The sequence below is a fragment of the Phoca vitulina genome, unplaced genomic scaffold, assembly GCF_004348235.1.
Source record: "Phoca vitulina isolate PV1807 unplaced genomic scaffold, GSC_HSeal_1.0 scaffold54, whole genome shotgun sequence".
In the NCBI taxonomy this organism is placed as follows: Eukaryota; Metazoa; Chordata; class Mammalia; order Carnivora; family Phocidae; genus Phoca; species Phoca vitulina.
In genome coordinates this window covers 9,193,858-9,265,946 of record NW_022589757.1, presented here as the reverse complement: position 1 = coordinate 9,265,946, position 72,089 = coordinate 9,193,858, and the positions used below count along the sequence as shown (strand labels likewise).

Here is a 72,089-nt window from a genome sequence, read left to right as displayed (position 1 = left end):
TCTCTATCCAAATATGTAGACTTAATAGAAAATTTGAAAACATGGGAGAAGGATGTTTGATTTTAATTTTCTTATTAAAAAAAAGAAAAGCGAAAGAAATGAAGGGAGAGAAAGGAAACTTGTACAGTATTCTTGAGGCCCAGTGATGAGTCATTCAAGGTCATTTTCATCCTTAGGACTCAGAAGCTGTGCTGTGTATGGGTTAGCTTGTAACATTATATATAGATAACTGAAAGTTTCTTTCTAGTAAGGGGTGTTAGAGATTTTTTTAAGTCCCTGGGCAATTTATTTTTACTAATGTGTATGTGTGTCACTGCTTTGATTTGTTTTTCTGTTTGTTACACCTCTAGTCCTGCATAAGAGAAATGGATCATTCTTGATTTCTTTTCCAAAGCCTCTTGTGATGCAGGGATTTAGGATTCTTTGATAGCTGTCAATTAATATTGTTAATTTGGGGTGTGTAATGTTGTCCTTCACTCTCTATTTTAGGTTCATTTAAAACTCTTGAAATGAAGCCATCAAAATCTGGCTGGTGGCTCCTCAACACAGAGGTTGGAGAAAACCAGAGAGCAGGGATGCAAACACCATTTCTCATCATAGACAGAGGTACCATCCAAGAGCCACGTGATGTTTTCAGCAGGAGGGTCCCTGCTGGAACATCACTAACTCTTAGATTGGAAATATTGAACTCTGGGAACTCTGCATGACAGAGGGAGAATGGGTACCAGTAACTGCTTTTATTCTGACCCATCGTCAGATTGTGCCGCAAACATCAATCTCCTAGGAAACTTAAACCACATATTTCAGCCCAAAGGCATTCTCAGTTGGGGAACCAATATAAAGTGTCTTCCTTCATAATGTGTGATTCATGGGAAAGTGTAAGAAATTTTCCAGACTCCTTGAGTAGAGGAGGGAAAAGATACCAGGAATTCAACAATGACTAGGATAGTCTCTGAACTTGGCATTTCAGTATTTGAGAAATCATTCCCATCTGCCCATCTGCCCAGCCAGCCAGGCAGCATTTATTAAGTACTTGTTGAGTACCAAGCACTGTGTTGACATCCAGATATCTCAGTGGCTGGCATTTTCTTTTGTGATCAGAATGTAAATAACTCTGTAACTTTCAGGTCAACTTTTGGGAACATAGACTTAAAAGGGATAATACTTAATGTTGTAAAATGTCTTATTTTAAGATACAAGCAGATGGAAATCCATTTAAAACTAATTGAATTTCGGGATTTCCATGGTTTTCCTCTAGGGTATCACTATTTCTGTTAAAGACTAGCACCAGTCTTGCTAGTACATTTACCATTTTATGATCAGACATATTTAAGTCGGTGCCATATAAGGTAGGTGAAGCTATCGAATTACTGACTCACCAGAGGTATGATCTCTAGCCATGCAGCTTTTATGTTGTTATATGTATTTTCTAAGCAAAAATTATTCATTGCTCTGTTTGTGTGTGTGTGTTTTGTTTTTGTTTTTTGTTGTTGTTTTGTTTTTGTTTTTTGTTTTTTGTTTTTTAGAATGTAAGATGCCAATGGGACTGAGCAATGGTATCATAGCTGATTCACAGATCAAAGCTTCTAAGCATTTGGGTAAGTAATAGCATCATAGCCTTTGGAAGCCATCTCCTACAGTTGTGCAGTATACAGCCTGAAAAACAACCCATGACAACCCTACCTGTTCAATCTATGGATCATTGCTCCTCTCTGGGCTTTTCTCTACCACATGGTAAAGCAGCTCCATCTTGAGGTGCTCATCTGGTAGAGGAAGGAGCAATATGACAGGCGCTAAAACCTGTTGGCATTCCTTTATCACTGCCACCCTCTCTGGTGTGTAATGTTCCCAAAGAGTCTGTCCCAGGGAAGACCAAGAGCTAGGGCTTTCTACACAGGCAGTCCAACTTCTCAGCAGGGATTGAGCAAGGAGTGGATCCCTTACTCCTACAACCATGTACCCGTTTCCAAAACTCTCCCCATTCATCCCCATTCCAGGTTTGATCACAAACATAATATTCCAGCCAGATTCACAAGGTCTTATTGGCCAGATACTATTCTCCCGATTAATAGGGCTCTTTGTTGTGCCATTCCTCTATTCAAGAAAGTTTGCTAATCACCCACTGTGTGTCAGGATCTCCTTCTAAATTTCCTCACTCTGCCTCAAAACCCTTCCTAAGACCAAGAGGTCAGTTGCAAGGGATCATGAGGCTCCCATAATCCTTCCCACAACCTCCCCTTAGGCAAGCACACTCAGCAGCAACCACATCAACATAACTGAGAAAAGATAAACATAACCTGTATGCAAGAAAGGGGGTGGGTGGTGGTTGACAGCTGACCAAGCACTGACCTGAAGCCAAGAAGATTTCATCATCATGAACTGACTTAGTAGCTGAGGCCCGTGTCAACTGCCTGGTCTCCTAACTTCAATAGAAGCTCCTGCAGAGATCTGGTTTTCCACTGGGACTAAACTTACTTGGGAGATTGCTAGTTATATGTTTTTGGTTTGTTTTTTTTTGTTTTTTTTTTAAAGATTTTATTTATTTTTTGACAGAGAGAGACAGCGAGAGAGGGAACACAAGCAGGGGGAGTGGGAGAGGGAGAAGCAGACTTCCTGCGGGGCAGGGAGCCCGATGCGGGGCTCGATCCCAGGACCCTGGGATCATGACCTGAGCCAAAGGCAGACGCTTAACGACTGAGCCACCCAGGCGCCCCGGTTTGTTTTTTTTAATTCAGAATAAATTTTTTTTCTTTTTTGGATTTAGGTTATTGGGAGCCCAAATTAGCAAGATTAAACAATGGTGGGTCATATAATGCTTGGATCACAGAAAAACCTTCAGCAGACCTTGCATCTAAACCTTGGATCCAGGTATATCTTATTAACCTGATAATATTTACAGTACCGTAATAATAAAATGACAGTGATTTAATTTCTCTTTGTTCTTGCAATGTTCTAGGCACTATCCTAAGTACTTTACTTATTCAAAAATGAACCCTATGAGATTAGTTCTAGTAATAGTCTAGATATCCTTTGTACAGATGATAAAAACTAAGGCACAGAGGGACTAATTAAGTGCCGAATGTCACGCACAGCTGGTAAGTGGTTGAACTTGGATTCGAGTCCAGGTACTCTGTGCTCACATATGGATTGTATCTAGCCATTTGATTAGTGCTTAGACCTTAGGTGCTGGCTGTTTAGTTCTAAAGAATGCTGGTTACACAGTGAATTAAGGAAGGCAGTGTGTGACTCGTTGACAAGGACAGTCTGTGTAATGGCTTTGCTATATTGCAGGTAGACATGCAGAGGGAAGTCGTATTCACAGGGATCCAGACTCAAGGTGCCAAACAGTATCTGAAGTCCTACTACACCACAGAGTTCTCTGTGGCATACAGCTCTGACCGGACAAACTGGCAGATCTTCAAAGGGAACAGCACAAGGAATGTGATGGTCTGTGTGCCTTGTTTCTTTCTGAGTCTCAAGACTCACCCTAGGCTCACCAGGTTGCAATGACTATGCCTATCATTATGTCTTTTTAAAAAATACCTTTCTGGGCGGTTGAAATACAAATGGTTTTCTTAGGGCCTTATGAAAGAAAGTTGTACAATGATAGGTCTGTTATTATAAATTAAAGGCATAAGCCTGACTTATGACACTTCAAAACTCCACCAAAAGTCACTTTTTGATCAAACTAAATACCCAGACTTCTCTGACTGGCAGATGGTGGACAGCAGAGTCTTGTGTCTTAAGGGGCTCATGCTAAAAACTAGCCTCCAAGAGTTTTGATTATACTAACTTTTACATTTTATTTTGTTCTTTGTTTCAGTGTACCTGAAGGAAATAGCAATGTTAATACCAGTTATGTGCTGGGGCAGTATGCTTTTCAGACTTTTTCTTTTTTTTTTTTTTGCTGCCCTGACTGAGGAGTGACAATCCCCTGCTGGGTCTTCCTGAGACTCAGCCAGGATTATTCCCAAAAACCCATGTGTACCAGCCCTAACTCCTCTTCCTCCCTAATCCCCTTTCCAAAGAGAGCTATCAGGAGTCAGTCTGCCATTATTACACTGATCACTTTCAATCTGTTTCATTTTTCCTGTAAATTATTTACTATTTTACTAGTGTCTGTATTATCATATCTCTAGTAATAAATTATTTGCACTATACCTTAGAATAGATCATGAAAATCTCAAATTGTAGCCCTTACTAATCAGTCTTGGAGAGAGAACACAGTACAGTTAGAGTTCATAGCTTCAAGACTTTTGCACTTATATTCATGAGGAATATTGGTGTGTAGTTTTATTTTTTTGTACTGTCTTTTTCTGGTTTTGATATCAGAGTCATACTGGCTTCATAAAATAATTTAGGAAGCATGCTCTTCTGTTTTCTGGGAGAGATTTTCTAGAATTGGTGTTAAGTCTTTAAATATTTGTAGAATTCACCAAACTACATGGGCCTAGAGATTTCCTTTCCAGGAACTTATAAATTACAAATACAATTTCTTTAATAGTTACTGGCTGTTCACATTATCTATTTCCTATTGGATAAGTTGAGATCGTGTTTTTCTAATTGATCCCTTTCCTCTAAGCTGTTAAATTTATGTGCATAGAGTTGTTTGTAGTATTCTCTTATGCTTTTGATGTCTGCAGGGTCTACAGTGATATTGATATTAGTGAATGTGCATCTCTTCTCTTTTTGCTTTGTCATTCTTGCTAGATATTTGCCTTTTTTAAAAATCTTTTTGGCTCTGTTTCATTGTTTTTATCTATTATTTTTCTAGTTTTCAGTCTTGCTGCTCTTATTTTCTGTTTTAGCTGGCACTTTCTGACACTGGTCTGGCAAGGAAAGGGGCTGAGGCACACCTCATCACTGCCAGGTGGACTTCGAAGTCCAGGTTCCCCACTGAAGGAGGACCGCTCCTCTTTGCTGTTGGGTGGGAATGGGAGAGTCTCCACTGATACTATAGTGGTGGGAGCCTTATTAGGAGCTGGTGGGGATGAAAGTCCTGGGTTCCTATTTGGCCTTCTCTGACACAATCCCAGTGAGGGTGTTGGGGTGCCTTGTTACAGTCTTACGAGCATGGAAGTCTAGGCTCCCCACTTGGCCTTTGCTGTTCTGGGTGGAGGAGGGGCCACAGTGTTTTCTATGATGTTTAGCTAGAAGTAGAGCAATCACTGTCTGAAAGTTTTCTGTCTTGCTAGACTGCCCTTTCCTGGTCCTGTGGCTAGAGAAAGGAGGATTTTGCCAGAGCTTTTTTTTTTTTTTGTCTGTACCCAGTGGTGTTTCCTGGTTGCTGGCCTCTTCACTTCCCAATCTGGGATATATGAGACAAAAATAAAACCCAGGGAGCCCACTACCATGTTGTTCCTTGGGTCCCAAGAACCCTAACCCGTCTGCCTTCTTCTCTTCATCTTTCAGTGGCTTCCTATGTTTAGTTGTACTTAGCAGGAGGAACAAGGCAAAGTACATCTACACCATCTTCCTGAAGTGAAAGTATCTCCAGTTACTTAAGACCAAGTGATTTAATTCAGGCCACATGAAAACTTAATATGACAATATTAAATTAAACTGAAATTTTATTATAAAATCACTTTATAAAGAATTGTTCCATAACTAAGCTTTCCTCTTTTCCTCTAGTATTTTGGTGGCAATTCGGATGCCTCTACAATAAAAGAGAATCAGTTTGACCCACCTATTGTGGCTAGATATATTAGGATCTCTCCAATTAGATCCTATAATAGACCTGCCCTTCGATTGGAGCTGCAAGGTTGTGAGGTTAACGGTAAGAAATGAAGATGCATTATTGTCTCGCTGCTTCATAAAGAATCAAGCTTTAGTAGATACGGAAGAATGGGTAGAATTATTAGTTCTCTTCAATCACAGAGGTGCCTAGAAAAACCTTGGTGAAACAGGTTCTGCTCAGGTAAACTACTCATTTACATTGTGACCTGGACCAAGACTGTTCTACCAGCCAGCAGGCAGGCACCATCTCCAAACAGTGCCAGGATGGCATGGATGCTGGCATGACCCTCCAAGGAAAGGCCCTAGCTTCGAATAACCTCCATTGGCCCATTACAATAAGAACTAAGATTCAGACTAGGCCCGACTCTTCTGAAGTCCAAAAGGTCACACTCAGGCTTTAATGTAACGAACGTATCTAGCAACATTACTGGCATGTATTAGATGTTCAGTGAATGTTTTTGAAATCTAAACTGCTTACCAACTTCCTGAAACTTTTTTTTAAGATTTATTTATTCATTAGAGAGAGAGAGAGAGCTGACGGGGAGGGGCAGAGGGAGAGGGAGAGAGAGAATCTCAAGCAGACTCCCTGCTCAGCACGAAACCCGAGGCAGGGCTCAATCTCACGACTCTGAGCTCGAGTCAAGAGTTGGATGCTTAACCAGCTGAGCCACCCAGGCACCCCCCCAATTTCCTGAAGCTTTGATTGAACTCTGCATTCTGTTTGGCGCTCTATAAAGGTACTCAAGCTTTTTCTATGTAAGCTGCTGTTTTTCAGGGGATATAATGTGACCTATGGTATTAATAAATCCAGGTAATCATAAATGGCCATAATAAAATTCTATTATATAGAACAAAGAGTCACTGTTTTTTTCTCTATATGGTATATGATGTAAATAGTAGTTTGTTCAGATCAGAGTCAAACAATCTAAAATGTGACATTCAACTCTGTTAATCTATTCAAAACATCTATTTTCTATTCAAGAAGCATTGCTTTTTAAAAAATCTCTTCATTTTCTTGATATAATCAGTATTAGCAGTAGGTTTTCTTTTTTTAAATCTTTTTTTCATGGAGAAAGATATCACGTCAAGAAAATGTCAGCATGATTTACCCACAAGAACAAAGCGTCAGAGAGATGATAATGATGATGATGGGCAGTTGGCTGGGCTCACTCACTAGCTATTTTTCTCATATCCACAGACCAGCTTTGAGGACTGACATGCAAGTGCACACCTTGGCAAAATTCTAAATGGTGCATAACATGAATCACCCTCAAAGGGTTGAAAATAAACTGTTGAACGTGACTACCAAGAGTCCACTGTATCTTCTTCTTTGTAGCATTTTTTAGAAAGAGAAATAGAATATATTCTTATATACATAGATAACGTAGGAATATTTTCTACCTCAAAGAAAAGACAGAAGTTTCCATGACTCTCTGAAGGAGGAAAATGCGTTTAAATATTTAGAACATGGTGTTTGGGTATCAGACTTCCTGGGCTCCAATTTAGTTTCTGATTCTGCTAGTAGTGTTACTTCAGGCAAGTTACTTTTTCTTGCTGTGCTTTTGTTTTCTCACTTGTAAAATAGAGGCAATTAGGAGCATCAGGTAACACACGTAGAGCCTAAAAACAGGATTTGGCACTTAGGCAATAACATCATTGTTGGCGATGGTTGTTTTGTTGTTACTTAGTAGTGATATTTTTTCTTTTCTCCTCGCAGTGCAAACCACCATGCAGGGAATAGTGGTAGTGCATAATTAATCACATAACTTTCTCTTGACAGGATGCTCCACACCGCTGGGTATGGAAAGTGGAAAGATAGAAAACAAGCAAATCACGGCTTCCTCGTTTAAAAAATCTTGGTGGGGAGATTACTGGGAACCCTTCCGTGCCCGTCTTAATGCCCAGGGTCGTGTAAATGCCTGGCAAGCCAAGGTAAAATCGGCCTATGAATGGAATTCTCTCAGCCATCCAGAAGAAAGCAAAGGCCCTCACTACAGGAACCACGAGGGTCCTGGGAAGTCAGAAAATAATCTCCCATTTCTGCAGATTATGATCCTAGGTCTGAGAATCTAGGATATCTATTGACTTGATAACTTTAGCTCTGACTTTGGCTCAGAGAGGTTATTTATCATCTCTGTGGTTCTTGGTCTAGTCTTGATTTTTATCAGGGGTGGGCAAATTTCTTCTGCAAAGGACCAGATAATAAATATTTTAGACTTTGTGAGCCATACATTCTCAGTCATAACTACTCAACTCTGCCATTGTAGCAGGAAAACAGTTATAAACAATACATAAATGAGCATGGCTGTGTTCCAATAAAACTTCATTTACAAAAACAGGAAGGGGACCAAATATGGCCCTTGGGCTATAGTTTGCCAACTCCTGATTAGGACAACTTAGTGATAAATGATTCAGATTTGCAGCACTTTCTTTTTTTTTTCACAATTCAACAATACTTTTCATTTTCTTAATAACGCTATTTAAATTTTTTTTGTTCCCTTTTTTTGAGAACTTTGTGACATTCCTTTAGACAGTTGGAGGCATGGCAAAATGCTGCAAAACCAGGGTTATAAATCAGTGGCCTAAGTTTAATAAGTATCTTCCAGAGAGTCATATTGCCCCTAATATTAACCCACTGGATAATTCCAGTGACTTAGTTTCAGGATAACAGTTAATAGTTGACTCATTTTTATTTCACTCTTCAACTGACTTGAAAAATCACAATGGCATCAGAAATCAGAATGATTCTGTCAGTCAACTTAACCCTTCCTTATTTTCTATCCTCCTATGTCCCTCCCTTAAGAGACCTACATTCCAGTTCCCTGGACTCCATAGAATTCCAGGTCCTATCCGTATGTTAGGCTGTCAGCATAGTAGTGGAGAAAACGGAAGAGCTTGGACCCCAAACAGATAGTCTTGGAAACTGACATCTGTGTCTCGAAACTCATTTCTGGTCCATCACAGACTCACGGAATGTAAGAACAGCAAGGGGTTTAAAAGGGTCCGGTCCAGACTTTTTCTTTTAAGTTTAAACACAAAGGAGATTAAATCATTTTAGCTTAGTTTGGTGGCAGAATCAGGAAGCCCATTCTCCTGATGGTCAGTGGTCCTCCCACCATTTGAAGACACTCAGACACCTCATTGTGCAATTTTGCAGAAGGGGAAACAGAGACCTAAAGAAGTTAAAATAATAAAAGTAATAATGTTATAATACATTACATTTATATAATTATATAAATAAAATAATAAAAAAATGAAAGAAAAAGTTAAGGAGAAAGGATGTCATCCAATTTTTTCCCAGATAACTCTTTAGATCTGCTCATGGTATAACTTTGTCACCCTACCCTGTATTTTACAGCTTTTTAAAAAATTTTGCTCTGTATATAATTTGCTCTTAGTCTTTGTGATATAATAATGGCTTCAAAGATGAAATACTAATTCTAAATTTTAATGCCATCATTTTAAATCTGGAATTCTAGATCAGAACTGTTTCACTGCATCTTCTATTAGAATCAAATATCTTTATAGGGTCTCTTTAGAGAGGGTAAAAAAATATCAGCCAGACTGAGGCAGGCACACATGCAAACTGAGGCATCTCTACCTCTTTTATACCTATAAAAATTGTTATGTCTTCAAAACCCTCTAGCCCTCTACCTCTGCATTACTGGTACGACCTGGATTGGATACTATACAGCTTGAAGATACACTAAGAAACCACCAAATGTCACTAGAGGGTGTTACAAAATTAACAAAAATTAATTAATACAATAATTTTAATTCAATTAATTTGCTTTAAAAATACATATAGTATATTAATTATACATATATCTGTGTATCAATATATACACATACATACATGTACACATAAGTGATGTTAAAGAAATATATCACTATTTATTATTTCATATAGAACTGAATGAGACTATGGGGCATGATAAATCTCCCAAAGGTGAAAATTTGTCTCAGAGTACTCCAAAACTCAGTTAGCCCTTCTGATCCTCTTTCTCCAAGTATGATTAGGCACTTCATTAGGCCAGAGACAGGACAGCTACCATACCATACCATATCAAGTCCTAGTCATGGCTTTATTAGGTCTCTCAAGTATTACATTTATTTGAAATATCAGAAAAAAGAAATTGGACTACTCCTCCTGGTTGACATAAGCAAGGGAAAGAAAAGTGGAACTTTTTCTAAAATAAGTTAAATAGAGAGAGGATACTACCCAATTCTTTCCCAGATAACCCATCAGCAATATCATCATGGCATTTAAACAAATTTGGTTAAGAGAATAATATTTACAGATAATTTAGCAATCTAATATTTTTTCTCAAGTAAGATTCATTTATTTATTCATTCAAAAAATATTTGTTGAACACCAACTGTGTGCCATGCATTGTGCTAAGTACCTGAAAACAAAATACAGTAAATCCATGCCTTCAAAGAGGGATACAAATAAGTAAGCCATTATTGTACGATATATGAAATACTCTAGTAAAAGTTTATATACGTCTGCGACAGCAAACAAGAAGGAACAGGGAAGTCCTCTAGGAGACAGAGAACCCTAAGGGATGAGACAGAAGAGAGAGCCTTTTGAGGGCTGCGCATTTCTGAGTATCTTGGTCTAAAAAATTGAAGGTTTTAACATCTGCCTTATTCATGTGTCCTCATCATTTTCACAGGCAAACAACAACAAACAGTGGTTACAAATTGATCTGCTCAAAATCAAGAAAATAACTGCGATTGTAACACAGGGTTGCAAGTCTCTGTCCTCTGAAATATACGTGAAGAGCTACACCATCCACTACAGTGACCAGGGAATGGAATGGAAGCCTTACAGGCAGAAATCCTCCATGGTGGACAAGGTACAGGGTGCTGTCATAGCAACAACAAAGCAACTCACCAACTGTTATGACGAGAGAAATACCTTACATTTGCAAACAGCTCTTTGCATTTGACAAATATGCACTGACATGCACCTCCTCCCTGAGAAGTCTGAACCCTCGCTCAGCAGGTAGCTGCTCTGGGAACAGAGACCATGCAGGTCATCTTTCTGCGGTGGCTGAGCCACCTGTGAAATAGTGAGAACCAAACACCAGGGGGCGGTGTGAGGCTTAATTAGCTCTGATTGAGAAAGATGGTAGCGTTGTCTCAGTCGGCTTGCACTGCTCTAACAAATGATCATAGATGGAAGCAACAAACACTTCTTTCTCATGGTTTTGAAGGCTGGAATCCAAGAGCAGGGTGCCAGGATGGTTGGGTTCCTGGTGAGGGCTCTCTTCTTGGTTGTGTCCCCACATGACTTTCTTGGTGCAGGAAGAGAGAGATCCCGTGTCTCCTCTTATTTTTGTAAATGTATTAATCCCATCATGAGGGCCCCACCCTCACAACCTACTCTAATCCTCATTACCTCCCAAAGGCCCCACCTCCTAATACTATCCCATTGGGGGTTAGTGTTTCCATGTATGAATTTGAGGGGGACGCAAACATGTAGTCCATAACAGGGGTCTAGAGAACCTTCCACTGTGAAATAACATCATATTAACATTATCTTGGGTAAACTTGTTATCTTGACTGATCAAATACCCATGGCCATAAAGCTTTTTGTATCATATTATTAAGCAGGAGACAATTGTTATCCTAACTGATGAGGAAATTAATTTCCTGCAAGACGAACTACCCCATTATAGTCCTTAATTCCCAGTCACGTGTTTTTAAAATGCTACTAGGGCAAAACTAAGGAGATGAGCCTAATTTTCCAGGAAGGGAAATCAGGCTGGAGCCAGTAAGAGGGGCCACACAGGAGAAGGGGATGACCTTTACCGAATGCTCATCATGGGCTCAGCCCTTATCTCAGTGAATGAATTTGAACCTCTCTCTCTTTGTAGTGAACTCCTGGGTTGTTTGTCTGGTTAGTTGGTTGGTTTGGCTGGTTATATCTGTCACTGTACCAGGATGTCTTTATAGTTGGGTATCATTGTCATAAACAGTGACTCAGCTGCTGCTGTGTTTAAATCTTGGGGAAACTGCTGGGGATGCAAAAAGGAAAACAACCAAGTCATAAAACACAGTTCAATTGAGACTAGAAGGCATCTGCCAAAAAGAATAAGTAAAAACACATGGTTGCATTTTATTTCAAATGTTAGTGACAACTAACCATTATCTGTCGCTTACAGTGCACTTGTCATATGTTTCCATACTTAAAAAAATCTTTATAACGACTTCTGTCAGGTAAACTTTTATTACCCCCATTTTGCCAGTTAGCATATAAGTCAGCTGCCCAGTCACACAGCTACCAAGGGGCTAAGGGCAGAGATGGTTCTGAAGCTGCTTCAGAACACCCTGTCAGCGGTCAGATCCCGGGCGAGCTGGAATCCCTAAAGAGGTCTGCTAGGCATGTGATTTCATAATTGACTGAAGATCATCTCTGATAACATTGTATGTGTTCCTTGATGCCCTCAGCTTGAGCTAAAATCGCAAAAGAAAAAAAAATCATCTGTAAGATTTTTATACCCATCCTATCTCTATTAAAGATCTTACCATATTTTGCTTTCAGATTTTCAAAGGAAATAATAATATCAAAGGACACGTGAAGAACTTTTTCAACCCACCAATTATCTCCAGGTTTATCCGCATCATTCCTAAAACATGGAACCAAAGTATTGCGCTTCGCTTGGAACTCTTTGGCTGTGATATTTACTAGAATTGAATATTCAAAGACATAGGAAGGACTCTTAAATAAGATATCAAGCCATTTGGAGCGGGCAATGTATTTTATAGCTATTTTAAATGTTAATTTTCAGTATTTCCTTTTTTTCTATTAGAGAATAAAATTTTATATGTGAAACTTTCATAATGTAAACTCCTTGCCACAATTCAGTGAGATGATAACAATTAATTCTTCATTAATCTGAATATAGATGGGAATGTATCAAGAACCAACAAGCAAATGGCTTCTTTCATAATGATTAAAAATGCTACGTAAAGTAATATTTATGTAGTTAGCATGCTTCATTATAGTTCTTTTAAAACCTACACACACTAATAAAAGAGATATTCCTTTTTAAAAAGCCATTTATAGACCTGGATAGCTTTCACGCCTACCTTTAAAAAAAAAACAAAACTGTGATTTAAGAGTAAAGGAAACAAGGTTTTAAATGGTTCATTTTTCTTGACATGGAAAGAAAAAAAAATCATACCATATGAAATAATGAGTGCTTAAAATACCCTGTCTTACCTATATGACAATGATTTTTCTGGCCCTCTATGAGTAAAGATACAGTGGTCCCAACTTGTGAATCTGGCCTGGTCTCCCTTGGAACTGATTTACTTATTGATGTTCTGAGTGAAGGATCTTTAGACATGGAACACAACCAAAATAACCACGGAAGAAATGAACGTGTAACCTTGGCTTCATTCTAGTTGGCACTACAATGGTATACTGTTTCAAAACATAGGTTCACCTAAGAGAAAGCTAAAACCTGCAAAACAGCATTGGAACCATTGGCCCAAAGGCAACTGTTCCTGCTGGGACTGGCAAGCTTCTGAAGCTCACCTTCAGTGCCCTTCTCTGCATGGCTCCAACCTCCTCTTCTCCCTTCCTCAACAACTTCCCCTTTCCACACTCCCTTCCCTGGGAACTTGGCATTCAATGATCCCATAGATGTTGTGAGACTGGGGAGCTTTCTGGCCTCCTTGAAGTCACGTGGAACAATCACTGGTGAGGCTATCTTTCTATGGAACAAACCACTCCAAATCTTTAATGCTTAAAACGAGTTAATTCTCTCTCATGATTCTGTGGGTTAACTGGGCTCAGCTGGGTGGTTTTATGGCTGACTTCATTTGGGGTCCCCAGTGAGGTTATAGTCAGACATGGCTCTAACCAGAGTCATCAGAAGGCTCAACGAGATGTTGAAACAGCTGCTTCTCTGTCACACTCCGTGTGGTTTCAGGTCCTCTCCTCTTTACATGGCTTCCAAGTGGTCTATCCATTGGATGTCTCCAACAGGGGAGCTGGACTTCTTGTAAGGTGATTCAGGCTCTTCAAAGCAAGTGTTCACAATTTAGGAAGCAGAAAGCTAGGCCCAGAACTGGCACAGCCTCGCTTTGGTTAACCCAAGTCACAGGTGCATCCCAAGGAGTATAATTCACTGGGAACATCTTTAGATACTGTCAGAGTTACCTATTGCATCTGTGGGTGGGCTGAGTCCTGTGAATGTATATAGGAGCTTCAAACATCCACCAAACATTGGCTTTCATTATTTGTTCCCACCTTTGTTGAAATACATTTGACAAGTAAAATCATAATATATTTAAGTGTACAACTTGTTGATTTGGCATATGTATATGTTGTAAAATGTTTCCCATTATCAAGTTAATTAATATGTCATCACCTCACAGTTACTTTTTTGTTTTGTTTTCGTGAGAATGCTTAAGACCTACTATCTTAACAAATTGCAAATACACAATACAGTATTAACAACTATAGTCCCTGTGCTATATATTAAATCCTCAGAACTTATTCATCCTATAACTGAAAATTTGTACACTTTTACTAGCTTCTCCCCATTTCTTCCCCTGGCAACCACCATTCTATTCTCTGCTTCTATGACTTTGATTTTTTTTTACTTCCACATACAGTGATACTACACAATATTTGTCTTTCTTTGTCTAGCTTATTTCACTTGGCATATGACCTCCAGGTTCATTCATATTGTCATAAATGGCAAGATTTCCTTTTTTTTTTAAGGCATAATAATATTCCATTGTGTGTATACCATATTTTCTTCTCTTTTCTTTTTTTTTTTTTTAAGATTTATTTATTTATTCCAAAGAGAGAGAGAGAGAGAAAGCAGGGGGGTGGGGCAGAAGGAGAGGGGGAGAGGATCTCCAGCAGACTCCCCGCTGAGTGCAGAGCCCAACTGGGGCTTGATCCCATGACCTTGAGATCATGACCTGAGCCTCTATCAAGAGTCAGATGCTTAACCAACTGAGCCACCCAGACGCCCCTGTATACCACATTTTTTTAAAAAGATTTTCATTTATTTATTTAACAGAGATAGCACAAGTAGGCAGAGCGGCAGACAGAGGTAAAGGGAGAAGCAGGCTCTCCCCCGAGCAGGGAGCCCGATGCGGGGCTCAATCCCAGGACCCTGGGATCATGACCCGAGCCAAAGGCAGTCACTTAACCAACTGAGCCACCCAGGTGCCCCCCACATTTTCTTCATTCATCAATCGGTGTACACTTAGGTTGCTTCCATAGCTTAACTATCGAGAATAATGCTGCAATGAACATGGTAATAGAGATACCTCTTCAAGTTGGTGATTTGGTTTCCTTTGGATGTATGTCTACAAATGGGATTGCTAAATAATATGATAGTTTTATTTTTAATTTCTTGAGGAAGTACCATACTGTTTTCCATGGAGGCTAGTGCCACTCACAGTGTGTATCCTTGTCATTATTTGTTTTCTCTTGTCATTTTGATAAGTCATTCTAACCAGGTGTGAGGTGATATTTCATGGTTTTGATTTGCTTTTCCTTGATGATTAGTGATGTTGAGTATCTTTTCATATATCTGTTGGCCATTTATATGTCTTCTTCGAAAAATGTATATTCAGGGGCGCCTGGGTGGCTCAGTCAGTTAAGCGACTGCTTTTGGCTCAGGTCATGATGTTGGAGTCCCAGGATCGAGTCCTGCATCGGGATCCCTGTTCAGTGGGGAGTCTGCTTCTCCTTCTGACCCTACCCCCTCTCATGCTCTCTCTCTCTCTCTCACTCTCTTTCTCAAATAAATAAAATCTTTAAAAAAAGAAAAATGTATATTCAGGTCCTTTGCCCATTTTTTATTTGGGTTATTTTGCTATTGAGTCATATGAGTTCCTTATATATTTTGGATATTAATCCCTTATTGGATATGTTCTTTGCAAATATCTTCTCCCATTCAGTAAGTTGTGTTTTCATTTTGTTGATGGTTTCCTTTTCTGTGGAAACTTTTTAATTTGATGTAGTCCCAATTGTTTATGCTTTTGGTGTCATATCCAAAAAAGTCATTGCCAAGACCAATGTCAAAGAGTTCATTGTCAATGTTCTGGGAGATTTAGAATTTCAGGTCTTATGTTTGGGTCTTTAATCCATTTTGACTTGATTTTTTTTTATAAAAAAGTATCAAATTTATTTCAATATCTAGATTTATTTTTAAATTAAAGCTGATGGACAATTTTTTGTAATTTAAAATTCATACCAGGGGTGAGGAAAACATTAATAAGCTATTATATACTGACAGCAAATAAAATTATTAGACTACTCATTTATAAAAGCCATGTTTAATAGTAAAAAGTTCCAGTTATACTACTTAGCTGAAGGAAATATCTTTTAACTCTTTATTTCTAATTTTAAAATTAAATTAAATTAAATTTAATTTAATTTAAATTTAAATGTCTCACTTTGACATAATTTACCTTTTTCCCCCAATTACTAGTATGATGAACAAAATTTTTCCAAACGTTAAACCTTTACCACTTATGAAATAGGACTTAACTATTACTTTTTAAGAGTAATAGTTTTATTTTATTTCTTATCTTAAGGATAAGAGAAGTCTGAAATTTTAATTTTCACCATGAACCTGTTTGATCAGAAAGTATAAAACATCACTACTAGATAAATTAAAATGAAGAATGGAATAAAAACACAAAAGTGGCATCTATATAATGAGCAAATTATGTAATAAGATATTTTAACTACTTCACATTTCTACATAGCACAATAAAGAATAAACTGGTTCCAAGGTACCACAAGGTTTGGCATTTTTACTGCAAGCTTTAAATCATAGTGTTATTCTACTCAACAAGACATCTCTAAGAAAATGGCAGGTTCATAAGTACAAAAATTGTTCTATCTGGTAGGTGGTATTCTACATAGCCAATAAGAGAATTCTTTATAAAATGAGATTTTAAAAAGTGCAGAATGTCTGATAATTACCTCAAAGACTAAAATGAGAAAAATGCAGAACACAGCCATTGGTTAATATGTGGCTTTGAGAAAGCCAGAAATGATTCTATTCCAAGAAATAAGCAATAATGTAAAAGATGTAAATAATATACTATATGCCTTTTTAAGCCAAAGCATACTTTTCACCTCAGGACAGTTTTGTTTTTTACATTCTCAATTCCCTTTGTCCAGAACAGGATCCCATTCTAAGCCATTATTTGAATAGAGTTCATAACGTATAGTCATTTTTCTCCACAGGATATTTTCATTTCAGAACATAAGCTGCAAAATGGCAAATGACTAAGTCAATTAAAAAGAATTTATAGCATAATAAATGCCAATTTACAGTAACTGTCAACAGACTTCTACACCAAAACCTGAAAGCTGCTGCAGTAGAGGTCATGACTAACATGATTCTTACGTGTGCTCCGACTTCGTTTACAACAAATTACTGCCATAAAACCCAGAAAAGAAACCTTAGTGGGTCCTTTCAACACACCTTTGTCAAAAATTAATTGACCATATATGGATAGGTTTATTTCTGCACTCTATTCTGTTCATTGATCTACGTCTCTTTTTATGCCAATAGCCTATGTTTTTTATTACTATAGCTTTGTAATGTAGCTTGAAATCAGTAAGTGTGATGCCTCTGCTTTCTTCTTCTTTCCCAAGATTGCTTGGATATTTGGGTGCTTTTGTGGTTCCATATGAATTTTAGGATTTTTTCCCTATTTCTGTGAAAAATATCGTTGGAACTTTGATACGGATTGCACCGAGTCTGTAGATCACTTTGGATACTATGAACATTTTAACAATACAAATTCTTGTAATCCATGAGTAGGGAATGTTTATCCATTTATCTATGTCTTCAGTTTCTTTCATCCGTGTTTTATAGTTTTCAGTGTACAGATATTTAATCTTCTTGGTTAAATTTATTCCTAAGTATTTTATTTTGATACTATTGTAAATGGGATTATTTTCTTAATTTCTCTTTCCAATAGTTCATTGTTAGTATATAGAAATGCAACCGATTTTTGTATATTGATTTTGTATACTACAACTTTACTGAATTTATTAGTTCTAACTATTATATATATATATATATATATATATATATATATATATATATATAACATTATAAGAATAGTGTTTTGGTGTAGTCTTTAAGGTTTTCTAATATAACATCATGTCATCTGCAAATACAAACAATTTTACTTCCTCCTTTCTGATTTGGGTTCCTTATTTCTTTTTCTTGCCTAGTTGCCCTGACCAGGACTACCAGTGCTATTTCGAATAAAAGAGGGAAGAATGGGCATGCTTGTCTTGTTCCTGATCTTGTTCCACTGAATATGATGTTTAGCTGTGGGTTTGCCATATATGGTCTTTTTATGTTGAGGTATTTTTCTTCTATACCTAACTTGTTGAGAGTTTTTATCATGAAAAGATGATGAATTTTATTAAATATTTTGACTACATCTATTGAAGTGATATTACAATATAGATTCTTCATTTTGTTAATGTGGTATATCACATTTATTGAATGCATACCTTGAAATATCTTCGCATCCCAAGGATAAACCCCACTTGATCATGGTGTTTGAGCCTTAATACTGTATTGTCAAATTCAGTTTGCTAATATTTTGTTGAGGATTCTTGCATCTATATTCATCAGGGATATTGGGTTGTAATTTTCTTTTTTGGCATGTCTTTGGCTTTCATATGAAGGCTCATACTCTGGCATTGGTATGGGCTCATAAAATGAGTTTGGGAGAGTATCATCCTGTTTAATTTTTTGTAGGAGTTTCAAAAGGATTGGTATTAATTCTTCCTTAACTGTTTGGTAGAATTCACCCATGAAGCCATGTGGTCCTGGGCTTCCTTTTGTTGGGAGGCTTTTGATTACTGCTTCAATTTCCTTACTCATTATTGTTCTGTTCAGATTTTCTATTTCTTCATGATTCATTGGCGGGTTATATGTTCCCAGGAATGTGTTAATTTCTTCTGGGTTATCCTAGAAGGAATTTGTTGGTGTACAATTATTCATAATAGTTTCTTACAATTCTTAGTATATCTGTGATATCAGTTGTAATGTGTATTCTTTCACTTCTTATATTTCAGTCTTACTTTTATTTCTCTTAATTTAGCTAATGTTTTGTCAATTTTGTTTACCTTTTCAAAAAATCAGCTCTTAGTTTCATTGACCTTTTCTATTGTCCTTCTAGCCTATATTTTATTTATTTCCGCTTTTATTTCCTTCCTTATACTAACTTTGGGCTTAGTTCTTCTTTTTCTAGTTCTTTAGATGTAGTGTTAGCTTTATTTGAGATTTTTTTTTTTTCTTAATGTAGGCATTTATCACTATTTTACTGCTGGACAAGTTGGGGGGAGATGGTAGGGGACATGCCCACCAGCTCTTTCAGGCTCCTGAGAGGATCTCAGTCTGCTCCCACATGCAGTCTAACTAGAAGCCAGAACCTCAAACAGCAGGTAGGAAATTACACAGTCAACTGCCTTCTAGGGAGAAACTGGGAGATGAATGTTCTTGCCTCTCCTTTCTGTGCTGAGCTGGGGAAAGGAGAGCTGCAAAAAGTGCTTGTGTGCCCATTTAGAAACTGTTTTTGTTTTTGTTGTTGTTGTTGTTGTTTAATATGGTCCTATGGGACTTGTAGATGTCAAGCCCTGGTGGCTATTGGAGTTAGGTGACTTGGGTACCTGTTCCTTGAGTGGCAACTGCAAAACTTGAAGCACTTTATGCGTGGACAATTTCCTTCCAGGAAAAAGCTGGCAACTTGGATTTTTGTTGTTGTTGAAGTGAGCCAGGGAGAGAATATGAGACAAGTGCCCTCCAGCTTTTTAGGGCTCCTAGGAGGATCCCAATCAGCACACACATGCAAACTGATTAGAAGCCAGACCCTCAGGCAGCAGCTGGGAAATTCTGAACTCAAACCCCTTCCAGGGAAAGACTGGGAGATGGGCACATTTGCCTGCTCCATCTGCACTGAGCCCTGGGGAATAGGTGGGGGAGTGTCCATGTGCCTGTTTAACAGCTGCTTCTTTGTTTGGTATGTCCTGTGGAACTTATGAATGCCAAACCCTCTTGACTCTCTGAGCTAGGAGATTTGGGGACCCACCCCTCGCACAGTAGCCTTAAAAGTTGAGCACTAGATGTGTGGTCCAAACCCTTCACTCACAGGAGAAGCTGGGAGTTGGAGTTCCCTCCCAATTGTAAGGCACTGTGCCAGGGGTGGGGTTTATGGTGTGTGTCTCAGCATTTCCTACCCATTTTGATGTGAGCGTTTTCTCAGTAGGCTGACGTGGAGGAGTTACTCAGTTGGTTTTTAGATATCTTTCAGAGGGAAATGATTCATGTGTAGCTGTACATTTGGCAAATCCGTGGGAGGAGGGCGAGTCAGGAGCCTCCTGTTTTGTCATTTTGGTCGATCTAAAACACTGGCTTTCTAATACTGTATTCTCATTATTTCTTTCCTTTAGTGATTCATGTCACTGTTCCACCAAGATTTCTCTGATTTTCATTCTGTTAAGAGCAAAAGAGAGTGTCTGAATGTAAAGAAAAAATTCCTTTGGTCTCTCCAGGGCCAGCCTCATGGATGTGTGATCTGTTCAGTCACAGAGTCCCCACACTCTGAGGGGCCCCATGCTTAGTTTAATGCTCTGTTGTCACCCTCTTGAAATTCTTAGTGATTTTTTAACTAGGAGGCTGATATTTTTATTTTGCAATGGGCCCCACAAATTACGTAGCTAGTCATGGGTCCCTCTACTGAAGAAGTGAGCAGGATCTCTCCTGATCTAGAATCTACCAAGATATAATAGGGACAAGAAAATAATGTGGAGTAATAGGTAAGGGATGAGATGAGGATGGAACATGAGCTCCAACTTTGTTATCCTATGTGAAAAGAATAAGTCCCCAAAGGTTAAACAACTTGCCTGAAATTATTGCTTGTTTGTGTCAGAGCTGAAGCTAGAAGCCAGATGATCAGACTCCCAGCCTCTTTTTTAGTCTGGTTTGTCTTCCACAGAATGGATATTGTAACATTTATAAATCATCCCCCCCAAACAGGTAGACATGAATTGTTATTTATTAATATATAAATATTAATTAAGAATGCCTGTCAATTGATCTGAAAACTACTTGTTTGGGGATCAATGAGATGTTTAGTTACATTTGATGCTATGTGGAAATATTAAAACCCCTCTTTTTTAAATAAAAAAGCATTTCTATATTTTTATTCCTCTCTTTGAAAACCTTTAGATGAAATTACAACTTTTGTTGCATAATATATCCTCCACTGACATATCATTGTCCACTGTTTGTTCTATCATAAGTAGTTGCTATGCAAAGGAGCTAAATGACTCACAGTAGAATCATGACTTGAAGAAACTAACAGATAAAATCCTAAACATTACTAATAATTCTAGTTGAGAATTAGAAAACAGTCTGTGAGTGTATTGCAAATATGAAAAGTTCAGAGGAAACATAGAATTACTGCTCCAGGATTTTTTCAAGTTGTTAAAAGAAATTACAGACTTCATTGTTTTTAGGAATAACTTTGAATAATCACAATTATTTGAGTTCAGAACCACTTTGGCAAACGCAGGGAAAAAGTATTAACCAAATAGCTTGAATCCTCTATAGAGCCATAAGTGCTTTACCATTTACTTCTCCAGATAGGCCAAGAAAGAGCAATTCATGGGTCAGTGGATTTGGGTTCTACAACCAGCACATGCCCTAAGATAGTGAGCCTGACACACACTTAAAAATATCTGAGATTTCCATGCTACCATTTTTCTTGGCATTTTTTCCTAACAAAAAGTGATTTTATAGAAAATTCTGAATGCCTAATTCTCCTGAGTTCTTATGTTTTCAGAGATTAGAGATGGGGCAAGCAGTAAGACACTGGCAGATAAAATGACTTTGTGTGGAGTGACATTTACATTATCAATGCCCAGGTAATAAGTTTTTCATATCTGGGTAATGTGCTGTAAGCTTTAAGATTTGCTATCTCTTGGTTGTATGAAATGTCCCCACCAAAGATATTTATGTATTTTGTATTTGGTATATGAAGAGAAAAAATAATATGAACATCCCAAGTTGTACCACCATGTTAATTTGTTTTTAAAAAATATTTATTTACCTCATCCTATCTATACAACAAAGCACAATGATAGGCATTGTAGGAGAGTATATATTAAAAATGAAAGAACTGCTCTGGCTCTTTTAACATTTATTATTTAGTTGTATAGAGAAGACAAACATAAGAAGCAAATAAAACACTAAAAGGAAAAGCTTTTGCACAGCAAAGAAAACCGTCAACAAAACAAAAAGGCAACCTACTGAATGGGAGAAGATATTTGAAAATGATATAGCCAATAAGGAGTTAACATCCAAAATATATAAATAACTTATACAACTCAACAACAAAAAAATCTGATTAAAAAAAAAAATGGGCAGAGGACCTGAATAGACATTTTTCTAAAGAAGACATACGGATGGCCAAAAAAACACATGAAAAAATGCTGAACATCATGAATCATCAGGGAAATGCAAATCAAAACCACAATGAGATATCACTTCACACCTGTTAGAATGGCTAGAACAAAAAAGACAACAAATAACAAGTGTTGGCAAGGATATGGAGAAAAGGGAACCCTTGTGCAACTGTTAGTGGGCGTATAAATTGGTGCTACCACTGTGGGAAAACAGTATGGAGGTTCCTTAAAAAATTAAAAATAGAATTACCATATGATCCACTAATTCCATTACTGGATATTTGCACAAAGAAAATGAAAACACTAATTTGAAAAGATATGTGCACCCATGTGTTTGTTGCAGTATCATTTACAATTGCCAAGATACGGAAGCAAACCAAGTGTCCATTCATTCATGAATGGATAAAGATGTGGGATATATATATACAATGGAATATTATCCTTAAAAAGGAATGAGATCTTGCCATTTATGACAACACGGATGGACCTAAAGAGTATCATGCTAAGTGAAGTAAGTCACACAGAAGAAAACAAATACCATATGATTTTACTTACATTTGAAATCTAAAAAACAAAACAAAAAGCAAAGCAGAATTAGACTCGTAAATACAGAGAACAAACTGGTGGTTGCCAGAGAGGAGAGGGGTAGGGGAGATGAGCAAAATGGGTGAAGAAAAGTGGGAGGTACAGGGTTCCAGTTATGGAATGAATAAGTCACAGGAATGAAAGGTACAGCATAGGGAACAGAGTGAATAGTGTGACACATAGCAGCTATGCTTGTGGTGTGTGCAGTTGTTGAATCACTATGTTGTACGCCTGAAACTAATGTAACATTGTGCGTCAGCTGTACTTCAATTAAAAAAAAGAGGCAAACAGAGACTATGGGCAGATTACACTCTGAGTAGTAAAAAGTCAGTCAAAGCAGTACCCATGTAAGATGGAGTAGCACTGTGAAAGCTTTTGAAGAAGGTCATTTGACTCAGATCTTGAAGATACTAGATGCAAATCAAGGAAATCTATGCAAAATGCCAAAGCAGGGGATTGGGATAAGGTCAGTGAAAACCAGGGTAGTATAAGAGCTTTATGTTTAAGTTCAGGGTCCTGTAAGCTTTCCTCAGCCTGCCCACCCATTCCCTACTCCTGATAATGCCTTATGCATCTGTCTCCCTTCATCCCCTGCTCCGCGCGCGTGAATCCAGTGTGTTTGCAAGGTCAAAAAAAAATAAAAACAGCAGCTACCCAGGAGGACCCAACTATCTGAGGGTAGGGTAAGAAACACATACAGATACAAAATATATCCCTAATCTGCAAACTGTGAATGATGGATGGCGGTAACCAGATTAAAAGTAGGTTACCTTTAGAGATGGGCCAGAGGATGCCAACCTTGGACAGGATTCTGGCTTGCTGAGTGGATGGGGCACGCTGGTCAGAAGGAATGGTGCTGGAGTAGGGCACCAGGTGGGCATAAGGGTGTCATATGTGGGACACTGACCCACTGAGAGATGAGACAATCACATGGGTCTATTTGGATAATGACAAGAGTTCTGTTTCGTTGTGTTTCAGTACTAGCCCACAGCAGACCCTCCCTTGGTTCATCCGCACATCCATGCTTTATATTCAGGGGCAACTTCTCAATGTTTCAGATAATTTCATATACCCACCTGCCTTTGGGGGCATGAAATTTGGTAATGGGTTTACCATTCTGTTTGTCCCAACTGCCTTCTATCAAAGTTCTTCTTGAGGACTGTAGAGGCTTCCGGAAAGTCGGGAATGTGGCAAGCCTGTTTCCAGATGTGACAGATAAGAATGCAAAACTTTTCTCAGTAGTCTTAGGGAAACAGTGACAAAGACTGTATTTCTTTTTTTTAAATAGATTTTTTTTTTTTTTAAGATTTTATTTATTTATTTGAGACAGAGAGAATGAGAGAGAGAGAGCACGTGAGAGGGGGGAGGGTCAGAGGGAGAAGCAGGCTCCCTGCTCGGCAGGGAGCCCGATGCGGGACTCGATCCAGGGACTCCAGGATCATGACCTGAGCCGAAAGCAGTCGCTTAACCAACTGAGCCACCCAGGCGCCCAAGACTGTATTTCTATGTAAAGTGCTTAGAATAGTACTTGGCACATATTAAGCCCTATACATGCAATGATTATGTAAATATGATAAACTATATCAATATAGTGGTATTATTATGAACTTGTTACTGATTACTCTTGTGTCGAACACCTTGTTTTATGCCACTCATTACTTTTTTTAAAAATCGTGGTAAAATACACATAACAAAAAACGGTTGGCACGTACATTATAGGAGTACAGCTCAGTGGCATTAAGTACGATCGCCCGGCTGAGCTGCATTGAGGCTCTTTCTCTGTAAGCCCGCATTTTCCCAGTAGGCGGCGTCTGGTTCGACTGCCAGAGTTCAGCAAGTCTCACCCAGAGGTGGAGCATTAATTATCCGGGCTAAAAGACTTGAACAGCTTGCATTGACTTTCTTCAGTGGGTTTAACTGGCTTAATTATGTTTTCTTCAAGGGTAGGGACTATTTAACATTCGTTTATGTCTGGAGTCCACAGGGCTAGTATGGGATTCAGAAATTATTATAAATTATTCAGAGACAAATTGGATAATTTTAAACAGAAGTAAGTAAAAATTTTATGAGTATACAGTTCATTGGTTGCCAACGAAGGAGGCATGAAGCAGGGAGATGTAAATCAGCTGTGCCAGAGACTAAATGAGGAAGAATGCTCACCACGCTACATGGCAGTATGTATTGTGAAGACTATAATTTTCTGCAGTGCGTCATAAAGGTCTTTACAAACTATTGGCTGGTGATGATAGTGTGGTTTGATATTGGTCAGGTATGATAAAGAATCTTCTCTGCCCTCCTAGCAGCTACCCTCCTAAATCAAAAAGTCTCACACTTCTTCCGAGGCAAAGTAATTGAGAGCACCATGCTCTCAGCAAAAAAAAAAATAAAATGCTCTCAACTTGTTCCCCTAAAAGATGTAAAGTTGCTTATAAGAAAACATAAACGACTACTAGATAACTTATGTTAGAAATAGAAGAGAAAGCAAAAACAGAGGTGGGAACATAAACGGGACCCAAGAAAGAGAGGAACATGGAAATGCGGACCAGCAACCCCCACAGCTTGCTTTGAGAGGGCTTGGGTTTAGCAGGAAGTTTTAAAATAGCAGATGTAAAAAGTAAAATCTTATCCGTTGTACAGTAGAGTGTCCCCAAAAAAATATTCAAAGGAAGCACTTTTCTTGATACTGAAATTAAAAATAAATTTCTCCCAAAGGACCACAGAAAGAGGTCATCATGTAGTGTGTCGAGCATCTACAAGAGCAGATTTTATAAGGCTGTTTCCTGTGCATCCCTCAGGAATGGCTGATGCATCCCCACCAAAGCACAGCTCAGTAAAAGGTCAGTGCTATGTGATCCAAGTGCATGGCTCTCTGATGGTCCAGCTTAAGCCAAAGGTAGATTTCACAGTCTCTAAAGGAAAATAGTTTTCCTTTAGACACAGCTCATATCATAAATATTATTTTTTCTAAGTCATGATTCTGATAGTCTTTTGGTAGCAATGAACTCAAGATTGTACATGAAAGTTTTGCAGAGTTCTTGCACCAAATTCTATTTTAAGCAAATGATAGTAAAAGCCGAAAGTTTCCGAACAATTTTTGGGAAAGAAAATGTAAACTGAGGGACGCCTGGGTGGCTCAGTCATTAAGCATCTACCTTCAGCTCAGGTCATGATCCCAGGGTCCTGGAATCGAGCCCCGCATTCAGGCTCCCTGCTCCGCGGGAAGCCTTCTTCTCCCTGTCCCACTCCCCCTGCTTGTGTTCCCTCTCTCACTGTGTTCAAATAAATAAAATCTTTAAAAAAAAAGAAAAAAGAAAATGTAAATTGAGAAAAGTATTTCCATTAATCTAATTTTTGCCCGTAATCTTGGAATAGAGCACCATTCTGTTTTGGTAGTAAAACACCTTAACCCAGCTCACAGAAGGATACCTATGGTAAACATATCAACAATCAAACATTATATGTACAGACATAATCTGATTCTTATTTGTAATTTATTTCATTTAATACAGATTAATCATTTCTAATAATCACTTTTCCTGAAAATGAATATAACGTTTTTGGCATCATTCAATTCCATTAAACAAATATTTATTGTTCATCATTTACAGAAAACAAAGTTTTAGTTACTGCAGAGAAATGCCTAGCAGATGAACAGCCCTAAGAAACTAACAGACTTATTTATAAATTTCTAGCTATTAAAGCCTGGTTTGACTAATCACATATTAATATTTTCTTACTAGCTAACTTCTTAATATTTTATGGTGTGTTGTCATATTAACACTCAGTCCAATGGACTCTAAACAAATTGTTTCCCCCAGAATTTGGAATCTAGGGCCTAGATTTTGACATAACAATGTTAACGAGCTCCCTAGATAAGGTATTTGCTTTAAGAAGGTGCCATTTATCAAGATTAAAGCTTTGCAAATAAAACCAGGTTTATATTTAACTACCTTCCCCCATTCTTTCCCCCCTGCCCAAAGTGCTATTTCCCTAACACTTTACTCACTGTACTTTCAGTACTCACAAGATGCCAATTTTTCCTGTTTTCATGTTAAGAGAATGTCTTTCAAAGGAACCATTTTTAAGCCTATTTTACCAAGACATTTCTTGTCCTTTTGTGTTTAACCCCTGTAAAGTACTGGCCTACCTAAACCCAAGGCCACACTTCAAAAAACACCCTTTCTCAGGGCGCCTGGGTGGCTCAGTTGGTTAAGCCACTGCCTTCAGCTCAGGTCATGATCCTGGGGTCCCAGGAGCGAGTCTGCTTTGGAGTCTATTTCTCCCTCTGACCCTTCCCCCTCTCATGTGCTCTCTCTCATTCTCTCTCTCCCAAAAAAAAAATCTTAAAAAAAAAAAAAAAAAAAAAAAAAAAACAAGAAAACACCATTTCTCATACTGGGCTGTAGTTTTTTGCAACCTAAATCTATATGGATGTGGAGGGATGTTAAATTCAATTGCAGGCTTCTCCTAGGATATGTACTTGGAATGCCAGGCTTCTGGCTGATTTCCTAATCTTTATTCCAACCCTTTGTTTTCCGTCTGTGACCTTTGATCTGTCCCAGTCCTTGGACTATTAAGGATCTGTTAGAAAACATTAGTCACTTGTTAATTTTTTCTTTCTTCTGTCTTTTTTCATTTTCTCTTTCCTCTTTCCAGAGAAAATGACCTTTTTTATCATGTCTTTTTCTCCTTTTGTCTGTACTGAAGCTTCTATTCCATTAAAACTTCACCTTAGTCATGAGCAAGTTTCTCTTCAGTCATTTCACTGATTATTTTGTAAGTGCCAGCCACTTTTATAAGTACTGAAGAGAACAAAGCAGACAAAATCCGCCATCTAATGGCATTTACCCTCAAGTCAGAAAAGAAAGACAATACACAATAAGGAAAGCATATAGGATGTCAGACATTATTAGGTCCTAAGATGAAAATAAACCAGAGGGAACAAGGTGTTTGTGGAAGGGAGAAGGTCAATATTAAATAGTATAGGCAGGGGGTAACATTTAAGCAAAGACCAAAGGAGGTGAGGTGGGGAAGTAAACAACACAGATACATGGCAGAAAAAACTGGCCCGCAGAAAAAACAGTGAGTGCAAACATCCTGCAATAAACTCATGTTCCCAGGGAGAGGGGGTTGATCCGGGAACAAGGAGACCAAGAAGGCTGAAGCTGACTGAGCCAGAGGGGGTGCAGGAGAGCAGGTGAGATCAGTCAACGGTAAGATGGGACCGTTAAGTGGGACAGAATTGGGAAGAGGTGGCTTGGGGGGGAGTGGGGGGAGGGTTGGCAGTGTAGCTCTAGAAAGCCCTGGGGTTTTTTGCTGAATGAGAATGGGAAGTATACTCAGGAGTTTTGAACAGAAAATTTATGACCTGAGTTATGCTTTAAATGAATCTTTCTGGCTGCTGTGTACTATAGAGGAGCAAGGATATTCGCAGGATGACCAATTTAGATGCAGTCGCTGATATCCCTGTAAATGGAGAGGAGCAATAAAGGTGGTAAAAGTGGTGGGTCTCTGGACAGATTTTAAGCTGACAGGATTTGCTGATGCACTAGGCAGTGTACAGTGTAACAGCTGTCCTCCCACAGATTATGGGTAAACATCCACCCCAGTGAAACATTAGCAGTGCTTTTTTAAAAGCCTAGCGTTTGTCTAAATGATCCTCTCTTTGTGTTTTCTATCAATTGTTCACAGATCACTTCGCCTTCCACTCTGCTTCACCAGCCGATTCCTGTGAGCATGGCCTGAACCTCCTCATCTCTCATAACGAGTCCGGGTGGGCAATGGGAAACCCAACCAGCCTGAAACTCCTTGTGGATCTCCTAAACTTTGAGCCCACCCACTCATAGATTTCCCTCCCATTCTCTCAGCCCACGTCCTCTCCTGTGGGCTCCCTCCTGGCTTCACTTCCTTCTCCAACATTCCTTACAAACCCTCCCAATGCTCCTGTGGGTGTCCTTCCGTCCTTCATCCCCGTGCCCTAGAAGTCCCCAGCCTTGGATTGGTCCTGCCCCCACATTCTGCCAGCCCACAGCCAGTCTGTATCGTAGGGTCCAGCATGCTTGGCTGGGCAACCACTCCGCACCTCCACTGTAGTCTCTTCCCACGTAAAGCTACTGTCGACGTTCTGTACAGCGTGGCAGAGCCTATCCCATTCCTGTTTATATGTATATATATATATATATATAGTCCCCAATTTATGATGGTTGGACTTAAGACTTTTTGACTTCATGGTGGTACAAAAGGGACACACATTCAGTGAAACTGTACTTTGAAATTTGAATTAGGATCTTCTCCCCAGCTAGCCATACGTGGGACGATCCTCTCTCATGATGCTGCGCAGAGGAAGCGAGGCACAGCCCCAGTAAGCCCTGTGATCATGACAGCAAACAATCGACACACAACTGTTCTGTACACAGAGGACCATTCTGTTCCTCACTTTCAGTATTCAACAAATTACATGAGATACTCAACACTTTATTATCAAACAGGCTTTGTGTTAGATGATTTTGCCCAACTGTAGGCTAATGTAAGTGTTCTGAGCATGCTTAACATAGGCTAGGCTAAGCGATGATGTCTGATAGCTAAGGTGTATTAAGTATTTTCAACTTACAGTGGGTTTATTGGGACAGAAACCTGTCTTATGTAAAGGAAGATCTGTGTATTAGAAAATAAATTATCTCACCACTTGGCTTGGCTGAATAATCTCGTCTGTTCTGGCCTCAGATGGAATTCATTCTGTGTGACTTGAGGAAGCTCAAGAGCTGAGTCACAGACAGGACTTCGAGGGCTGCAACCTCCCAAGTGACTGTCTGCTCCCAGTGTACCTCTCCAGAACTTCCCAGGCCCTTCCCAAGGGCACACCCTGAACCCTGGGCCATGTGCATTCTCGTTACAGTGTGGTAGCTCAGACAATTGACGAAGGTGTTTGTGGTGGGGGAGATAAGACTTCTGAACAGCATCTTGAGGAATTGGTGAGCAGCTTGTAACTAAACATCGTAGTGTTTAGTGTAACTAAGTAAACATACCTGTGCTCCTGAATGGCCCCAAAACTGGTAACCTCTGTCACAAGCAAGTAAATGACTGTGCTGTAGTCTCCAGTAAAAGAACAACTCAGTTCACAAGTAATTCTTCTCCCTGTTTCTTAAATACTGGGTCCAGAATTTTGTATGTAGTCATCACAAAGTAAACATACGTAGAGTTAGTAACTACTCACTGTATACAGGTGAGTAGTGGAGGATGAGACTGACGGGGCAGGGGGCGGGGCTAGCCAAAGTCAGGAATAACAAGTCCCAGCTTTATTCAGGAAGCACCCAAAATTCTTGAACAACCAGAAGGAAGGACAAGGGTAATATTGGATGTTAGAAAGATTATTCAGACTGTGGTATGGAGGAAAAGACTAGAGGCAAACAAAACAACAACAACCCTACAATCAAATAAATGCAAGTCAGAGGATGAAGGTAATGGTTCATTGATACCTGAAATAAGGTTAACAACAATAGGTTTGTTCTCGTAGGGTGTGCTACCTTTTCACACTGGATGGGATATTTTAAGACTGGTGAGTGATGGTGGCATTCTAATTTAGATGTCAAGGATGGCAGCAGGCTGGCAGAGGCAGGAGGGAGGAATGCTTCCACAAAGTGAATGCTGAGCAATCTCCAGGGCACTTTCCCAAAGGGCCCTGTTGGTGCGGCAATACCTCGCCTGTCTGGAACCACATTCCCAGCCCACACAGGCTGAGCAGGCCCTTTAGATGGGTTGCTCCATGACTTGGCTCAGCTGTGGGGTGATGCTTTGATGACTACATACAAAATTCTGGACCCAGTATTTAAGAAACAGGGAGAAGAATTACTTGTGAACTGAGTTGTTCTTTTACTGGAGACCACAGCACAGTCATTTACTTGCTTGTGACAGAGGTTACCAGTTTTGGGGCCATTCAGGAGCACAGGGTTGTGTAGGATTTGGATGACTGATTCACCACCAATTCATCAGATGAGCACCCCAAAGTTGGGGACTGTCTTGTCATTGTTTCTTGGTGGCACCAAGTACAATGCCTTGGAAAACAGGCTCTCAATAAACTCTTGTTGAGGGAACAAATGTGACGTTGATGTACTGAGATTTCCTGTCCCACAGTCCCCATCCATAAACTGAGAAAAAAGTCTCTTTGTACCCATCTATTTGTATCTACCATACTTCTGAGAATGAAGTAAAAATATAAGTTCTAGTAAATATATTTGAAAGGCATTTCCATACTCTGCTTTCCAGGATAACTGCTTTGTGGTACATCATATTGAAAAGTAAAAAAAAATATATATGTAATAACTAGTAGAAAACATAAAAGGCTGCATGATATGGAGGATTAGTACTGGACTTCGAGTCTGTACATCCGAATACTATTCTGAGTCTGCTTCTAACTCTCTTGGTGATCTTGGTACGTTGATTTACATTTCTTGGCCTCAGCTTCAATATTATTTTCAAAATTAATAGTGTATGATTATAATTATGTTTTACTAAATTCCATCATTATTTCTACTGTAGAACAAAGCTCAAGCTGGGCCAACAGGCATGTTTCCCATTTCATCATATCATATCACATGTCCGTTAAATTGTCTGTAACTTAGAGTCTTCTTCTGGAAAGTGATGCAATAGACAGGCTGATCTTAATTCTTACCTTTGCTCTAAAATTCTATGTCACACAACAGGTAAGAATCAGTGCTTCTTTCTTAACTGCACTATACCATATGTAAAAAAACCTGTTAGACTCCTTCATACTGTGTAGGTCACTGCTTGCTGGGGCAGCTGTCCTTGAGATTTTGTAATGGGTCATTTAAGGGATTAGAATCAGTGATCTATAGAGGACCATTCATTCACCAAGATTCATTAAGTTCCTTCAACTTGCCAGATACTGTGCCAGAAAAACAAGAGCTTAAGACAAGACCTCTGCTCTCAGTCTCCTCAATAAGATAGATCAGGTAAATAAATATGATCATTTAATCATTCACTTTATATTACTTCTATTTTACTTTATATTAGTATGTTTCCACTCTTAAAGGGTTTCCTTGTCTCCTAGAGTATACATGTAGTCCCCGAGATTGTTTTTGGAATATTAGTATTACATAAATTTAAATCATTTCTAAATCTAGAATTCGTTTTTATTTATGGCATTAGACTTTTCCAAATTTAATTTCCTTCATATGGATCAACAGTTTTGCCAGTAACATTTATTAAATTATCCATACTTTTTTCACTTAATTGAACAAAACAGTTGTCATTTATTAAATGTTCATAGATAGTGAACCCTATTTCTGGATTCTCTGGTCTGTTTCACTTACATAGTTGGCTATTCCAATAACATTACCAATTTTTTTTTAATCCAGCACCTTTAAAGTATGTTCTGATATCTGGGATGTAAGTATACCTTGCTAGTCTTTCTTTGCAAAATTTTATTGGCCATTCTTATACATTTACTATTCTATATAAACTTTAAGATAATTTTGGAACCATAATTGGATACTGTTTGGATTCCCATTGGAACTACATTAAGATTATAAATTGGTGAAAGGGACATTTTTATGATGTTTTCCTATCTAAGGGCATAGTGTGACCATTTTTTTCAAACTTTGCTTTATGTTCTTCAATAAGATTTGACTATTTGGCAAACAAGTCAATAAAAAGTGTATTTTAAAAAATAATATTTTCAATGAAGAGGACAAAGCGTTTATAAAATATAAAAGGCTCTCATTAGTTGATAAGATAGGGATAAACAACCATAAGAAAAATGAGCAAAGGACAAAGATAGGTAAAATACGGAAAAGTAAATCCAAACAGCTTACAAACATATGAAAAGATGTTCAAACTCACCCATAAAGACTTTCAAACTGAAGATAAAAGGGGGTAGCTCTTTATACCAGGGTTTCTCAACCTTGGCACTGTTGGCCTTGTAGACTGGATAACTCTTTGTTGTGGGGCTGTCTTGGGGATGGTAGGATGTTTAGCAGAGTCCCTGGCTCAGTCCACTATAAGCTAGTAGCACCTATCACCCACCATGACTAACAATTATGACAGTCAAAAATATCTCCAGACTTTGCCAAATGTCTCCTGGAGGGGACAAAATCACTACAAGTTGAGAACCACTGATTTTCCACCCATCTGACTAGCAAAAATTAAAACAAAAAATTGATTACACCTATTGTTGGCAAGGATGCAGTGCAAAACAAATACTCTCATGTTGCTGGTTTATGGAAAACAACTGAACAATGCCTATTAAAATAAAAAAAAACGCATATACTCTTTGACCCAGCTATCCCACTCCTGGAAATAAATTTCATAAAAATGAAGCAAATAATACATAGACATATATTGTACAAGGATGTTAATTGCAGCATTGTGGGCAGTGAACAAAAACCTAGAAACAGAGTCAATGGCCATAAATAAATTATAGTGCACCCACACAATGGGGCATCAGAAAGAATTAGAGCTTACCCTTATCACAATGGAGCGTTTTCTACAAATTATTCCTGAGGAAAGCAAGATTTGAAAGTACATAATGTAATTCTTTTTGAAAAACACACATCCCCACATGCTTTTATATATTAATAGAGAAAAAAAAACCTGTCCCTCAATAGTTTATTTACACCTATAGAATAGGCAAAAATATTTGCATGTCATCTTTCTGACAAGGCTCTAACATCCAGATTATATAAAGAATTCTTACAACTCAACAACAAAAAGAGAAACAATCCAATCAAAAGTGGGCAAAAGACATGAATGGATATTTCTCCACAAAAGATATATACATGGCTAACAAATACATGAAAAGGTGCTCAACAGCATTAGTCATCAGGGAAATGCAAATGAAAATCACAATGGGATACCACTTCACACCCCTTAGGATACATATTAAAAAAAAAAAAAAAAAGGAAAACTACAAGTGTTGGCAAGGATGTGGAGAAACTGGAACCCTTGTACATTGCCGGTGGGAATGCTAACTGGTACAGGCTCCACAGAAAACAGCTCAGCAGTTCCTCAAATAGTTAAACAGAATTATAAAAAGATCTGGCAATTCCACTCCTCTGTACCCAAAATAATTGAAAACCAGTATTCAAACAAACACTTGCCCACTCATGTTCATAGCAGCACTATTCACAATAGCCAAAAAGAGGAAACAACCCAAAATGTCCATCGATTGAAGAATGGATAAACAAAATGTGTTATACACATAAGATGGGATATGTTTCAGCCATAAAAAGAAATGAAGTACTGATTCTTTGCTACAATGTTGATGAGCCTTAAAATTATTATGCTAAATGAAACTAGATACAAAAAGGTCACATACTGTATGATTCCCTTTGTATGAAACATCCAGAATAGGTAAATCCATAGAAACAGAAAGCACATTTAGTGTTCCCCAGGGGCTGGGGGAAGGGAAGAAGAGAAAGCAATTGCTTAATGGCTACAAGTTTCCTTTTGGAGTGGCGAAATGTCTTAGAACTATGTAGCAATGCTGGTTACACAACAATGCGAATGGACTAATGCCACTGAGTTGTACATACAGAGAGTTAATGGATAATCTTATGTTATGTGACTACTACCCTGATTTAAAAAATATATTCTATTTGCCTCTGTATTCTTTTCCTATTGCTGCATAACAAATTACCGCAAATTTAGCAGCTTAAAAAATTACAACTTTTAAAATTTTTATTATTTTTTTAAAAATTACAACAACAATTTAGTTCATGGTTCTATACATCAGAAGTCCAGGTGGGCTTGGGTGTGTTCCCTACCTAGAGTTTCACAGGCAGAAATTAAGGTGTTGGACAGGCTGGAGGCTCTGAAGAAGAATCTACTTCTCAGCTCTTTTAGGTTGTTAGCAGAATTCAGTTTCTTGTGACCGAAAGACTGAAATCCCCAATTCTCGCTGGCTGTCAACCAAGAGTCAATCTCAACTACTACGGGGAGCCCACGTCCTTAGCACATAGCCCCCTCCAGCAGCAGCACATCAAATCTTTCTCACTCTTCAAATATCTCTTTCTCTTCTGCTACCATCTGGAGAAAATTCTCTGCTTTTAAAGGGCTCTTGTGATTAGATTGGGTCCACCTGGATAATCTCATGTTGCCGTATAATGTGTCACAGGTGCATTATCTCATCAAATTCACAGGTTCCACCCCACACTCAAAGGGGTGGGGATTATACAAGGGCAAGGGTCACTGGGGATCATTCTTAGAATTCTGCCTAGCATACTCTCTTAGAGAAAAATAATGAAAATATTTTCTGCCCAATTCGAGAACAATTATTATTTGTTAATGCCCAACATTTCAAAGAGGATTTGAGGTGCCTAAGTGATTTATACCAGGGAAATTTTCAGAACCAGTGACTTACAGATTAACACAGTTCAGGTCTCTCAGCCTCAGGGAAGGGACAGGAAGCTGTTCTTAACAGGTAGACTTCTCTTTCTGAGGCCTCTGCTCTTTCTTTCTCTTTCCTTCTTCTCTTCTGCTAAAGCACTGAATGTACAAAGCAATTGCCAGGAGGACCACTGGTGTTCTCTCTGGCGTCATGATGAGAGGTAAATACTACGGCTACAGTTTAGGAACTAGATAATTGTATTATGTAGATTAGATGTTCTCGCTTTTTGGTCTTAAGATTCCTGTTATTTAGGATCCTAAAGACTTCGTGTTTTTGTGGCTTATTCCTATTGATCGTTACCATATCAGAAATTAAATCTGGAAAGTTTATTAAATACATAAACATGCAAGCCCACATTCTCTTAGCCTTTAGAGTGATGATGTCATCACATATCAGGGTAGCCTCTAGAGTGGAAAAGTAAGGCTTATTATTAAATAAAGGAAATAAAGTCTTAGTATCATTATGAAAGTAGTTTGACCTCCTGGAGCTCTAAAAAGGTCCCAGGGACCCCTAGGATTTTCTGGATCACACTTTGAGGCCCACTGGTAGACGAAAATACCATCAACCGCATTTCTTGAGATTAATCAACTCATATTTTGGTGCATTCACTTGTGCAGCCTTAAAAACAAATCTTTTCCTTTACTGGCAGGTTGCTGCATCCGGTAGACTCATTTTTGTGGCTGATGTGTCTGCTTGCAAAAAAAAAAGTTACTTGCTATCACAGGAGGAAAATTGAGCTAGATGTGTGGTAACATATTAAAGCAAAACAGAGAGTCCAAATACTTGTTTCGTGAACTTCTGAAAGAATCTGCTACTTTGCAAATACTACAGAGGGAAAAAATTGCTTTAAATGGTGCAGCTCGGTCTGCAGTGGAATGATTGGGACAGAGTCAGGCTGAGTCAGGCAGAAAGAGGCTTAGAGAGAGATGAGAGAAAGCACTGGGTATTCTTGTCATGCTTTGCCCTTGAAAACTATGCCAAGACCTCTTTTTTGTTTTTTGTTTTGTTTTGTTTTGTTTTTAATAAAGAGATCGATATTTCTTGATTGCTTTAGTGACTCAGGATTTGCCACTTTCCTTTTAAACACAGGCCATAGCTACAGTTATGTTTGCCTTCTTGGTGTCCTGCTTGAAAAAAGTAATGAGATAAAGCTAAAGCCCTTTCATTAGGACTCCACTGCACTTGTTCATTCTCTAAATGTTTTATCCACTTTCTTCTGTTGGTAAACGCCCCGGGTGCTTAGATCCTGGGCTTCTAGTGTCTTTTTATTGGCAGATGAATGAAACTTAAGACACGAGAGCTGAGGGAGGAAAGGTCTGGCATTCCCCCACCCCAAGGTTAAATCTTGCCCGGGCCTTGGCAGCTCAGCCAGTCTCTCGTGAGCAGTCTGAATAAACTCCGGAGGGATGGTGACTAAGAGCGGGAGAGAGTGAGTATGTGAAACAGCGCATTCCTTTCGGCGGGTACTAGGCCCTCAGGGAGGAACACCGAGCCGACCGGAGCGTGCGCCCAAGGCGCTCCGCCTGACCGGCGCGCACCGCCGCGACAAACGCGGCTCCGCAACTGGAGTCCTCCATGTCTTCAGCCCAAGCCCTGCAGGTCGGCGGACGTCAGCGGACTCGCGCTCAGCCCGCGCCCATTCGCATCCTCTGAGTCAGCGACCAATGGGAGAGAAGCCAAATTCTAGGCGTCCGCTGCGATTGGCTGCGCGCCCGGGGGCGGTGGCGGGGGGGCGGTCCTGGGGGGGGTGGGTCTCGCATTCGGGCGGTAACACGCGAGGCGTCCGCAGCAGGGGAAAACTGGAGGGCTGCCCGCGGAGGCGGCAGTTAGCCCTGCGCGACCTGGCTCAGCTGCGAAGGGCGCCGCCTGCGATTCCACGTTTCCGCGCCGCGGCAGCGCTACAACCTCACTGAGGCGGGCGGAGGAGGAGAGGGAGAGGAGAGGGGCCGGGCCGGGTCCCCGCCCTCCGCATCCCGAATGGATGTGCCCGGCCCGGGGTCCCGGCGGGCGGCGGCGGCGGCTGCCACCGTGCTCCGGCGCACGGCCCGCGTGCCCCGCGAATGCTGGTTCTTACCCACTGCGCTGCTGTGCGCCTACGGCTTCTTCGCCAGCCTCAGGCCGTCCGAGCCCTTCCTGACCCCCTACTTGCTGGGGCCCGACAAGAACCTGACGGAGAGGGAGGTAGGCGCGGAGGCGCCCCGGCGGCGGGCGCGGCGGACAGCGGGCGCTGGGGAGGCGGTTCAGGAGAGGAGCAAGTGAAAAGGGCGCTCGAGCCTCCGGACGCTTTCTGGGCAGGGAGCTCTGCCTTTTCGCAGTCGGAAGGCGGCTCGGTGCTGGCGCTGCACTACTCTGTGCAGGTTTTCGGGCGTCTGTTGGCTGTATGGGGCATGTCTTCTGTGAAGGGTTCGGAACACGCGTCAGGAGCCCCAGCACGCGTGCGCTTCAGGCGGAGTGCCGATGCTGCTGCCCTGCACTGTGCTCGGATTGGTCCAGCAGTTCCGGCTGGGCGGCGGGAGGGGGCGCAGCGGGGTATTTGGAGAAAAAAGTGAAAACGGCAAGTTGTACTTTGGGCGTGGGAAAGGGTTAGTAAATGTTTGTTGACTGAAAGGGAACCAGGTGCTAAGTAACCCCTGCTTTTTGAAAGAATCTTCCCTCTCCCCGCTGCTCCCTCTTTCTTCCCATACCTTACTTTGTTTACCTTCGACAGGATGGATGTACTCAAATAAGGACAGAACAGAACAACAAACAAAAATCCATCATCTTAATTTGTTTTGATTATTAATTAGGTGAGGCTTGGTTCAAGGACTTGCTGTCCCCCCTCATGCCCTACCTCCTGGGATAAAAGCAGATACTGAGATGGTATCACATAATTGGCACTTAATTGTAGTTTTTCTTGCATGGTGAATTGTTGCTTCACAGATGTTAGTTTTGCTTCTCAGCTACAGGCGTGAAACCGGAGGTCTGGTATTCCTTTCTAGAACACTACAAAGGGTGAAAGCTGAGTGGGCGCTGAATAGCTGTTTTTTCATATGCCTACCTTTCCTCCCTTCCCTTCCCTCCCATTTAAACTTTACTCTTCTTCCTGTGGTTAGTAATCACCTCTTTGAGTAGCAACTCACTATCCCTGCGAAACAGGTCAGAGCAGGATATAATTACTCACAGTCCAGTTTGTTGGTGCTTTGCTGCTCCGTTTTCAAGGACACATAGCAGGGAATTGAAAGCCAGTGTTGAATCCTAGATGGAGGGCTTCATTTGAATTTCTTATATTGTCTTACTCCAGAAAATATCATTGGCTTTTACCCAACTTTAGATCTTCTATTTCTCGGTCTTAAGGACCACCCCGCAAAGCACAGTCACGTTACTCGTTACCTATTTGAATTTTAACACTGGTTACATTTTAACATTGTGAACAGAATGATTTTGCAAGAAGAAAATTATTGCAGTAAATATGAGAGAGTGATTCTGGAGACAGCCACTGACTCTGAGGTGCAGTCACTGAAGCAGAAATGATACTTCCTGAGCTGCTTACAATGAAAGTTTCATGGGAACTGCCATGTGATCTGCACAATGTGTGCACCTTGCTTGAGAGAGGGGCACACGGGGAGAAACATGCTCCCAACATTGGTATTTGAAAGTTGATCTGTTTTGTCATATGCCCTGGGCAGAGGAGTTGTTATGTCATGTGTCATCATGTGCCCTGTCTAATCAGAGAGCTTTCTAGGGTGAGTGCAATACGTTCAGTGGCATTGGAGTAGAACAAGGGTGCTAGACATGGTAAATATAAATATTTGCTGATTATGTAACAAACACATAGCACCATTTCTGTTATTGCAAATTGGAGGCGGGTGAGGGCAGAGTTTGAAAAGAAATCTGGTGGTCTAGAAAGGAGGTCATTTGTCTATGAGGACCTTGGACCTTGGCTGATACTGGTGTTCGTGCACAGTATGGCTCTGTTCACCCTCTCTGGAACCCTGGGTTTTTAAAATATCTAATAACTGAAATAAATAGAACAACTTGTTCTCCTTTCTGACCTAATGCTTGCTTTCACCAATGGACAGTTAATAAAAAATATTAACATGATTTTTAGGCAAAGTGACTGTCAGGTCATGGTCAGTGATGTTTGTGTTGAGATTTGTATTTACTTGTAAAACTTTAGAAGGACCAACTTAGATCGTCTTAAATGGAGCTATTGTTAACCAAGTCCAAAGGCAGAAGAAGGAAAAGGAGGACAGAATTTCCTCTATCTTTGCGCACTCAAAGGATTTTGAGATTTCAGGAAAAATGTTTACCCGTTTCAGGTACCAGTTTCTAAGGTTTTGTTTTGTTTTTTTTTAAGATTTTATTTACTTATTTGAGAGAGGGAGAGCACAAGCGGGTGGGGGGGTGGGAAGGGGCAGAGGTAGAGGGAGAAGCAGACTTCCCGCTGAGCAGCGAGCCCAATATGGGCTCGATCCCAGGACCCTATCATGACCTGAGCCGAAGGCAGACGCTTAGTCAGCTGAGCCACCTAGGCGTCCCCGGCACACACACTTTCTAAGTTTTAAAGAGGTTAAAAATGGGCTGTGTTCTAATAGATGAAGCCAAACTTTTAATAAAATAGAGCTCTGTATCTCCAACAGTTTTTTATTCATCTTTTTTAGCATGTGATTTGACAGACATTCACTACCTTTCTTTGATAAAAAAAAAAACAAAAAACTTTCTACCTATTCTGTCTGATATTCAGAGTCCTGCAGAATTTGGTTCTTACCTTCCTTAACAGCCTTATCTCCTGCTACATCTTTCCTCTCCTTGCATCTTCCACATGCCCACATGCCATCCACATCAATCTTCTAGTCATAAATCCAGCATATCCAGTCTCTCATCTACCAGTCTGTACTCAAAGTGTGATCTCTGCTTGGAATAAGCTTCCTGTACCCATCTGTGCATATGTTTGTTAGCCTCTAACTTTGTTCTCCTTCAAGGTCCACCTCAAAGAAGTAACCCCATATTTCCTGTCTCTCTTATCAATAACGTACGAATATATATTGCTCATTAGGTTCAGAACTCCTGAAGAACTGAGGATTTGTTTTATTTTATTTTTTGTAATCCGCACGGCTTAAAATATTGTGCAAATAAGAGTTTATTAACTAGTTGTTTAATTGAAACTGGATTCTAAAATAAAGTCTAAATCCGAATTAGAGCTTAAAATGAACATGTTTTCTCTTGACTTTCTGTATCTCAGAAGAAAGCACAAACAAGTTCTGATCCAAAGAATGGTGAAAGGCACCTTACGATAAAATCAATTCCCTTTGCTCACATGGCAGATTTTACCTGAGATAAGCAGGTATTGTCCAGGGTATGGACAATAAGAGTCTGTAATTTGTACATTTTTGCATGTGGGAAGTTTCCCTTCAGGATTAAAAGTATCTATTGAAGAAACATTTTTTTGGTGTAACAGTTTGTCCGTGGTGGCATTGAAAAAGAAAGGGTCTTTTGGAGACCCAGTGGCTGAGCTCTGGAGAATGTGTGGTCTTAATCTTCGTGAATGCACCTTAATACAGGTTGAAAAAGCTGCTGCCGGCATTAGAAGTAGCCCCGGAACATAGTAGATGATCAGCAACAGTTTTCTGATTGAAGAAATGAGGCATTTTAGTGTGGTGGATTCAGAATATCAACGTTCTGATCCTCCCTCTGCCAATGCTGGCTGTGATAACTTGGGGTAGCTTACTTAACCTTTCTGTAAGGTCAAGTTTCCTCAGTTTGTAAAACAGAGGTAATAAAAGCATCTACCTCTTAGGGTTATTGTTTGGATTAAATGAAGTAAGATAGGTGAGGCAATTAGCATAGTGTGTGGCGCTTCAGTAGACCTTTGCTATTATAATGCTGATAACACTGTGAGAGGGACATTCATCTTGGGTTGATCTCTCTCACAGGAGAAAAGTCAGGTTTCTCATGTAGAATGAGTTAAAGAGAACCCATCTCTTCCCCCCCCCCCCCCCCCGCCTTTAATTTTATTCCTACTTGGCATTGCAGGTCTGCCCAGGTTCCTTTTCCTCATCTTTGTTACCTTAATTGTGGTTTTGTGTTAGGAGTAGAATAAGACTCATAAGCACGTTAAGTTGATAATTAAAAGGAAGAGATTTCCATAACGAAAACCTAGCAGTTAATCATTTGGGGACAGCCGTTATTGAAGGGTATGGAACATGTGTAGGTACAGACAATATTGCTGGAGTGAAGAAGTCGAAGTCCTGAAGGGTGTGGTGGGAACAGGAGAACGTGAGGTGTGGAAGGAAGTGATGGAGAGTGTTTGTAAAGCAAAGGCATGGCGGCTAATGGTTTGTGGTGTTCTGTTGGGAAAACGTGAAGGTGAATAAACGTGTGGAGTTAGAGGAGGCAGTTTCACACTTAACTAGAGGAGACTGTCTATAAAACCAGAGGCAAAAAAAGAGTGGGGTGTCGTGAATGGAACACCACTGTGAAAAGTCACAGCTTTTATCTCAAAGTTATCTGTCCCTTTGGTTTTCTGCTGAGGTGTCGTAGACTGGTGGTGCCAGCCAACTGCACTTTGTTCCTCAGTCGCTAAAATTTACACACTTTTGAAATAACAGTCATTTCTACAGGTCACGATTATTCTTTTCATACCCATATTCAGGTGCAAGAAATTTCCTGATCGAGTGGAGATTGCTAAATGATTTATGCGAATACAAATTAGGCTAAAATTATGAAGGTGAGACTATTAGACCAATTACTTTTGATATCTGGCCAATCAAAAACAGAAATCAAGTCTGGAATATATTTCAGATTATGTTTTGCTTTTGTAGTTGTGCTCTGCACTAGCAAAAGATTTTACAATAACTGTTTACTTTATTGTTCCTCTAAACCCTGAACACAGTTAGCCCATTTTACATTTGGGTGAACTGAAGCATACATGAGAGTTAAAAAGAAAGTTGCCCCTGGCCTTAGATTGTCAGAATCTAGGATTAGACGCTCCATGGCCAATTATTTAGCCTGTTACCAAGACTGCCTTTCAGAAGGCACTTAAAAATCAGGGCCACTGATCTAGACTTTGAAATGATCATTTAAAAAACCAACTTAGATACATCCCCAGGACCTTGCCAGACATGGTAGGTATAAAAGAGGGGAGGGTCTCCTATAGTGATTGATACTGGAACAATGGGGATGGCAGGTCAGTTGAATTACTTCATTCATATTGTCCCAGAGGGTCTGTTTCAGCTTCAGTCCTCAAGTCTTGACCTCTAAATACAATGAGGGAGTGATTTGCCTGTATCCTCGCATTTAATCCTTGCAACAAGCAACCCTGTGGTGTAGGGTTTATGCTTCTTTTACCGGTAATGGAGACGAAACCTAAAGGGAACTTGTCGATAATCACACATCGAATGTTGGGGGTGAAATCCCAGTGGGGTCTGTATGGCAGAGAGCTTATTTTAGAGATTATTTCTACTTTCTTCCAATTTTAAAAATCCATTAAAAAGAAAAACTTCTATCCTTTTCATATTATAGACAAGCAAAAAGGACATCAAAGTTGCCTGTAATCCTATCATCCACAGATAATTATTCTGTCAAGACTAGGACAGAACTATCCTCTTTACCTGTTCCCCCCAAGCAATAAAACTTAAAATCAGAGAAACCTAATCAGACGGTAGGATCAAGGCTCCCTATTCTGTGGCTAGAAGGGAGAATCGATGATGATTCCCAAACACTTAAACCTGTTTCCAAAACAGTAATTGAGCCAAGTACCCTGCACACAGCTTGCTGGTTGCTACGCTGTGCAGGTCGGCGTTGGACAGCGAGTCAGCCCTCAGGAGTCTGCCCTCTAAGGCAGTGGTCCTCAGCTCTGGCTCGGACAAAAGTCTCCTGGGAGGTTGTTGGCTAGGCATCCGCATTTTTTAAAGCTCCATGGGAGATGTGCAACCTCGGTTAGGAAGCAGTGCTGCGCGGGACCTGGGGGGACGGGCACACACAAAGGTCAGGGGAGCTCCGAGGGTTGCTCCACGAACACTGTCAGCTCAGCAAAGTCTGCCGGGACGAGGACGGCTTCCAGCTAGGCCTTGATGAAGGGGGAGGATTTTCAGAAAAAGATGATGGGGTGAAAATGGGAAAGTATATGCCAAACAATTATCAGAATTGTTGAGATCTCTTTGGTTGATAAGGATGATTTATTAGAGGTATTGGTAGGTTGTTTTATAAGAATAAATTGTTACGAATATTCCAGGTCTGTTGATACCACTAATGGGTTTTAAATTTTCTTTTTCTTTTAGGTCTTAAATGAAATTTATCCAGTATGGACTTACTCTTACCTGGTGCTGCTATTCCCTGTGTTCCTTGCCACAGACTACCTCCGTTATAAGCCTGTCGTTCTGCTGCAGGGACTCAGCCTTATTGTTACATGGTTCATGCTGCTCTACGCCCAAGGACTGCTGGCCATTCAGTTCTTAGAATTCTTCTATGGCATCGCCACAGCCACTGAAATTGCCTATTACTCCTATATCTACAGCGTGGTAGACCTCAACATGTACCAGAAAGTCACAAGTTACTGTCGGAGTGCCACCTTGGTGGGCTTTACTGTGGGCTCTGTCCTGGGGCAAATCCTCGTCTCCGTGGCAGGCTGGTCCCTGTTCAGTCTGAATGTCATCTCTCTTACCTGTGTTTCTGTGGCTTTTGCTGTGGCCTGGTTTCTGCCTATGCCACAGAAGAGCCTTTTCTTTCACCATGTTCCTTCCACTTGCCAGAGAATGAATGGCATCAAGGCACAAAATGGCGGCATTGTAACCAACACCTCAGCTTCTAACCACCTTCCTGGGTGGGAGGACATTGAGTCAAAAATCCCTCTAAATAAGGAGGAGCCGGTAAGTTTAGCCTTAAATGTCTTGTGGTTGCTAGAGCAGTGGTGACAAAACAGACAGGACACACCCCCTCTTTCTAGACCTTGTACTCATCTGGATTCAGGTTTTTATCCGGAGTTGGTCCATTGGTTCATTCATTGATTAAAGGTAAGGCTGATTTATATAAGGGATGACAAATATATTTGGAGTGAATGACCTCCAGAGTCAGACTACACAACATTATATTTCTTGTGTCAGAGATGTCTTCCTATCCCCAGTACTTGGTATATAAAGAAAACACTCAGAAAATATTGCTAAATGAATAGATGAAATGATTCCAATAAATGATGAATATCTACTTCTAGTTTTCTAGTTTTCTAGAATTGAAACCCGAAGTATTTAAGGTTAGAAACTTAACTTCCTCTTCTGTGCTGGAGATGATATCTATATTTTCAATTGACACTTCCCCACAGTGGGATAGTAATGAATAATACAGAGGAAGATAATCACAAGAGGAAAATTTAAGATGATGATGGAATACATATTAAAAGTGTGACTATGAAATTGTCTCTTAGGTATGGCATTAGAATAATCCATCCATATGTTCTGGCTAGCCAGGAAGATTAATTGCTTCCCCCAATCATTCACCTTTCTCTGTAAAAGCTTTTTATCTTTCCAACAGGTTATAAGCTGTGAGGGGCAAGGTTCATTCCAACCATACTGAATTAGTCTTTGCTTTCGTGGGGCATGTTTGGAAATAACCTGTTAACATTCTCACTCTGCTGGTGGGCTCTGTCAGTCATAAAACTGAGCTCTATAAGCCTTGTAGTCTGAATGAGAGTAGAGGACCCACATGAGTGGTTTTCGGCTCCCCACCTGGAGTTAACTCAAATTGTTTCCATGTGGCATCTAATTACTCTCTGATGCCTACCCCCGCTCTTCACTTGTGGTTACTAGTTGAAACTTAGATTATCATCCCAAAGAGCTTGAGCCTAGGTGACTCTGGTCATGAAACTCACTTTGATTACTAGGGCACCTGGAGCAGCATCAATCAAATTCCCAGGATTAAGTAGGAATGCAATGCTGATTCCTTCATAGTTTGTTCAGTGATGTTGGCAAGTCAACAAAGGGTTGATGGAGGAGGGAAAGAGTTATAATCATTTGATCTTATGTAGTAGAGAAAAAGAATAAGGACCCTTTTAAAATTCTGTTTCAAATGTGTTAAAATGACTAGCTAAAATTAATATGTATATACATATGCATAATACCTATCTATATCTATATATATATTTTAAATATTAACATTGGCCATACTTCTAAAGATTTGTATAGACCAGTAAATTTTAAACGATTTTGAACATGAGTAAGAAACATGGTAAGAAACACATCTTACATAGGAACAAGTTCCACTTGTAGGTGTGTATATATTTTCTATATAACTGAAGCAGAGGTTTTACAGCACAATACTTTATCAATAGTTTGATGAATTCATTTGTTTGGTAAAAACTTTACAGTTTTATTTTAGGTTTAATTTTTTAACTTAAATTTAACATATCGTATATTATTTGTTTTATTCATTTCATTTTTTACAATGCAGATCACTGCCCACTACATTGATTTTATTACCTGTTAATGAGTTGTAACTGACCATTTTAAAAACTCTGTCTTAGACCAGCTTGACATTTGCTGTTTATACATATGCAAAATGTCAGTACTTGACATGCTGAAGAATTATGAAATTTTAGAGTTTGAAGTGATTCTAACCACAGGCCATAGGACTGTCAGAATATCTTAAAGTTACAAGGGACTTTAGATGCCATCAACCTTCTCATTTTAGAGATAAGGATTGGGAACAGGGATTAGTGGCTTGTGCAGAATTGCGCTGATAGACTCTGTAACATCATTAAAGAGCATATATGAGATCCACTTTGATCTGTACTTTGGCTGCATAAAGCCTTTCACTGGGGCGACAACATGGTCAGAACCATCATGTTGGCTACAGTGTGGTAAAAGTTAGAAGAAAGGAGGCGCCTGGGTGGCTCAGTTGTTAAGCGTCTGCCTTCGGCTCAGGTCATGATCCCAGGGTCCTGGGATCGAGCCCCGCATCGGACTCCCTGCTCAGCAGGAAGCCTGTTTCTCCCTCTCCCACTCCCCCTGCTTGTGTTCCCTCTCTCGCTGTGTCTCTCTCTGTCAAATAAATAAAATCTTTAAAAAAAAAAGTTAGAAGCAAGTCAGTTCCATCATATCCTTGGCAGCTGTATAGGGCTAAAATAGTGCTGTTTCTCTTGACAAGCTTGAAGGAAGTCAGAATATGGATATTGGGGATTGCCACGCCATATTAAGTTGACAAAGCCCATAACCGAACTGTAAATCATAATTGTGGTAAATATAGTAAAGAAGAGTAGGTAGGTGGGTGGGTAGTTTGATCTTGACTTTATGGAAAGGGAAAATGAAGTAGGAGTCAAAGTGACAGCCCCGTCCACAAGTTACCTTACAGTATTTGTGAGTTCTTTTCAGAATGAGCCTATTGCTATGGGGCAGAGTGTGTCGACATCCCAGCAAGGTCAGGTGTTCTCTTTCCTAAATAGGAAACGGGATTCCTTCTGTGCTTGGCCTATAATTGGACCTGGTTTATTTTCAATTGCTCATCCATTAGAAATGATAGAAATTAAGCCACTTCTTTAGCACAGGGCCTGACACACAATTAATACTTAATAAACAATACCTGTTAGCTATACTTTTATTTGTAGACTGATACCCTTTACGATGAGTAAGCATTCTTTTTGTATGTGCGTGTTTGAGTGTAGCAACATTAATGTTTCCACTTTGTACTTACTATAATTTCTAGCAGCACACCATAGTGGATTTTGAAGATCAAACCAGCATTCTAGTACTTACCAGCAGGGTGATCTTGGGCAAGTTACTTAATTCTTTGAGACTTTAGTTTCTTTCTCATTCTTCTGTCTACCTCACAGGGTTATTTCGAGTGTTAAATTTAGAGGCAATGTAAGGGTCTCAAGTGAGTATTTGTAGTGGGTAATCAATATATATTCATTTCTGTTATCATCTTTATCATTAGACATGAGTAATCAAGAACAGCTTTGTGCCTTCACTGCAGATAGTTATTGTGAGGCTGCAAATAATCTTTCACTTTGAATTGGTTCCCCTTGGTCTTCTGAACTTTATGAAAGATGTCACTAGAATCCGGTACTAATTCTACCACTAATTCTTTAACTGAGGCTACTCTTAAACGTAGAATGTTAAACCAGATGATCACTAAACTTTCCTTAGCTCTAGAATACTGAGTTTTACAAGCTGATTGATCTGAAGGTACATTTTTCTTCAGATTGCCAGGCATGACACAAACACCTTGTCCTTTCCTGTCCAGTCACCCGTATAGTTAGGAACACATAATATCATAGAAGTGGTTTAATTGCAGTCACCTGCCCTTGACTTAAATCTTCACAGTTTAGGCATTAAACCCTACTTATCTTATCTCTCACCCCCACATAGTTTCCTATGGTATATAGAAGAAAATCCAAAACTCGCATTGTGGCCTTGAGACCCCCTACAATCTGGCCTTATTTCGCGGGTCTGCTCCACATGGACCTGGCTGAAACACATCAAACTTATTCCCACTTCGGAACTTCAGCCCGAAGATTCTCAGTCAGGACTGCCCTTCATTCAGATTTTCATGGCTGGTTCCGTATTTCACTCAGGTATCAACTCAGACATGAGCTTTTCAGAAAGCCTTTCGACACTCTCATTGTCCTTCCTTTTCTCTACCACGGTCCCTTGCCAGCCCGTTGCCTGCTTTCTTACTTCATAGTATCATTCCTACTGTAAACTCTCTCATGTGTGTGTGTTTATCATCTATCTCCCTTACCAAAATGTCAGTTTACTGAGGGCAGGGACTTTTCTGCTGTATTCCCAGAATCTATCGCCAAACACGCAGTATGGGCACTCGTAAATATTCGTTGATTGTATCAGTGGGTCATGATAGAGTACAAAGGAAATCAGCATTTAGTGAGCACTTGCTACATACTGAGTAACACCCATTTAGGTCTTCCAAAAGCCTGTTGAAATAAACATTAATTTCCATTTTATAGTAAAAAGCCTAAGATTTAGAAATTTTTTCCATCTGCGTGTAGGCAGGTATACTCCTGCTGTTCTTTATCATCATTATCGCCTCAGCTCCCATTTATTTTGACCTGGGTACTTGGATACTGTGCTAAGAATCTTAGATTCATTAGCTTGTTTAATCCTTATAAAAACTCTGTGATGTAGGTATCACTGTCCCCCTTGTACAGTTGAAGGAATGGAAGCTTATATCAGATAACTCACCCAAAGGCACATAGAAAGTAGCACGGTCAAAATTCAAACCCAGATCCAGTTGACTTCAGAAACCACTGTATTAGAGACTCCTGTTCCTTGGTGAAGAGAAATAATTTTTCCAAGGTTTTTGTTGTTGTTGTTGTTTTGTTTATAGAGTCAGAACCCTTTCTTGAAGTGAAATCTGAAGCTAGATGCCCATTGTGATAAATGAGTAGGAGTTGAGTTTAGGGATGGTGTGAGTAGGCATCTGTGGAGCATTGCTTGGTTCTCATTCCACTGAGATTATCCTCGCATTTTAGGGAGAAAATGGCCTTTATTTACTTAATTTCAAGAGTCACTATAGATACAATATATAGCTAATAAATATATCATCTTAATAGGAAAAAATCTGATTTTATAAAAAGATTTATACTTCATTTTTTAATTAAACAGTAAAAGAAAACTACATAAAAAGAAGTCAGAATCATCTGATCTGCTAGCACCACAATAGTAGATTGTATTAATAAACTATTAATAGTTTAGTGACCTTCCTAAACATCTCTTTTCATATATACATAAGTATGTATTCATAAGTATACATTTTATAGTACATGAAATTATAGTCTACATGGAGTTTCATAACTGCATGGGGTTTTTTGCTCCGTGGTATGTGATACTTATCTTCCTATGTCTTTTCATGTCAAAATAGCTTTCAGAATCTAAAGAAATGAAATGGTAATGGTGACAGTGACTGGTGGGAGGTCTGTGTTGGGACAGTGGGCCCCCTTTCCCTCTAGGCTGGCCCCAAGCACAAAGCCAGAATTGTATAGAGACTCACATGAAGGACATAGTCTGCCTTTTCCTTGTCACAAACCATTCCCTCTGGATATCTCCAGTCACACCCCGGCCAATGAATGTGTCTGAGTTGGGATGAGGGGAGAGAGTGTGTAGCCATACATGGTTGTGCCCTTCCCTGTTATAGCTTAGTGCCCTTGAACTTCAGATAAGTGTACTCTCCCCAAAACAGTAGCCAAAGACAGGTCAACTCTTTTTTTTTTTTGGAAGATTTTTATTTATTTATTTGACAGAGACAAGAGAGGGAACACAAGCAGGGGGAGTGGGACAGGGAGAAGCAGGCTTCCCGCGAGCAGGGAGCCCGATGCGGGGCTCAATCCCAGGACCCGGGATCATGACCTGAGCCGAAGGCAGATGCTTGACTGAGCCACCCAGGCGCCCCAGACAGGTCAACTCTTAACCGGTGGTTAATGCCCTACTTTCCGGTTTAGGAATGAGGGCTCAGTGAGATACCAGGCCAAGGCAAGAATGACTGATCTGGGAGCAGAGTAAGTGTACAACAGGCCGGAGCAGGAGAGAGAGTGTCCTAGAAGCATTTTATGTTTGGTGAGAACTTCACTGTTGCTAAATTGCAAACCTGCCTCAATAGTACCAATTCTTCCCTGATCCATATTTTGTTTTTGTCTTTTTTTCTTGAAACCAAATGTACATTATTTGTTCCCATCACTTAAGTCTCACTCTGTATGTTTTTACTGTGTTTCGGATAATGGAATATCAACAGCTGAGGAGATAATGATAGTCTCCTTTTCGTCATGAAAATGTTTGTTGTTCGTAGCAAGAGTTAGTACTGGGATTGTGTCCCTCAGAAGCACTTAATAAAAGAAGCAAACTTACGCTCGGAAATTTTTCCATCCTAGCCATTGTTTTGGCTACAAACTAGTCCCCCTCTGTGCACAGCAGGGCTGAGAAATGCATGGTATTGTAACTTGGCCTTGCAAACACCCAACTATACCTACTCAAAGGTTGTGGTCACATCTGGAGGTTCTCATGCCCTGCAAGAGCTGGTGTTTGAGATAGACTTTGGGAGTCAGATAAGATTTGAATAGAAGAATAGTGAAGAACATTCTAGGCAAAGGAAATAGAACAAAAGCATAGCAGAAGGTACTGTTAGAGGCCATTTTAGGGTTATTAATTGGCCTAATTTCAATGTTGCTGTGCCTCAGGGAATAGGGAGGCCTGAAAAGAGGGAAATAGAGGGAGAGTGGCCAGTCGGTAGGGCAGACAGAACACACACATTTACTGATTAAGTTGGCCGTCTTATGTGGGTACCGTTCATGGCACCCCAAAACAATTACAGTAGTAACATCAGAGATCACTGATCACAGATCACTATAAAAAATACAATAATGAAAAAGTTTGAAATATTGTGAGAATTATCAAAATGTGACAGAAAGACACGATGTGACAAACACTGTGGGAAACCTGGCTCTTGATAGACTTGCTCGACACAGAGTTGCCATAAACCTTCCATTAGTTAAAAACACATATTTGCAAAGTGCAGTAAAGAGAAGCACAATAAAATGGAGTATGCCTCTATGCTGTTTGTATGCATAAAAATAAATAAGCAGTTGGTTTTCACAAGGACAAAGAAAAATGTGTGTCAAATAGAACATGAAGTCTCTAACAGTTGTTTTCTGTGGTTGCCTTCCTAGTATTTGAGCTTTCTTCCCCTTTTCCTCTGTAGGAACCCAAGCCAGACCGTCTCCTTGTGCTGAAGGTCCTGTGGAATGACTTCTTGATGTGCTACTCCTCTCGCCCTCTGCTCTGCTGGTCTGTGTGGTGGGCCCTCTCCACCTGTGGCTATTTCCAGGTGGTGAACTACACACAGGGCCTGTGGGAGAAGGTGATGCCCTCTCGCAATGATGCTGTCTACAATGGTGGTGTGGAGGCCGTGTCCACCCTCCTGGGTAAGCAGGGCGGGGCAGTGGTTCTCCCTCTGGTGGTTTGGTCAACATTAATCAGATTTCCCCTCCCCTCCTAAATTTGAAGTGACCCCAAGGAATGGTTTCTTTATTTTGAGTTCTGATTTTGTAATTTAGGAAGAAATTTAGCAGCGCTCAAGTCGTGGATGAGCATGATTAACAAACTTGAATTCTTTATGTCCTTTAGGGAAGCCTTAATGTAAATGATTTTCAAAATTGTCTTCTTATTCAGGTTTCCATTATCTCTGTATTTATAAGGTGCTTTTGCCACTTGATGTGAAACTTTGAATGGCAATATACAGTAGTTTATAGCAATGGCTACTATATGTTGCGTGTTAATATGCAGTAAATGCTATTCTAAGGACTTACGTGTATTAACTCAGTCCCCACAAAATGCCTGAGACACGTACAGTTGCTATCCGTATTTTATAGTTAAGGAAACACGGACGGATAGGTTGATAACCTGCCCAAGATCAGATAGATGGTAAGTAGTAAAGTCAGGATTTGAACTCAGAGCCTGTGTCCTTGACCATTGTATTCTATCGCCCCTTTCTAATTTGTTGACCTACTTCTTAAGATTTTTAGAAGAGATCCCATGATCTCTATAAACACTAATAACTGTGTCTGGCACTTAGAAAGCACTCTGCACATTTTAGCTATCATTATCAGCCTCGTCATGTTACCAAAGAGCAGAGATGCCCTTTTGCCATGTTCTAAACAGCTCCTCAGTTAGGAGGGGGGGTGATCCCTCCAGCCACATTGTTGAGCTGGAAGCAGTGGCTGTTTTTGACTCCTGCCTTGCCCCAGCCTCAGTGGCTTTTCCTCAGCAACTTCCCTGGGTCTGTGTCCTCCTTTTCCATCTCATTATCAGTTGCTCTCATTCAGTCTCTCCTTGTCTCTCAGTGTCGCTCCATGTTATTTATTCCATCAAGTCCAAAATTCTCTGCCTGACTTTCAAGGCACTCCCTAATCTTGAGCTACCGTATTTATAAGTTGCAGGTTTTAAAAATTTAATAATCTAAGCTGAATTTTTAATTCATTAAAAGAGCACTTGTTTAGCAAGGTAACTGGATCGGTTTTCTCTGTTTTGTTTTGTAGGTGCTGTTGCCGTGTTTGCAGTGGGTTACATAAAAATATCCTGGTCAACGTGGGGGGAGATGACGCTGTCTCTGTTTTCCCTGCTGATTGCTGCCTCCGTGTATATCATGGATACTGTGTGCAACATCTGGGTGTGCTACACATCCTATGTGGTCTTCAGAATCATCTACATGTTACTCATCACTATAGCAACGTATGTATTTTGAGTCAAAGAAGCATTCGGAAAAGTTGTGACAGGATAAACTTTTTTGGTTTCTTTACAAACCAATTGAAATTTCTAGTTAAAAGAGGCAAACAGGAGGAAGCATTGTATTATATGTTTTTCTCCTGAGGAAGCGCTTAGGTAAGGCTCATTTATTTCCTTGTTCGTATATTCCTACTCTGTTCGGAAGTTTGCATGAGCTTTACACCGCTTAGCAACAACATGCTTTTCACCTGGTTGGCAAGGGAAGTGACAGTAGAAAGAAGGGGCTACTCTTCACAACTGAAGTAGAAATCTTAACCACCTCGGAAGTGATTGTTATCTATTCATTCTTCTTTTGTGGATTGTTTTAAGTTTTCAGATTGCTGCTAACCTCAGCATGGAGCGCTATGCCCTGGTGTTTGGTGTGAACACCTTCAGTGCTCTGGCCCTGCAGACACTGCTCACCCTCATTGTGGTGGATTCCAGTGGCCTTGGCTTAGACATCACCACTCAGGTAAGATTTCTGTTTCGACACTCAAAGATGTTATCACTCGATCAGGGTGACCAAGTGGATCTTCATGAAAGCAAATTCAAACAGTGTAGACACATATAAAATAAAAAGTAGAAGTGTTCCCTCCTTCCTTTAGTCAACCCCCATCCTTAGTTCTTTTCTCCCTGGAGGATGTTGGGACCATCATCTTTTTGATGGGGACCTAGAACATTTCTGAGCTGAACATTACTAAACAGCCCGGTAGAGCCAAGAAGTAATGTTGGTTCCTTCCAGGCCGAGCTTTTCTGCTTCCTCATCCAGTATTTCCTTCCATTTTTAATTCTGTGCGTGGAACACTGTATCCCGTGTTTGAGATGCTCTGCTCCGTCTCACAGTACTGTATGTCTCCTCCCTTCTTTATCGAAAATACCACCCACCCAAATACCAGGGTAGTGACTTGCTGCTGCTGAATAGCATGGAGATTCTTAACAAGTGACCCCTCGAGGAGACAGCTGCACACTGTGACATTGTGGATACTTGTGTTCATTCAGGAAGCGTACTGCCGTATATGCTTCGTGCGTTGTGAGTTCGTAGGTGGGGCTTGCTCTGTACTCTGGCAAAATGGGCAATTGAATCAAAAAGTGCCTACCCCACCCCCATCCCAGCCTAGATGACTCCCTCCATACTTAGATATTAGTTTTCTTACTATACAAAGGCCCAACATGGTAGCAGTAATTAACTTTGTTTTTACTAAAGAGATCTAACAGAGATGATAATCATAGTAGCTGATGGGCACCGAGTGCTTTCTGTGTGCCAGGTACTCTGTATAGCGTTTTGCAAGGTTGTCGTCAGGCTTGGACATCAAGAGAATGAGTCCGAGAGATGTTACGTAATGTAAAGTGTTGTTTAAGGTCGCACGGTCAATAATGATGTGGCAAAGCTGGGATTTAAACCAGCTTCTAACTCTAAAGCCTAATCATCCCTCACTGGATCATACTGCCTCAAAAAGGTGGGTGGGGGGAGCAGAGGAGTGGGAGCTTATTACTTTCTGTATGTTCCCCAATTACTACCAGCAGTGAAAACCTTGAGAAGACTTCTCAAGGGTTAGGTGCTTAGATTTGGAATGGAGGGTAGGAGAGAAACTAAGTGCTTATCATCCTGCTATAGAAATAGTGGGTTTAAAAATTAATAATTCTCGAATTGTGTAGGCTCTGCTCAAACTCTTAACTGCCATAATTAATCAACAGGTTTCCTATGGGAACAATGTATCCAAATTTTAAAGAACCTGGCTCGAAGACTTACAGTGGCACCCGTATGGCACTCATGAGCCAGCTGATAGTTATTTCATAAGTTCTTTTAAGAAGATGATGATCATGATGAAGATGTTGATAAACTATATAGTCACATTCAAATATTAGCCTAGAGAAGATGCGTATGAAAAGTAAAAGGTAATCCCGTAATGGAATATAGTTGACTTTCTACTGCCCTCCTCTGGGGAAGAACAGAAGTTCTTTATCTTCAGAATTTGGCCTGCTAGTCACACTTAACCTACCAACTTGGGGGTAAGAGACCATGATTCATTTGTAACAATAACAGCAACAAAAATAAGAAAAAAAAAACAAAACCCAGTAGTATTAGCAGCCTTAGCGTTGTGTGCTAATAAACACTTATATACATGATCTCATCACTTCCAAGCAACCCTGTAAAATAGGGAGTGTTGTGAGTTCCATTTTGTAAATGAAGTCGAGGCTCAGAGATGAAGTATCTCAGTGAGGGTCACACAGCTAGTAAGGGATGGAGTCAGGAGCCGCACTGAGGCGGTCAGGCTTTCGTCCCCTCATGCTGTGCTACCTCGTTTTATTGTCAGCACCTGGCAGGTTGTGTAAGCGTACAGTGTTTTGTGAAGGCTTCCTGAGAAACTGAATATACCTTTAATTATAGGATATGTTCACATATATAAAATAAAACATCTCATCTTCTAATTGATAATTCTCTACATTACTTCTTTCCCCATCCCTTTTAGTTCCTGATCTACGCTGGGTATTTTGCACTCATCGCTGTGGTTTTCCTGGCTAATGGTACAGTTAGTATTATGAAGAAATGTAGAAAGCAAGAAGATGCAGAATTGAGTTCTCAAGTAACTACGTCATAATACACGGCTGATAAGCTGCTGCTTATGGCAAAAACTGCACAGCAACTGTGCCTGGATGTATTTAATGTTTTAATATGTAGACGTATATTTATGAATGTGCTTTTTAAGGCTTCAAAGCAGCCAACTGACTATACTCTGTGTTCCTAGAGTAACAATACTGTTTAGAGGAGCCAGAGGTGAAGTTTATCTCGTGGATTATTTGTGAAAGCTGTTTTAAGGATTACTTTGTTCTGCTTGAACTTGATTTTGAAAACCAAGTAATAAGAGCACTCAAGCACCACATGGCGTTTATACTTGATAGCAAGTGAGTATGGTGTTTCATAGGTCAAGTTACTTCCCTGTATCTGATCAGCCAGGGGCTTGGCCTGGTGGGACCAGGGCTTCCCAGGGGCCATGGGATATTACAGGTCAGAAGAGAAATAGGTTCTAACAGCACCTGCCTCTGTTCAACTTAATTCTTATTTCTGTGTTCATCATGTGCATTTGTGTTTCTACAGAAGAAAGTTGTTCTTATCACTGGCAATATTTGCTCTGGTTTGGTGTTCTGTTGTATTAGGAATGTGTGTCATTTCTAATTTTCAGTTATTTTTAAAAATTCATTGTATGAATGTTCTGTTTCCACCTTGACAATTTTGTATTTATGTAGATTATCTTTAGAAATACACTTTTGCTTTATTCATATGCTTCCCAGAGAAGCTCATTTAGTTAGAAAATAAGGCAAGTTTTGAGGCTTGCTAATAATCTAAATGAAGAGACCTAATCAGAACACTTACGGTATGTTTTGCCTGTCTTTTAGTCTTCAGTATGAAGGACTTTTAATTCTATGATGAAAAGTTAATATATGAGCTAAAGATACAACTAGCCCATATTGTATTCGTGTTCCCTTTTATTTCCAAAATAAAATGGAAGTCTTTTTTTTAATATCTTCATCCCTCTTCATAGCTTATATATTATTTGTCCTTCTTATCCAAGATATAGATGTCATTAGGAGTTAGATTTGTTGGATTATTAGAAGGCCTTTTCACAAACTGAGCCTCTTTTTAATTATTTCAGTGGGACAGGAACTAGGATAGACTTGATTCCTGCGTTTTGTACGTTAAATCTGCCTTTGTCTGTAAGGGTGGATCATCTTGGAATATCTGCTTAAAATAATAATTGCTAGTGATTTCATTTCCAAGGTACTGGAAAAATGTTATTATGTAAGCATCGAATTCTGTAATTAGTCAACCAAGTGGCTGCTAGTGTATGTGAGACATGAAAACCATTTTAAAGCCGACTTTGTTACCTTATCTTGAAAAAAAAAAAATCTAGGTTAACTTACTTAGAATAACACAGGTAAGCCGTGTGAATAATAGTATCAAGATTCCAAAGTTGACATATTCATTTAGTATAAGTGGGAACACAAGAAGTAAATGAAAGAGGATAAGTATAGGCCATTTTCCACTCACTTTCCTTTCTGATCAAGGCAAGAGCAGAACACTAAGGGAAGGAGAAGTGATGTCATAAAAGGACGGCCTCTAATTTTATAGTGTATCTTTTGTTTTGCTACGTAGGGAATTGTTTATTCAGAAACAGGTAGAAAAGTGGTGTTCGAGGGATTTTAATGTTTTTTAATAAAATGGGCTGTGGTACAATCAAAATCTTCCTGTTAGCAAAGCAATATTTCCCTGGAATTTAATTCAAAGTTCGTGATACACAACTGGAGCCTTTACTTATTTACGACAATAATAAGTTCATATCCTGGTGTGTGGCCATATTTACAGAATGCTGAGCCCAGTTTGTAAGTTGTACTGTATGCAGTTTTGCAAAAAAGTGAAAGTAATTTGTTGTACTTTTTATTCAATTCTGTATAGATTATAAAATTATTTTTATTAAATAAATATTTTACATTATATTTTTCCTTTAAACACAATTATTTTAAATTTTTTTGCTTCAGTAGGAGCTTTGGGTTACATATTTAAACCTTTTAATAATTTCTCCTAGGACAAATTTCATATTAAGTCTTCCTTCACCTGACCTTCCTGTTTAACCTTGTCATCCTGTGAATTCTTCCCATTGCTTTGTGATCCTTACCTTTGACTTTTCTCCTTTATTTCTCTCGTCTTCCCTGTTATTTTTAGCACCACACGGCACTGTTTATTTTTCTTGGTCTTCATCTTGGTACCTCTCATCTCTCTTTTTAAAGCATTCTTCCTTTTAGAAACCAAAAAAGACCCACATTCCCTTTAATGTTAACTGAATTTTACAAATAAAGGAAACTCAGTCAAATCAAGGGCTCAAGGTACCATCTTGATTTGAAACTTCATAGCATCTTTGTTCTAGCCCAAAATATTCTGATATCCAAGGAGGCATCTTCTTCCATCAGCTGAGAATCACTTGTTCATTATGTCCCAGAAACCAAATCACTTGTTTCTCACAGTATGCAAATGAGTACCTTCCCTTTAATATCCCATTCTAAAACCTGTTTCATTATCACCAAAGACTCATTTTTCATGCCAAAAATTTTTTTAAAGTTTTCTGTCCCTATAGTTATATCCCCTGTATCTTAATGCCTTTCAGATTGTAAGCCTTCTGAGCAGGGACCATGTCTTATTTTTGTCTTTTGTTGTAAAACACATCCTAGTGCCGTATGAATATTAAATTCCATAAAGGATATGTAACAGATTCAGTACCTGCCAGTATAAATAGCTAAATGTCATTACTTTTTTAAAAAATTATTTGTTTATTTGACAGAGAGAGAGAGCGCCAACACAAGCAAGGTGAGCTGCAGGCAGAGGGAGAGGGAGAAGCAGGCTCCCTGCCTACCAGGGACCCAGTGCGGGCCCAAACCCAGGGTCCCTGGGATCATGACCTGAACTGAAGGCAGACCCCCAACTGACTGAGCCATGCGGGCACCCTGTCATTACTTTTTTTTTTTTTAAGATTTTATTTATTTATTTGACAGAGCAAGAGAGCACAAGCAAGGAGAGCAGCAGAGGGAGAGGGAGAAGCAGGCTCCCTGCTGAGCAGGGAGCCCGATGCGGGGCTCGATCCCAGGACCCTAGGATCATGACCTGAGCCGAAGGCAGATGCTTAACCATCTGAGTCATTACTTTTTTAAAGATTGATTTATTTATTTTAGAGAGATCGAGTGGGGGGTGGGGCAGAGAGAGAGGGAGACAAACAAGCAGACTCCCCGCTGAGCAGGGAGCATGATTCAGGACTTGATCCTGGGACCCTGAGATCATGACCTGAGCCAAAACCAAGAGCCCGGCCCTCAGCCGACTGCACCACCCAGGCACCGCTGCCGTTACTTTTTTTTAAAAGTACATCCACATGAAATGTTAAGATTAAAATGCCTGTTGATGACCTCCATGCCATGGGACAGTTTATTCAAGGCTTTGTGCTCTAAATGATAGAGATTGGATACCTATTTGTTCTACTTACTATGACGTCCTCCTTGTAATTAATACCTTACCCTTGAGTAGTAACATGTTCTAGTTTGGAAAAGGCATTTGTGAACATCATCTCCTTTGATTCTGGAAAAGGATCTTGTAGTAGTACTAATTACTTTTTCAATAACTAACGCTGATAGGATGGAAGAGAGTTCAAAATGCGAGGTTTGCCATTCGAAGCTCCGCTACGCGGGGAAGTCACTCTTGCGCTTCAGCTTCCTCATCGCTTAGTGGAGGTAACACTGACCTGACAGGATTGTTGTGAAGAAATGAAAGAACGTAGGGGCGCCTGGGTGGCCCAGTCGGTTAAGCGTCTGCGTTCAGCTCAGGTCATGACCTCAGGGGCCTGGGATCGAGTCCTGTGTCGGATTCTCTGCTCCGTGGGGAGCCTGCTTCTCCCTCTGCCTGCCGCTCCCCCCCCCCCCCGCTTGTGCTTTCTTTCTCTCTCTGATAAATAAATAAAATCTTAAAAAGAAAAAGAAAAAGTCATAATTCCTGCTCTCAAGGAATTTAAAAATGGGTGATAAGTAGAAAGGATAACATAGATGCCCAACTGTATTACAAGATAGTGTCAGGTACCGTTAACCATTTTCCATTAGAATTAAAAAGTCTTGTCTCGAAGAGAACAAGGACATTGGGAAAATCCTAAGTGGCTCCCTGAAGGAGATGGCATTTGAGTTGGTTATGCAGGATCGTAGGATTTTAACAGAAATTTAGAAAGGGAAACTAGTGGAGAAAGAGGCATAAATAACATTATGAGGACCCAAATGTGTACCATCAGAGGAGAAGGGTAGTGACAAAGTTTGGAAAGACAGTTTGGAGTCATTTTTTCCTAATGTTTATTAATTGGAAGTGGGGGTAACAAGCTTATATTCAAGATATGTAATCTGGCAGCAGAGTATAGGATGAATTTTATGGGAACTTAACCACCTAAAATTTTAGGTCCAATGGCCATTTCAGTTGGCTAGGTGTAGGTGAGGAAGGCCTTTTTGACTTGTGGCCCTAGAAGAAAATTAACATTTTAAAATGTGTGTCCATATTTCAAAGGTGGTTTAAAAAGTGTAAATAACCACCCAAAGTCACACATCTGTAAAGTGGAGAAGTCGCTTTGGGATTCTCAATCCCACCCTACATGGCAAATTGATGGTCACTTCGCCCACGTACCCCCATCAAGTCTGCAGGAGTGAGACCTCAGTGACAAGAGGAGCAGGAATCGGGGCTCAGGAGAGGAAGAATGCCCGGCAGGGCACCAGCAGCTGCCGGATGGATGCAGTGAGGGGCCGTCCTAGACCGGCTGAGTGTAGGAGACTGAGGAGCCCTGGGGACAAGTTGTGGGTGCAGGGCGAGGCAAAGCTGCCGAAAACCAGAAGCCGGATCTCCTGGCCTCCCTTATGGCGCGGAGTCTCTGGATCAGAAGCTGACCCGGGTACCTTTAGTAGTAAGAGCGTGCAGCTTCTAGGCTCCGGCCCCGCCCCCAGCCCGGCACCGCGCCTGCGCAGTGCAGCAGGCCCGTGCCCGCGGCCGGCGGATGTGCCTGCCCCACCCCCACCCCCGCCGTTCCCGCCGCTCCAGCACCTGGGGAGGGGAGTGGGGCTTTGGGAGAGTGGGCAGTGTGCTGCAGGTGACCGTTTTTTTGAAACTGCTGTTCCAAAACCACACGCAACCCCAGTGTGAGGGAAACCCTCGGTGAAGGTCATATGCTGTGAAGGGCGTCCACTGCTGTCTAGGACGTTTAAAAAACGTCTTAAAGCGCCTTTTTAAAAAATAAGTAAAGGGGGCAATAGCTTTTTCCAAAGGAAAGTCTTACACTCCAGAAGAATCGCACTTAAGAAAATGCAAACTCCTGCCCCAAATGCTGAAATGTTAACCAAAACTAATGCTTAAAATTTTAAAACCCCTGAACATACTCATCTGTTTGATATAGTTCCATTTTCTCCTACTCAGAATCCCTCCCCTCCTTTTTTAAATATCAAACTGCATGACTTGACCATTATTGCCTGCAGGATGCCAAAAATCCTGGAGGACCTACCTGCAGTGTTCCTGGAAGTGTTGACAAGAGTGGAGCTTGAACTCTAGATCAGCACTTACAGACTGAGCCCTTGGACAGAAACAGCTACCTAGAAATTCTGGCCCCTGTCTTGTGCTTGACTGATAAAGAGGCCATGGGCCAGAGACTGTGTCCGTAGTGGGAAATTATCCAAGTCTCCTTAAAGATCTGTTCTGATCTCCAACTCTTGAAATTAAATCCCAGTTACAGTTTTTGGTCCTATCTTCCCCACCCTGAATTTTTCTTTTCATGTTGGTCTCCTTTCCTTAGGTATAAGCCATTTCATACCCAAAGTCGTTCCTCCATATCCACTTCAAAAGATCTGGATATGCCTAATGGCAGAAAAGACTCCAGCCTAAACCAGGTATTCTAAGTGGGAGCTAAAGCAGTCCCAGATGAGTAGAAACCACTGGCTTATGGTAGAAGCAGTTTTTTAAAAATTATCTCTAGGGGGGCCTGGGTGGTTCAGTGGGTTAAGTGTCTGCCTTCCACTCAGGTCAGGGTCCCAGGGTCCTGAGATCCAGCCCCACATCCAGCTCCCTGCTCAGCAGGTAGTCTGCTTCTACCTCTCCCTCTGCCTCTCCCCCTACTTGCGCTCTCTCTCGCTCTGTCAAATAAATAAAATCTTTAAAAATAATAATAAAAAATTATCTCTAGAGAAAAGCATTCCCTGAGTGCAGGGGAGTGAGGCTGCACTATACACAGTGTGGAATGGAAAATCACAGACAAAAGGATACCTTAATCTTCAATAAGTAGTCTTCTAAGAAGTGACCTGAAATCCCAACTCAAAATGCACAATAAAATTTTACTAATTGAGTTTTCTTGTGGTTGGCAAATATTTTGGTTCCATGGTTATTTTAACATTATTTCATGGCTTTAAAAGCATTATGTGTTTGTGGTAGGAAATTTGAGAAATATAAATATGGTAATTCGCAGGCTCCTCAGGAGCTTCCCAGGTGTAATGTGAAACTGGCCTCCTTACTCCGAAAGCAGGCAGAGACTGAAGAAAGAGGCCACACCAGATTGGTAGGTGGCAGGTTTAATAAGCAAAGGGAACTTACATACAAGGCTTATCTTGGGCTGCTGTAAGATGAGCAGATCCCTGCACCCACCCATGATATCTTGTACATTTACACAGAGGCCTTAGCTGGGTTCAGTCACGTTTACTATCCAGATCATCTCAATACCACATCACTGTTTCAAGGCTGTGTCCTTGGGCAGCTGCTGGGAGTGGGCAAGGCAAGCAGAATGCACATTCCAAGGACAGGGGAGGGGGTGTGGAGCCTCCAGTTGCCAGGGTCCAGCTCACTGTTCAACCAGTAGTCATGTCCTCTCAATGACCTCCCTCAACAAAAAAAGCATAATAATTATTACTCTTAATATTTGTCAACTCCAATGCCATATGCATAATTTTTATCCTCTAGCGGAGCCAAAAAGCCACAGTAGAGCATAAGCAGTTAATAGAACACTTGGTGACAGATCACTCTCAGATCAAATATATAAGATATTACGGTTGGAAATTAATAAAGTCTTGCAAATTAAATACATTACTTAAAAAAATCACCGAAGACATAAAGCAACCACGAGTGAGAGTCAGCAGAAACAACAAACAACAGATTAAGAGTCCTAATGATTTCAGATATTGGAATTATCAGATACAGAGTATAAAATTAATATGCATAAAATTTTAAATATAAAAGATGAAATCACAAAAAGAGCAAGTAACAAGAGTAACAAAAGTGAAAAGACTGACTTGGGGTGCCTGGGTGGCTCAGATGGTTAAGCGTCTGCCTTCGGCTCAGGTCATGATCCCGGGGTCCTGGGATCGAGTCCTGCATCTGGCTCCCTGCTCCTTGGGGAGCCTGCTTCTCCCTCTGCCTCTTTCTCTCTCATGAATAAATAAATAAAATCTTTAAAAAAAATTTAAAAAAAAGAAAAGACTGACTTGAAAAAGGACATAAAGATATATCTTAGAAATTAAAAATAGAAATGTTTAAGTTAAAATTCAATAAATAATGCCTCATTAATTGCTGGTGGGAGTGTAAATTGGTACAACCCCCCTTGAATAGCATGTTTTGGCATTGTCCTTTAAAGTCAAAGATATGCACGCACTATGACCCAGCAATTCCACTCCTGGGTATATACTGTAGAGCTGCATTTTCCAATTTGGCAACTGCTAGACATGTGACTATTGAGCATTAGACATGTAACTATACAGGAATGAAAATGAATAAACCAGAGCCACAAGCAACAATTTCAATGAATCTTATGAACATAATTTTGAGTAAAGGAACTAAGACACACAAGAATATATCAATACAATCCTATTTGTTCAAAAGCAGACAAACAATATTATTTAAATCTATATACATAAGTAATAAAAATATAAAAGAAAAATGATTACTATAAAAGTCAAGTATTTACTTCTAAGGAATGGAAGAGAGGTATGATTTCTTCAAAACTATTACAATCAAAGGACCTTCACATTACTTAAAGAGGGTAAATGAGTGACAGTATTTTCATTCTTTGGAGTAATGGAGACCAAAAAAAAAATCCATTCCTCCTGTGTTACCTATATTGTACTCCAATAGTGTTGAAATATAGATTTCATTTTTTCCTGATGAAAAACATTATAAAGTGAAAATAACACGTCTTAAGAGGTTATGCTTTTGTCTGACTACTGCAAAAATGGCTACTTTATAATGACAGTAATGAAAAGACATTGTGAAAATGGAAAAAGTCAGCTGTGGGTTTGAAACTGTTTCAAGAATGCATCTATTGGATCCTGAAGAAGAAAGATGCCAAAAGCAACAACTTGGGTAAGGCTATGGAGAATCCACGTGTGTCATACAGATGGAGAAATCTGGTGTCACTTCGGAAAAGCAGCCCACCACTGCCAGGTTAATTTCAAAATTAACTGGAGGTTAATTTCAAAATTCATTTAACCGGGATTCATCAGCTATGCAGGTATTTTAGTCTCTTGCTCCTATTGTGGCAATCATGATTCTAGGAAGGCATTTTCTCAGTGATGCCCACTTGGAGAAAGGGGCATTCACTTTATGCTTCTAGATTACTGCCAAAAAAGGCAAGGGGCGGGGATTGCCTGCAGAGAACAAAAGGTGAGAACCAGGGGAATGAGGGAGAGTAAAAATAGAGTGAGTTTGGGAACAGTGTCTGTAAGGTTCAAGGCTCTGCTCCATGCTTGCAGTCATAGAGCTCTTTGCTTATATATAATGTTGATGCAGAGTAAGCAACAAAAATATGGGCTTCCTGTGAACGTGGCAGATTCTATGTCCCCCATGTTCTTCTAGGAGAGGCCGAATGATCATGTATCTGTATGTTATACTAGGAAAGAGTTTTATAAAAATCCAGCAGTTTATAAAAAGTCATTTAGAGATCTCTGGAAATAAACAGAAGTTTCATGTGCATCAAGTCACAGTTAAATTGTAGCATTCATACAACACCATATTTTACAGGTTCAAATCAATATTAACAAGATTATGGCTGTCTAGTTATTTCAGAAAAGTCTTAAGAATTCTAATGGAAATAATTGCTAATTCTATTTTACTATGTTTACTAAAGAGGATTGGTTGTGGGATAGAGTAGTCATCTACTGCAAAGGATGCGTGTTTTGCTAAGTCATGTTCCTTAGTATCTCATAGCATTTCATTTCTTAAACTCCTCCATTCTTTCTCAAGTTTATTTTGCTTCACATGATTACATAGTCTTCAAAAAATGAAAATTATAAACCCATCTAGACTATAGCCAAAAATAACTGCATTGGTTTATAACTTAGTGACCAGAAATTTGCCACAATTCTTGGCACTTGTTTTTATAGTACTTTAGACTTGGACAGGTAATTTTATTTTCTCTCCCTCAAGGTCTTTCAGATTTAAGTGGTAGAGAAAAAGGAAAATAATTCTCAATTCAATGTGATTATAGCTTTTATTATACTTGAAAATATTTTTTGTTGTTCAGAATTAAAATATTAACCCAAATTAAATGTATTCTTAACTCTCCTTTAGTCAAATTCCAGCAGTGTCTGCAGCCAACCAAAGGCAGAGAACACTTGATGGAGGAAGCTGGAATGGAAGGAGACACTGGGTTATTGTCATTAAAATATTCTATTTTTGGAAATTTTATGAAACCGTATTTTCACATAAACACATTATTGGGGCCCCTCTGTGGGCCCTAGAAGGAGCCTGTGCAGGTGAGAAGCCCTGAAATGTGAGCTTCATTTAGCTTCATGATAAATCTTTTTTTGCTTGAACCTCTCTGTCCCATTTCTCCCTTTCCTGTAGAGCAAAACTCTTTGAAATCATGTCTGTTGTCTCTTCTTACTCTCATTTTGTTTAGGATCCACCATTCCATCAAACTGCTGTTAAAACAGTGGTTCTCGGTCCTCATTGTATTTGACCTGTCAACAGCACGTGACACAGTGGACATGACCTTCCCCTGGTTTCTGGGATGTAACTCCCTCTGGATTCTCTCTCTATATCTCACTAGTCACTCCTGGGTCTTGTTTGCTGGTTCTTCCTCTTCTTCCTGACAGCTAAATGTTGGACCACCCTCAGGCTTACTTCTCTGATCTTCTTTTTCCCTCCTCATCTACATTCCCTTCCTGTGTGTCTTCATCCAGTCCCACGGCTTTATTTTTTTTTTTTTAAGATTTTATTTATTTATTTAATTTATTTATTTATTTGAGAGAGAGAGAGAATACGAGCAGGGAGAGGGGCAGCGGGAGAGGGAGAAGCAGACTCCCTGCTGAGCAGGGAGCCTGACACACGGGGCTCAACCCCAGGACACCGGGATCATGACCTGAGTGAAAGGCAGACACTTAACCGACTGAGCCACCCAGGCGCCCTAAGTCCCATGGCTTTATAAACCATGTATACACTGATCACTCTCAAATTTATATTCTTCAACATACGATGGGGTCACATCCCAATAAACTGATCATAAGTTGAAAGTATAACTCGAAAATGCATTTAATACACTTAACCCACTGAATATCATCGCTTAACCTAGCCTACCGTAAGCATGCTCAGAACACTTACATTAGCCTGCAGTTGGGCACAGTCATCTAACACAAAGCCTGTTTTATAATAAAGTGTCAACTAGCTCATGTGATTTATTGAATGCCAACTGAAAGTGAGAAACAGAACGGTTGTGTGGGTGTGGAGTGGCTATCGGTTTGTTGGTGGTTTACCGTAGTGATTGCCCAGCCAACTGGGCACTGCATCACTGCCCCGGGGCCAGTATCACAAGAGAGGAGAATCGCACTAGTTACCACTAGTCTGGGAGTTCCCTTTTTCTCTCCACCAAAACAGAAATGCACCGATACAAAGTCTCAAAATAGGCCACCTTTTAAAACAAAGTCAATGATTTACAAGAAATCATGAATATAACATGTAATTAGCTGATGCAAATCTAATAGAGGTATAATAATAATACATCCGAAGTGTTCTTGAACAAAATATGCAAAGAAAAGATTATCAATGTCTGAAAAAGCCTTCTTCATAGATAATCTGACGAATTATCATACAGTATTTAAAAATTTCCATTACTATACTTTTTTTACTTTTTAAACATTTTATTATGTTATGGTAATCACCATACATTATATCATTAGTTTTTGATGTAGTGTTCCATGATTCATTGTTTGCATATAACACCCAGTGCTCATTGCAATGCCCTCTTTAATACCCATCACCAGGCTAACCCATCCCCCCACCCCCGTCCCCTCTAGAACCCTCAGTTTGTTTCTCAGAGTCCATAGTCTCTCATGGTTCGTCTCCCCCTCCGATTTACCCCCCTTCATTCTTCCCTTCCTGCTATCTTCTTCTTCTTTTTTTTTTTTTTAACATACAATGTATTATTTGTTTCAGAGGTACAGGTCTGTGATTCATCAGTCTTACACAAGTCACGGCGCTCACCATAGCACATACCCTCCCCAATGTCTATCACCCAGCCACCCCATCCCTCCCACCCCCCACCACTTCAGCAACCCTCAGTTTGTTTCCTGAGATTAAGAATTCCTCATATCAGTGAGATCATATGATACATGTCTTTCTCTTAAAATTTGATTACTATTGGGCGCCTGGGTGGCTCAGTTGGTTAAGCGACTGCCTTCGGCTCAGGTCATGATCCTGGAGTCCCGGATCAAGTCCCACATCAGGCTCCCTGCTCAGCAGGGAGTCTGCTTCTCCCTCTGACCCTCCTCCCTCTCATGCTCTCTGTCTCTCATTCTCTCTCTTGCAAATAAATAAAATCTTAAAAAAAAAATTGATTACTATTAAGAGGAGGATTTAAGTCTTTTGATAAAGTAGTGATTGTTGGATGATAACAAAAATTTGAGAACCATTCCCTCAGGTGACCTAGCAATGTTGGGAACAGTGAGATGGTCAACAGACCACTAAAGGGTGGTATTGAAGGTTCTTTACAGCCTTGCCCTACCCGATTTTCCAGCTTTGCTTCCCTATACCATCCCACACTATTCCAGAACACATCTGCACTGTTGACATTCTCTAACAGCCTCTGCTTCTATATATTTGCATAGTCCCTGTGCCTAGAATACTCTCACCCCCATTTCTACCTCTGATATTCAACTTATTCATCAAGATTAGTTCAAGTTCCACTTTTTATAGGCAACCTTCCCTACTGTTTTTACACAACCGCATATACACTCAGGTATGTATGGTGGTCATTTGTATGTATATATACACTTTAATCTCTTTGAGGCAGGAACATGTTTTGTCCATTGTTTGTCTCTTAGTACCTAACACAATACCCTATACAAGTTTACTGAATTGATTGTTTAAAATGGAGGTTTCTAAGTTTTTCTAAGGTTTATATCTTTAGTGATAGGAACTCATGGAACAAATATCTTTGGGACATATGGTTTAGATTGCATGTATTCAAAGCTACTGACTAAAGAAAACTCTGGCTTTATTACTGATAAACCTGTGATCTATAGGAATAAAATATATACCGGTGAAGCTCTTAATATATGTCAACCCATCACTGCTGGTTTGATTTCATAGTCTGCCAAATTGTCTGCTTTGTACAAATATCAACACTTTAGAAAAGAACCCTGTGTCAGGTTGTAACAGGTATCCCTATAAGAAGGGCAATGGAGACTGCCCCTAGAGGTAGGAGTTGCTGGACTTCAATTCTCCCTTGGAAATTTCCTCCTTAGGTCAGAGGTAATGATGATTTACAAACCATCTGAAGGCTGAGCTTGTGGGTGGATTAATGAAGAAAAACAAAGGAAAAGCCTAGAACCAAAAGTGAGATTACATAGCCCCAGACTGGGAAAAAATATTTACAAATCATATATTTGATAAAAGACTTATACCTAGAATACATAAAGAATCCTTACAACTCAATAATAAAACAAGTAACCCAATTTAAAAATGGGCCAAATACTTGAATAGACATGTCACCAAAGACATACTAATGGTGAATAGATATATGAAAAGTGCCTAATATCATCAGTCATTAGGGAAATGAAAATTAATGCCAAATGAGATACCACTATGCACCCTTGAGGAAGTTATAATTTTAAAAAGCAGAAAATACCAAGTACTGTCAAGGATGTAGATGAACTGGAATTCTCATATGTTACTGAAACCTGCCTGGGATTCTCTCTCTCCCTTTCCCTTTTGGATGAACTTCAATAACATATACTGAGAGAAATGTAACATAGAACAGCCACTTTTGAAAACACATTGGTAGTTTCTTAAAAATTACATACAACCCAACAATTCCACTTAGAAATCTAACCGAGAAAAATGAAAAGTGTCCACACAAAGACTTGAACAAAAATTTTCATAGCAACATTATGACAGTTAAAAGTAGAACCAACACAAATGTTCATCAACTGGGAAGTGGATAAAAAAAATCTGGTATTATCTATACAATGAATACTATTCTGTGATAAAAAGGAACAAAATAGGGGCACCTGGGTGGCTCAGTCCATTAAGCATCCAACTCTTGATTTCGGCTCAGGTCATGATCTCAGGGTGGTGAGATCAAGCCCCACTTTGAGCTCTGTGCTGGGGGTGGAACCTGCCTAGGATTCTCTCTCTCCCTTTCCCTTTTCCCTTCCTGCTCAGGCTCGCAAGGCTCACATGCTCTCTCTCCCTCTAAAAAAAAAAAAAAGGAACAAAATACTGATGCATCCTACACAATGGATGAACTTCAATAACGTTATGTTAAGTGATAGGGGCCGGATACAGAAGACTACATATTGTCAGAAAGTAGAATGTTGGTTGTCAGGGGCTGGAGAGGAGGGAAAATAAGGAGTTAATGTTTACTGAATAGGAAGTTTCAGTGTGGGAAGATGAAAAATTTCTGTAGATAGAGGGGGAAAGTACCCACTGTGAAATATGACTACAGCCTTTTCCAAAACAAAGGCCTACTCTTCAGGAAAAAAGACAATAACAGAGCCTTATCTTATGTGGGGGATGTGCATTTCCTCAATTCCAGCTCCCTCTAGGCTTTCTTTCTCACCTAAATGCAATGAAGGAGGAGGTTAACAAACATGTGTCAGGTCACAGATCAGGGACAGAGGCCTACTAAAAGATTGAGATTTAATCATAAGATTATACAATGACTCTCTTCTTCCATACCTTACCACCGTACCAATAGGTCTCTAGTATAATAACATTGAATTACAACTGAAGGAGTGGCAAGACACAGAGTCTCTCTGAAATGGAGTTCTTATGGAAGCCCAAAGTCTAGAGACAGAAAAAGAAGAACACTAGAGGAATTTGAACCTTATGGCACTTGCAGCTACAGAAAACATTCAACACGGCCCATCTTCTGGCCAGATTAATATAAGTCTCACACTAAAGTCCTATTTACCTCATGATACATCATATCCAGCTTTCAACAACTACAAGAAAGTTTATAAGTCATGCTAAAAGGCAAGAAAAAACACACTCTAAAGAGACAAAGCATCACAACCAGAGTCAGGTCAACACAAATATTAGATGATCAGAATGGGAATTTAACTATGGTCAATATGTTTAAGGGCTCTTGTGGAAAGTTTAAGAAAACATGCATGAACAGAGATATGGAAACTCTAAGAAATAATCAAAAGGAAATGCTAGAGGTCAAAGGTACTGTAACAGAAATGAAGACTGCCTTTGGCAGGATCATCAGTACACTTGACATGGCAGAAGAAAAAACAAATAATCTTGAATATCAGTCAATGGAAACTTCCAAAAATGAAGTGCAAAAAGAAAAAAGAATTTAAAAAAGAACAGGACATCCAAGAACTGTGAGACAAAAGGTGTAATGTACATATAATTGGGATACCAAAAGGAAAAGAAGGAGATAATGGAGCAGAAGAAATATTTAAAGTAATAATGTCCCAAGAACTTTCCAAAATTAATGACTGACAGTAAACCGCAAATCCAGAAAGCCCAGAAAATATCAAGCAGGATAAATATAAAAAAAAAAAAATCTCTACTTAGCATGTCATGTTGAAACTCCAGAAAACCAAAAACAACCTTGAAAATCTTGAAAGAAGCCAGAGATGGGAAAAACTTACCTGTAGAGGAACAAGGAGAAGAATTACAGCAGACTCTTACCAGAAACCATGCAAACAAAAGGAGAGTGGAGTGAAATGTTTAAAGTGTTGGAAAAAAAAACCCCACCGACCTAGAATTCTATATTCAGCAAAATTATCCTTCACTTGTGACTTTCTCAGAAAAAGAAAACCTGAGAGAATTCACTGCAAGCAAGAAATGTTATATTGTTCTGCCCTGCAAGAAATGTTAAAAGAAGTTTTTCAGGGAGAAGGGAAATGATACAGTTCAGAAACTTGGATCTACATAAGGGAAGAATGTCAGAGAAGGAATAAATGAATTAAAATAAAATCTTTTGTTCTTATTCTTAATTTATTAAAAACTAAACTTTAGAATGTATAAAGTAATAATAGAAAAAATATATTGGGTGATTATAGCATATGTTTAAGTGAAATTAATGAAAGTGATGTCGGAAGGGTCAGGAGGAAAGAACCAGGAATACTCTATTACAAGGTACTTGCACTACATGAAATTAGCTTTAGATTTAGTTAAAAATATACATTGTAAACTCTAGGGCAACCACTAATATTTTTTATTAAAGAAATATGATGATTGCTATCCTAAGAGAAGAGATAAAATAGGTAATATAAAATTATCAGTTAAAATCAGAGAAGGCAGAAAAAGAGGGAGAAGAAAGTAATGAAGAATAAATGCGATGGATTGAAAACAGTTAAAAACATGGTAGATACTAATATAGTTATATCAATAATCACTTTAAATATAAGTGGTCTAAATACAACAATTGAAGTACAGAGATTGTCAGAGTGACTAAAAACAAGACCCAACTATATATCATTTATAAGAAACCACTTTAAATAGAAAAACACATATAGAGGGCACCTGGGTGGCTCAGTTTCTTAAGTGTCTACCTTAGGCTCAGGTCATGATCTCAGGGACCTGGGATCAAACTCCATGTTGGGTTCCCTGCTCAGTGGAGAGTCTGCTTCTCCCTCTCCCTTTGCCCCTCCCCCCAATTTGTGCTCTCTCTTTCATATAAATAAATAAAAATTTTTAAAAAAACACATATAGATTAGGGGCACCTGGGTGGCTCAAACAGTTGAGCACTGGACTCTTGATTTTGGTTTAGGTCATGATCTCAGGGTCATAAGATGGGGCCCATGTCGGGCTCTCTCTCTCCCTCTCCCTCTGCCCCCTCATGCTGTCTCTCCAAAATAAATAAATAAATCTTTAAAAAAAACCACATATAGATTAAAAGCAAAGGTTAGAGAAAGATATGTTAATACTCATTAAAAGAAAGCTGAAATAGCAATATGATTTTAAAGAAGAATCAGAATAAGGATAATTATCAGAGATGAAGAGGACATTACAATGATAAGGAGGGTCCATTTTCCAAGAAGACATAACAGTTCTTAGTATGTATGCACTTAACACAGAGCATCAAAATATGTAAGACGAAAACTGAGAACTAAAAGGAGAAACAGAAAAATCCACTACTATAGTTAAAGACCTCAGTATACTCTTTTAGTAGTTAATAGATCAAAATGGCAGAAAATCAGTAAGGATACAATCAACCTGAAAAACATTATTAATTGATTTAATCTAATTGACATTTATAGACTGCTCCATCCGGTAACAGCAGAATACATATTCTTTTCAAACTTGAATAATCACCAAAATAGGCCACATTCTGGATTATAAAACACACCTTTACAAATTTGAAAGTATAGAAATCATACAAATTATATTTTCAGACTACAGTACAATTAAACTAGAAATAAATAACTGAAAGATAACTATAAAACCTCCAAATGTTTGGAGATTGAACACCACACTTCTCAATAACATGTGTCAAAAAAGAAATCTCAAGAGAAATGTGAAAATATTTTGAAATAAATGAAAATACAGCTTATCAAAATTCACAGGATGAGCAAAAGCTGTTTAGAGGGAAGTTTATAACATTAAATACATGTATTAGAAAAGATCTAAAATCAATAATCT

At 39.7% G+C, this 72,089-nt stretch overlaps 2 protein-coding genes across 3 annotated transcripts in view; both read left to right on the top strand.

Annotated features, from left to right (window-relative positions):
• Positions 1–14,000, top strand: part of F5 (coagulation factor V) — a 70,784-nt gene extending 56,784 nt beyond the window's left edge. For both annotated transcript variants that reach the window (XM_032389352.1, XM_032389351.1), the window contains 8 exons: positions 490–606; positions 1,527–1,598; positions 2,765–2,868; positions 3,292–3,447; positions 5,632–5,776; positions 7,517–7,668; positions 10,416–10,598; positions 12,290–14,000. In XM_032389352.1, the coding sequence (XP_032245243.1) occupies positions 490–606; positions 1,527–1,598; positions 2,765–2,868; positions 3,292–3,447; positions 5,632–5,776; positions 7,517–7,668; positions 10,416–10,598; positions 12,290–12,436 (1,076 nt within the window). In that variant the 3' untranslated portion in view covers positions 12,437–14,000. The remainder of the gene's footprint in view (positions 1–489; positions 607–1,526; positions 1,599–2,764; positions 2,869–3,291; positions 3,448–5,631; positions 5,777–7,516; positions 7,669–10,415; positions 10,599–12,289) is intronic.
• A 22,975-nt stretch (positions 14,001–36,975) lies between these two features.
• On the top strand, positions 36,976–56,843 carry SLC19A2 (solute carrier family 19 member 2). The gene is made up of 6 exons (XM_032389435.1): positions 36,976–37,397; positions 43,475–44,062; positions 50,892–51,114; positions 52,228–52,420; positions 52,784–52,925; positions 54,925–56,843. Exons 1-6 carry the CDS (start codon positions 37,194–37,196, stop codon positions 55,051–55,053), a joined length of 1,479 nt encoding a protein of 492 aa, XP_032245326.1. The 5' UTR covers positions 36,976–37,193; the 3' UTR covers positions 55,054–56,843.
• The last annotated feature ends 15,246 nt before the right edge of the window (positions 56,844–72,089 follow it).

What these genes read in the sequence shown, in the direction of transcription:
- SLC19A2 (XM_032389435.1), top strand. Translation starts at nt 37,194, where the DNA reads ATGGATGTGCCCGGCCCGGGGTCCCGGCGGGCGGCGGCGGCGGCTGCC. An exon ending in AGAACCTGACGGAGAGGGAG is followed by an intron (nt 37,398 to 43,474) that starts GTAGGCGCGGAG and finishes TTTTTCTTTTAG; the next exon opens with GTCTTAAATGAAATTTATCC. An exon ending in GCTTAGACATCACCACTCAG is followed by an intron (nt 52,926 to 54,924) that starts GTAAGATTTCTG and finishes CATCCCTTTTAG; the next exon opens with TTCCTGATCTACGCTGGGTA.